General features: G+C 36.7%; 1 protein-coding gene across 1 annotated transcript; it reads left to right on the forward strand.

Moving 5' to 3' along the window:
* Positions 1–4,541: 4,541 nt before the first annotated feature.
* TRIM42 (tripartite motif containing 42) lies at positions 4,542–13,669 on the forward strand. Its single transcript, XM_009814006.2, is given in 5 exon segments — positions 4,542–4,897; positions 6,890–7,596; positions 8,904–9,724; positions 10,440–10,667; positions 13,607–13,669. Coding segments are annotated over 5 exon segments (2,175 nt in total).
* The last annotated feature ends 58,420 nt before the right edge of the window (positions 13,670–72,089 follow it).

Below are 72,089 nucleotides of genomic sequence, written 5' to 3' on the forward strand. Positions count from 1 at the left end.
TTAAATTTTAAATGTGTTGGTTTGCAGCTGCTACGTTTGTTCTGACTAACACTGCTTTAGCTGAAGTGCTCAAGCTAAAACATTAGAGTTTCTTCTCTGTAGTCTCAGTAGCAGTACGGACATACCTCACCTTAAGGAGATGAACACCTTTACTCAGGGAACAAGCAAGCTCAAAAAGTCAGAGCCTAATGAAAAAGCACCCAGACAAGGGTGCAAGGGGAACTGAGAGTGAGCCAAACGAGCAACAAAAAAACATCAGGCAGAGGAAATGCATGCAGCCACCGGGACGAGGGCAAAGCACACGAGGGCTGGAGTGGAATCAGCCGGAGACTGCTAATACATACCTAGTATTGCCGATCATTCTGTAAAATGCCCAAACTTTTATTTGTTCCAAAGAACAACAGGTCTTGCACTGTGACAGTAATACATAAGACAACAAGGCTTCACATAGCAGGAATAAGGTTGTGAAAGACCACGCATGCAGACCCATAGTAACAGCATGTTGTTGTAGTTTCTTAATATCTATGACAAATAGATCCTCTAAAGCATTTTGTTGCGAGTCACTTAATACCTTTGAGATCTGTGCAAAGGGACATGAAATGCTGTGATTTCTCTGGCAGCCAAATACTAGAAAGCCCTTGTTCTGGGGGAAATGCATCTCGTATAAAATCAGATTTCTTAGATTTTCTTCTATATTGTGTAATCTTAAATTTCAACTAGTCCAGTACCTTTTCCAACATCTTTCATGTGTTCTCAAAAAAACCTCCTAAAAACACTATGAATATTTCAGATATTTCTCTATATTCCTTGGGTGAATTTTATTAGGCCCTGATACTTTGAAAATATTAGGTTTATTTAAGTGTGATACAGATGTCTCTTTTTTTTTTTTTTTTTATTCTAGACAGTTCTTAGCTATATATTTCTGGTGCTAATTGTGTTACTGTGTGATCTCAGTTAAGTTTTTTAGTGACAAAATACACAAAATGTCATTAGTGAGTCCTTTTCCTTTGACATTGTATGCTGTTAGTTTTCCCTCTGGCTCAAATAATATACTCCCCAAATACAAGACTTCTCATTCCCAATCACAATAGTTGTAATTTTTGTAGTGTATAATATTTAGAAATACTTCTGAAGTCAAAGAGAGTTTGAATGACTATAAAATGTACATTACTATTACCTAGTCAAGGGAGTGACTACATAAATAAATCAGATTATACTCTCTTGTATTTATAAGCAAAAAGTGGTAAAAGAAAATTTATTATCATTTTTTCTCCATTTCTTTATCTGTGGGTAAAGGCATATGGAGCTCATTGTGATATACTTCTTATGCAGAATAAGAATATACAGAATTGTGAATGCATCAGTTTTAGATTGTACCATGTCAGGCTTCTCATATTTAATTCTAAACCTTTCCCCCAAACCAGACATTTCTAAGTGCTGCAGTCAATTAATCTCTTAAATCACTGTAATTTATTGAAAGAACTACTGTATCCTTTAGAGAGTGAATCTTGCTGAACCACATGATTTTATAGGAAGGGTCATTCCTTCCCCATCCTAAGGGAGATAACAGTTCCTCTTCCTTCTTTCCCTGACTCACAAGCTTATGTTACACCTCTAGGAGCACTTGAAGGCAGCAGAAGTTTTTTCGCTGGTTTTCTACATAGTAACTGACAGGACAGAATGAACACGCTAAAAGAAATTTTTGATACCATCAACAGACATAGAAAAGAACAATGGAGTCAGGAATTACTTTGCTGTCTTGGAAGTACAGAATACAGAAAAATTGTGAATTATTTTTATTAGCTTCTACCTCTCTAACTTGAGCATGTCATCATGGCCTGTGTAAATACAGAAAGAAAAAGCACTTTTACAAATACAAAATCCATGATTTATGTAGTGTTACTACATACAGTAGTCAAGGGTTAAGCCACTGAAAGCATAGGGTCTTTCTCTAAGTTTCTTTCTGCACATTACTAATCATTGTGCAATCTCAAATTTGTGTTAGAAATATCAGTGTTGGAAACATTAGTGTTTGAAATATCAGTGTTCGAAATATCAGTGAGTTATCTGGAGATAGCAAAAGGGGGAAGAAAGAAGAAAAAGACAACAATCTTAGCTTAACTTGCAAAACAGAACAGGATAAATTGCCAAATAGAAAATATTATACTAAGTTATTTGATAGCTAATGGAAGTACGGCATAAATGACCACACCAATGAATTTGAAGTAATTTCAACTGAACCTGTGTGCTCACCGCACTGTGCTTTTCTTTCTCTCTCATACTTTTTTTTTTTTCTCAACACCTTGCAGAGTCAAGCTTATTTGCAGGTGAAGTCAACCACATCACAGCCTGGCTGTCATGAGAACTATGATGAAAATGACAGTCAGATCAAACGACATCAGAGGCATGGGGGAACATGTTTGCAAACACTATTAAAAGTCTGCCAGTTTGGTTGCAGCTATTGCATCTAATTCAGTTTCTCTGGCAGCCAGTCTGATCTGATCTTTCAGTATCTGCTAGAGAATAAACACATTAATGAAATGGGACCATCTTAGAACTGGCTGCATGCCTACAGGTAGTTACAGAGAGGGCCACCTATACTGGGAGCAGCACAGGAATGAGGCTGTTGATGAAAGTAGTTTTGGTAAAGTAAAAACCAGAGCACTAAAGATAGCAGGAAATAAATTACAGGAATTATATGGGGCAGAAGACAAAGTTGCCCTAGACTCAGTGGAAAAACACAGTTCGCAGAGAGTCTAAGAAAAAGAAATGTGTTGCTGAGAATGATATATGCACAAGTTGCTATTAACCTCTGTATTATGTCAGAACAGAAAAGAGTGTCCAGATATCAGCACATGGCACACAAGACGTACTTTTTGTTTCTCTTCTTACTTCCCCACATTTCCTTCCTCAAAAAACCCCAGATGTATTCACGAACGTTTTGCAAAAGAAAAGCAGACAAGCATCACAAGATACATTTTTTCTAATGATCAAATTCAAAAGCCTAATAACCCAAAATTAAATATGCACAATAAAAAATCATTATCATTGATTAAACTGGAAAGACAAATGGAATAAATAACATGCATTAAAGGTCCAGTTTATACTATGGAAAGCTGTTCAGCACACAGATCTAGTACTTATGCATGAAAATCCAATTGACACAGTAGGCTATAACCATTCCAAAGAACCTATTACAGCCCATCATGTAAATGGTTACACATAATGATGCAGCCATTATGGTCTGTAGGGCTCTGGATCAGTGAATTAAAATTTCTCTAGGTAGAACAGACTTTGAGCAAATAGGCTCAAAGGAGCTGTTACAATAAACTATGTCAAGAGCTATCTTAGAAACTCCCAATTACACATTAACCCAAGTTGAATAGCTAAATTTTGGAAAAATTTAGTTACCTACAATACAGAAGCCAGCATTAAAAGTCAATATTCTTGAATATGTACCATATAGATATCACTGTCCTTTACTGTTTTTCAAGTAAGAGAATAAACTGTTTCAGATGTCAGTTGCAGATAACTCTTAGAGGGTAGATTTCCTTTTTTAGGATCATAGGATCATTTAAGTTGGAAAAGACCTTTAAGACCATTGAGTCCAACTGCTTACATATAAGTGCTATAATAAGGATGCAATATTGAGAAGCTCATGTACTCTTTACACAAATTTCATTTTTATTTAAAATTATCATATCTATAAATAGGTAAAAAATGCTATATAAATCTCAGAATAAATCAACTAAATGAAAGAAAAAGGTGCCTAATACAAAGTAACTAAATAATAACGGAAATAATTTGTCTGATATTGCATTTATAGAAGAGTGGCCAGCTTAAGGAAGGGCAAGAAACATATTTGGACTCAGTGGGAAAAGAGGCAGGTCCACAGCAAATGAGTAACACCACTGAACATACTGCCCAAATCTAGTTCTTTTCTTCAGGCCTTAGGGGAACGAATGCCATACATTGTTTAAGACCATAAACAGTGGCAGACAAGGGCTTAAAATAATTAAGAGAGTTACAAGGATATACTTCAAGATGCATCTCAAGTATAAGGTTCTCTCATGTGTGCTAGTTATGCTTAAAGTCTTATAGAGGGCTGATGAGAAACCTCACACTATGGCTGGTTAGGGCCTGATTCAGGTGGTTTGCCTACAGCATCCAGCTGAGCCGACAAAATGCCTATGAAGTGTGTGGCCCTAACGAGATAGTGGCCTTAGGGTATCTAATCCAAGTGTATAAACTCCCCATGCAATTAATGATGAGTGAGGTAAATGTTTTCAAGGAATTCAGGAAGAACTATTACAGTTATTGTGATGTATAGATGATGTAATCACTGTATCAGGTACCTGTGCATAAAATTCTGCCTGTGTCCTTATTTGAATATCTCACTGTGACATCACTTTCCAATTAGAATGAAGCACATTGCCACAGCACAAAACTTGACCCAGCACTCAGAGCTTATGCCTTGTTGCTGTAGTGTGCAGAGAAGCTGAAAGGATCAATGAACTTTCTTCCAAGTATCTGACAGAGGGATGGATGAAAATGGGCATGCCCGTTCAATCTGGCCATGCTGCTCAAACTGCTGTTACCTGACTTGCCACAGCAGAAAGGAAGAATCCTGCTTGTGTTGGCGCTTCTTGTTTACCAGTGAGCAGAACTGCAGCTGTTTCCCATGTCCGTATGAAGAAGACAAACCTTGCCAGTGCTGCCACTGCTCATGTGCAGAGCATGCAAATTGCTGGTGGTGCTGCTGCTCTTGTTCAAATGACCCAGACTGCAAATACTGCTGCTGTGGTGGAGAGAATTCAGCATGTCAGTATTATGAAAGCAAGTGCTGCAGAAGCTCTGTTGATGAACCACATCACTCAAGAACACTAGGAACTGTTCAGTAAGCGGAGTTAAGGGCTCATAAAATTTCTTGGGGTTTTGTTTTTCTAATTTACCTTCTGTCTTAATGGATGCGTTGCATTTAGGAACATACAATCTGTTGGCATGTCGGAGCTATTTCGAATAACCACAGGATACCATTCTTCTGAGAAACAGAAAAAGCAGTTTTATCTTGAAATTAGTGAAATCTTATGCTCATTACTCTGACTGGGGCAAAGACTACCCCAGAGCATCACTGCATTTGTAATTAGTATCACCTGATTTCCAGGCAAAATCCGTGAATGGCTAATATATGCTTACACATTCTCACAGTGTAAGAAGCTATGTAGTGGTAAGAAGGAAGACATACAGAGAACCTTAAAACAAGGAGAAAAACAGAAATGTGTTTGTAGCAAGGAGGCTGCAGGCAAGGCTACAGGGAAAACTGGAGTAAAACAAAGAGCAGTAAAACTGCTGTTAACTGGAAGTGGAAGGAAGCAGTTATATTCAGAGTAAGACAAAAAGGAGACAAATAATTATAAAGGCTCAAGAAATGCCGCACAGAGAATGGAAAGAAGGCATAGTATCAATATTAGAAGATAAAACTGGAAACCAGAATGGAAGGGGCTGATTATTAACTATAGAAATGCTACACCAAAGAGCACTCACAAAAAGGTACTGGGGGGGCAGGGAAGGGGAGAGTAGAAATGAAGTTATCAAAACTCAAGACTAGAATAGTACCAGTCTAAGAGGAATTGACAAGACCTCTGGAAATGCACTGTTAATTCCTACCTAGGTAAACTTTGAAGACCAGAAGGAATCCTCATAGCAACAGAAGATTCTATTCACTTCAGTTTATTAGGTTTTTTTTACTGTTGTTTAGAGTGACAGAAAAAGCAGATAGCATGGTTGAACATTTGGGGAGAGAAGGTGAGAAGTAAAACAATAACAACATGGATGCTAAAGAGAAGCACAGCAGAGGGCCAGACCGTAGAGGCCTAGAACCAGGTGTCCATCTTGAATAATGATGCTCATGTCAAGGCTGCGGAAAATATTCAAGGAGGTATTATAAAATTAATATTGTATTTTTAAAAGGATAACATCCACAGGCTATAAGGCAGGTTAGGACTATCAAGATTTTAAGGGAACAGGGATTAGCACATCCTGAAATTCAGTCCTCTTCTAAAATAAAATAATACTTTTAAAAAAAATCCCCATTTGAAAGTCTTTGCAATTAATATAAAGAATCAATGATAATAAGGCTGGTAACTAACACTAAGAATAAACTTAATTAATTCTAGAAATCAGAAATAATTCAGAGGTGAGTGATTTCTAAAATTACTAAAAATTAGGATGATCATATGTGAATATGTGTTATAATGTTAAGCAGAAATGTCTTCAATACTGTTTTGGAAATGGTGAAACAGTTGTGCTACCTTCTTGAGGAAGTATTCTGTCTTGAAAAAGAAAACATTTTGATGTTTATTGTCTTAATTTTTCATTAAAAAGAAAATATTCTAAAATAATTACCAAAGTTGTTGTAAAGGAAAGCATTTAGTACCCTCTGAAACAAAATAAAGGGTTTCATTTGAATGGCACAAAATGTTTTTCTTCACTCTAGTTATTTCTTGTTTCCATTTTGAAAAGTAATCAAACAAGAAATAATTTTGTATTAAACCAAACTGTATTCTTCTTTACGTTTGGCCACCAGCAATAACTCAACAAATTCACACAGACCTACAATGACTGAGATGTCTGTTTATTGTTGTTGGCAACAGCCTTCAACATATAGTGAAATAATTACAGAAAAGGAAAAGAAAAAAAAAATAGATTCTTGACAGTGATAACCCAATTGTTTAAATAAAATATCCTGTCGGAATAAAAGGATGGTTGGTATGCAAAACAGAACCACTTATGTTATAATTTTGTGTCTTAGATGGTACCCTAACATTCAGATATTTTTGTTTGAGTTCTTGGTTCTTGTGTTTTTGGGTTTTTTCCCAATATTATTTAGGTCAAAAGATGTCATGTCAAGATTTAGAACTAGGAATAATGCATCTGTCATTACACCATAAAGGAATGTCTCCAGCCACGCTTTCCGTGACCAACTTGCCTGTCCACTGTGCAAGCAATTGTTTCTCCAACCATTTATGCTGCCATGCAATCACTGCATTTGTGAGAAGTGTATAACTAAAAGCAAGACCAAAGCTGAAGTAACCGAAGACTTTTATATCATCATATGCCCAGTGTGTAGCAAAGCACATTGCCTCCCCTACACAAATAAAATTCATCTGAGGAAGAATTACCTCCGAGCAAAACTAGCCAAGAAATACATGCGCAGACATGGCTTTCTGAGGTGGAGATTTGACCATTGTGAAGGACCAGTCTACTGTGAAACTTGCAGGGAAAGAAGAAGAGTGGCAACGAAAAGATGTAGAACATGTGGAATTAATTATTGTAATGAATGTCTGCATTTAAATCATAGCAAGGATGGTGCTCAAGACCACATTTTCACCAAAGCACATCAAGAAGATCATGAACAGTGGTGCTGCTTACTGCACAGCAACTCAAACCTCTCTGAGTATTGTCTGGATGACCATGAACTGAACTGTGGGTTCTGCAAGAACTCCCTGCACAATGATCATGAGACTATTCCCTTGGCAGTCGCATGTTCAAGAGAGGCTGCTTCCCTCTTTGATACAATTGCAAAATTTAGAAAAGGTTTGTATTTCTGCTGTTTCTCACACTTCCCCATGCCTCCTCAGGAAAGAAACTTGAACATACCATTGACAAATTATATTAATTCTCTGCACAGCACAAGAGGCAGAAAGGTGGTGTGTTCCCCTGTAGAAACACAAAAGGAACAAGCCCATAATTGTGGCATCATGAGCCAGACTCAACTATGAGAGAATGAAGCATCTGTATGTGGAATGGGAACAGAAATGTGCATCTCGGGAGGGGAACCTTCATTTCATACTGCAGGACCCAGCATGGAATAAATATCAATTACATCTGCAGAATAAAATAGTGAATATTTTTTAATCAGAAATATATGCTTGAAGAGGAACTGCTACTTCCTCTGCAAGCAAGTTATGAATTGTCCCTCTTCAGTCAGTTTTATGCTTACACCCATGCTGACTAAGAGGCAAAGCGGTCACGTTTTTCTGAGGTAACACAGCAATGTTTTTACTTTTAACTAAGACTTGATCCACAGCAACTAAGGGGCTGAATGCAGACTAGGATTTTATTAATTCCTTTTAATTTTGATCTTTGCATATAACTTCACAAATGTTTGGAACATAATGAAGTTGCATGGAAAATAACATTCAGAAAGGTAAAAATGAACCATGCACAATGAGAAATAGCTGGAAGCATTAAATTCTCAATTTTGAAACAGTCTAAAGTTTGAGAAAATAAGTGATGTAGAATATTTGTGCAGAATTTTGTAATGTGACATTGTTTCCTGATGTTAGCTGAATGCCACTGGAATCTACTATCAACCTTTGGTATTTTTGATTCTGTTCCTTCAGAGTTCACAATTTTTAGTGTCAGAAGAGTTAATCACACCTTCACATAACAGCCATCAGGGGAATGTATTGTCAGCCACAGTCATAATGTGGGCTATGTAGGCGCATTTGCTGCCATTATTTTAACTTCATACTGGCATACTGAATTTTCAAAGATAATATAGAGCTACAATAAATTAAGATTCAGGATTTCCCATGTAATGAAGTAAAAATTATCAAGCCCATTTTGGGGGAGATAAATTTGAGTAAGTGAGGAAACAATAATTAAATAACAATTAATGCCAAATTTTATATACCCAGATGAGAATATTTTGACCCAAACAACTTCCCTCAGGGCTTACCAGCAGCAGAGGTGAGAGAAAAATACCAAACTCCTTATTCTTGTCACACGTTCTACCAAACCTGAAATTTTTTTAAGCTAAAATCTATCATTCCGCCTCTTGTAACCACTACATTTTAATATGCATTTGGAACTACTGACCTGATTTTTTTTTTTCCCAGTACGCCAAGGAGTTGATAATGATCTAATGGAAGTTACCCTGTTAAAAAATAATTTCAAGACCTATAAGGACACCAAAAGGAAGGAGCTCAGAAATGGATTCTTAAAATTATGTACGGTTCTTCATGAACAAGAAAAGGACATGATGGAGTTGCTTGAAAACATTGAACTTAAAAAACAGAAGGAAATTTCAGAATACATAAACTATGCATCCAGTCAGCTATCATATATGGATGGCCTTATTCAATACTCTAAAGAGGCTCTTAAGTAGGAAAGCCAAGTTGTGTTTCTGCAATCTGCACACTGCTTAGTGAAAGAAATAGAAAATGCCATTCCTTCCATTCTCCAACCTAGTCCACATCTAAGAGAAGATCCCTTAAGAAAACTTCAACTTAACTTTGATGAACTCTTCTCCGTTTTACAGGGACTTGTCCCATCTGCTAGCAGAATAAAGCAGTCAGAAAGTAAAGCAGAAAAACATCCCTATTCTTTTAACCCAGAGACAATTGTTCCAAGGCATGTTTCAAGTATTCGCGAATCCAAGCAAGCAGCATTGTTCCAAAGCCCATCGTTAAATTCCTTGTTTGATTTAGGTGTGCTGTCTAAAGACACTGTCAGAAGACTAAGCTTTTCACCTCCCCACCATCCTACACAGAGTAATGAAGTGTGTGCGTACTGGGATACAGCTTGTGAAACTCCAAGAAAAGAAAGAAAATACCAGATTGTTAACTTTTCAAGCCCAGAACCTATAGGCAATGAATCCATCCCAGTCCCAGGACCTGTTGTTATATACCAGACTGTTGTTTACCCGAAGTCTGCCAAAGTAAGATACTAGTAAATTCTAAATATATACAAGAGACCATTATAGTTTCAGGCTGTTATAGTCTGAACCCATAAGAGTTTGAGTAAATAAGACTACAATATCAGTTCAAATACTTTATTTGTAGGAGACAATGCATTTCAAACTCACCTTTTAAGATAAACTAAAGCACAAATTGAATCATATCGCATTCTTACTGCAGTCAATAGGGTTGTTATATTATTATATATGTGATACAAATATGTTACATGGAAAGGTCTAATGCAGAAAGAAATAGATGTACCATGTTTGTATTTAAATATCTGTATAGCAGATCAAATAATTCAATCCTGGTCTTGGCGTCAATGTGACGACATCATATCCATGTAATTTTCCTCATTACACTTTTCATAGATGCTAACAAGATCAGGATGCCAGTTGCATAAGATCCCAAGTGCATGTTGCAAAGGGCTGACTGCTGTCAGCCTGCATTACTTTTAGTGTGTTAGAAGAGGATACTATGAAATTCCCAGCAGGAAGCTTAGTGCATTTTCCAAGTAAGACCACAAACTGCATGTATCTTCCACACATATTTCATGCTACGGTTGGAATTTCAGCTGCATTGGCATTTCAAAATTAAAATCTGCCAAACAGGAGCCCTCCAAAAAAAGCAAAAATTAAAATGAGCAAGAAATAAAGAGTATGTAATGGTGTACTACGGATTTTTGTCTCTTCACAGATTTACTGGACTTGTCCCACAGAAGATGTGGATTTCTTTGAGGTAGAGTTTTATGAAGTTGTTGGTATTAGTCCTGATAACATTGTCCAGACACAACTAGCTGGCCAGCTAAGCAAAATACAGCAGCAGAACCTTGAGATACATAATCTGGATCCAAATACGGAATATCTTTTTAAAGTCCGTGCTGTCAATGCAAGTGGTTGAGGAGAATGGAGTGAGATCTGTAAGGTATTGTAGATTCTTCCTATACTTCATAAAGTTGCCTTAACTTTCTTGACTCTGCAATTGTTTTTTACCCCATCTATTTATGAGAAAGACTGCTTAAATGGAGTATTGCTATTCACTTATCTAGGTAAGTGATACTAACAGTTACACTGGATTTTTCCATACATTGTTCTTTCTAGCTCAGTTTGCAACAGCTTGACCTATGTAGAATGTTTCTCATTTTTTCTAGTAAGGATACTGTGTCATGATTACATCAGGCGAGTCATTGTAATTCATATTACTTCAGGACTGAGACTGCCTTTGCACTAATCTCTCTGAACACACAGAGTAAGAGTAAGAAGAGTCAGATTCAAAAGCTTTCATGCTAGAACAAGGTGGCAATCATTAGAAGAGAGGAAACAAACAGAAAATTAAGAATATTCTTTGACACCTTTGGACATGAGACTCCTTTACTGTGGTTTTAGAAGAGGAGGAAAAGTGTTGCAAAGATAAAAGTTAAAAGGAGTAGGAAGCTATTCAGAAAGGTGTCAAAAGTTAAGGCATTTAATGAATTCACTTTATCATCCTTTAGGCATCCCAAATCACTTGCTGAAGTCACCTTTAGTTTTTCATGCCTTGCTGAAAAAATACATGCTTAATTCACGCTTTCTCCTTGATAAATTTTCAGTAAAGGGTGTATTGAGGAGCTGCAGTACATAAAGTGCAGGTGGCTTCTATGAAAGAAGTAGGCACTATTCTCTGGTTCCAACTGCATTTCACAGCCTTTTCCTATATCAGTTGCTCCAAGTACTGTCCCTTTCCAGGCCTCTTGTCCCTTGTCACATTTAGAAAGTAGAAGTCTTAACTTTGAAACAGCATTCAGACATCCCACTCACTTCGCAAGTTTTAAAGACAAACAACACCTTCCTGGTCTGCTCCACTTCCTATACCTAAAACACCGAGCACAGTAGTTTCTTTTTTTTATCTAACATATTGGAATGCTATATTGGTTTTTCTTCTGGGAACTGTTCTTTCTGCATGCAGCACAGTCATATTAATGTTCCAGAGAAACACAAACTCACTAAACAACTGCTGTAATTTACAGAAGTAAAGAGTTTCATAGCAAATGAAAATGAGACAGCATATATGACAGACTTTTATAAATCTTTTAAAAAATAACTACCTCTGTTCCTTTTGCATAATATCAGACTATTTTTCTTTACCAGTTACACTACACAGAAAGCTTGGAAGGACTTTGTTTAAAAGGAAATATGGCATTGGATCTTAAGTAGGGGATTTAGTCAGAGCAATATCATTCTTCATGTGTAACAGTTACTAAGTCTGTGAGGGAATGTAACTGTGATGGCTGTGACAGGTCACAGGAGCCCAGGCACCAAGCTATGAAGAGAAGGAAGGTGACAAAGTTTTGTTAGACAGCAGCTACTATTTCATTCTTTGAACTAAAGCTGATGCCATGCCACTGATACCCCGAAATCTCAAGTCCCACAGAAAAGGTTATTCAACCATAGGGTGTTATTTAACATTACAAGCAGATTTCCCAAGCCTGTATGCAGCCCTCATAAGCAAAACAGAAAACTGTAGACTCTGTGCTTAGGAGTGAGGGAATTTCTCTCTTCTTAGCCCAATAGCATGACTGTTGGCTTACAGCTGAATCACAGCTTCCTCAATTTCAGCCATTTGTCAGTGTGTGAAACACCATGGAAGTACCACTATATCCTTGTAACATGATCATAGAAGCTGCTACAGATAGCATTATCTCTTGGCCCAGGTTGACTCAATATAGGCTCCTAATGCCTCAGAAGTGCCTGATGGTATCTAACATATCTGCATAGGGCTGACAGATGACACAAGGCTTGGAAGATGCACTTCTAGAGCAGCAACTAGGAAGAAGGCAGGATACCCTCGAACATCTCAACTGGCAAAAGATGTTCATGATTATGGCAACTGGATCCTAATTTAAAAGTCAATTGAAGGAATTACACTGCACTACGCTGAGTAAGGGAATGAACAATATAGGGGATATTTTTGAGTAAGTGTTGAGGTTGTGGAAGATCCTGGATGAATGACAGAAACTGAGGGCTGCCTTGGCAACCAAACTGCTGTATTAAACAGCCCTGGCAAACCATGCAAAGCTGTGCCACAAGGCAAGTGACAAGGAATCCTCTAAGGATGAAATTCCATGCTCCCTGGAGACTTTCAACAGACAGGTAAGAATTTGTTGCCCCAGAGATAAAGGATTTGGCATCTGCCATGGGAGCACTAAGGATGCAGTTAGAAAACCAGGAAGGGAAAACACTGGAATTCTGCAATCCTTGCTCTAGTTGCCACCAGTACTACCACTCTTGGAAGAGGTGCTTCCCCACTCCTTCTGAATGACAGCAGCAGCCTGCAGGTGTTGACAGTGGCCTGCCACAAATGCCAATAGACTTTGTGTTCCTTAACTTGTCTCTTGAGACCATCAACCACAGAAACAGTGATAATTCTAATGGTGGTTTTGTTGCTTTTTAACTTTTCATCATACTCTTGTCAATTAAAGCTTTGGAAGGGGATTTTTCAAAATTACCTTGGAAGCCAAATGCAAAATTACTTTTAATAGGAAGCGGGCTTCTAAATCCTGTGGTCATATCTGAAACTTTTTCCCTAAATGACCAGCTGCCAGAACATAATGGCTATGTATTGTATTAATCACTCCAAAGTTTGCCACCAGACAATTGCTTGTTTTTAATGTAAGGTTTTTTTTAAGCTCAATTTCCATTTTGCCTCCAAAATAAGTACTTAGACTTTCCAAAGTTTAACATAGATAAGACAGTTTCACTGCTTTGAAAATACATCTGTAAGTAGTAAGTTCATTTGAAAACAGGCACTAATTAAATCCTACCCCCAAAATAATAAATACATGTACCTCTTCTGTACTTTAATACATTCTTGTTTTCTACTTGCAGATAATCACTTCAGATGGATATGGGAAAATCGAAGACAGGTGGGAGAAGCAGAAGAGTATTTAGGGTGCTCTGCGTACACGAAATAGATAGACAAAAAATGAAACCAGGGATTCTTTTTTTTTTCTTGAAGAACCAGAAAATGTGTATGCTTTCTTATGCAATACCCCATTTTCCACTGAGGTTAGCAGCCAGACATCTAACAGTGAGGTCTTCAGACTATTATTGATTTCTGGCAAATAATAATAATAATAAAAAAACCCTGCCTTTTCATTAGCTTTTCTTTTTCTAGATGTAGCACCATAACCTAAGGAAAATGCTATGCCATGCATAAAAATATACTATAAAACCCATTATACTTTAGGGACCTTTGCAGCTTCAAAGGAAATAAATTACATATTTGCATTGCAAGTTAACATTCCAATTACTATTCCCTATGAGACCATTCAATACCAGTTCATAAAGAGCTGCAGGAGCCTATATCATGCTTTGCATATTTTTAAAGCGCAGAATAAGTTACTCTGTACATACACACTTTTGGTCCCAGCCTCACTCAGCTGAAGTACAATGTGCATACACACGTAGAAGGACACTGGCAACAGGCAGGACAAGAAGCACAAGAATGAGGGCAGACAAAATTTTATCTCCCTATGTGCTTAATTAATAATGGTTATGTTTACCTGACTGTTGTGAAGGTCACCTCTGTGAGTTGCAGAGTATCAATTTGTTAAAAGTAGCTGCAAGTAAAATCAGTTCTGATCCACTGAACAGGAGTTACTAGATCCACAGCAAGTTACTGTGTTGACATAATCAAGAGTAATAACTAATGTCCTTCTCTGTGCAGGGATGGTCTTGCACGGTTCCTTTATTTCACTTCAGCCATACCAACCAGGTACGCGTATTTAGCTCGCTATCTATATTTTTACACACACACACACATATATGCACTTATACATATCTCTTTCCATATATGCTTGCACATACACACACAGACATATACATATATGTATTTAAACACTTTTACAACTCCCTTTGCCCCAGTCCTATCAACTAGGGTACGTACATGGGCATGGAAATAGGATCAGGGCCACTACAAGCTCTTTTAAACCCCTTCTGTGCATTTGTATATTTGTGTCTTACCTTCAGCACAGAACAAATCCATTTATAGAAAATCATGTATTATGAATACTGCCCATGAAATCTTGGACCTCCTGTTACCTTCCTTAAGGCAAACAATAAAACTTATGTATATTTATTATTAATATATCATTTGTCCATTGCACCTTTCTTTTCCGAATCTCTGGTTTAGCTTCACATAGTTGCTGCAAGGTAGTAATATTCTACTCACTTTATCGATGGCTAATGTGATAAGAGTCAGGACAAAAAGGCAACAAAGCCAAAATCTGAACTCTGAGAGCACCTAGTTCTCTATCTTGTGCTAGACAGTGAGCTATTAGTAATACTTCAGTTAATATGTATGTTCTCGCCAAGATCTCTGTGCAGTCTTTACTTGACAGCATACTTTTCTTTCTATGAAATCTCTAGATAGAAGTAAAGGCTATTAAAAGTAAAAGAGGTTTGCATTTTCAAACCTATTGAACAGTTATAGCAGTGTCTGATTTTGAGAAGCTTATTGTGAAACATTTAAAAGAGGCCTGATCATCACACATGAAAAGCACCTGCAATCTAAAACTTCTGCTACATTTTTGCAGAAATCTAAATGTCTCGGCCCGCCATATAGTAAAGCCCAATTATTCCTTCAATACTCATGGCTTTTTAAACCCTTTCCCCAGACAGCAACATTTACACCTATTTCAAGGATATGTGAGTTTTTGCTGGTGGTTTATAGTTCCCCAGAAGCTCACATGTCTGGTATTCCCTTTAGTATATATCTCTGTAGATGGATAAGACTGCAATTTGGATCAACTGTATAAAATCCCTTTGCACCCACTGGCTATCCATTGGTAATAGCAGCCTTCTGTACCCAGCAGTTCTTAAGAGATGCAATTTGCAGTAAACAGTTCTGTGCAACAGCCAAGCAAAGCTCCAATTCCCATTTCATGTAAACAGTGACTCAGATCACTTGAATAGGGCAACATTTTATCAATATCACTAAGAGATCAGAATCAGTCCAACCCTGCAAGCTTTAACATTTTTATTAATTATTGTGGGGCTGCTGGAAGCCTACGTTTCTTTTCAAAGAAATTACCTTTCAAACATCTCTATCTCGGCTTGCTTTGCTTTTTTCTCCAGGGTTGCCTCTTTATTTTCATGGGAGAAAAAAAAAAAAATGTGTTAAGTTCTTTACATACAGTTCAGTGCCTGCCTATTGTGAGCACAGCTAAATCCCATGGTGACTGGATGTCCACAGCCCAATTTACTGCCCTCCTCCTTTCAATAAGCAGGCAAGACAAAGAATGGAACAATTTTGCTTATCTACTGCTTGCTGCTCAGTTGCAGCAATGGGTGAGGAGGCAGAACCATCTCTCACCCTGTGCAGATGTTTTTCAGCTGCATGCCCTGAAATTGAAATTTTGAGATGTTTATAAATAAATGAAAACCTGTCTGTATTAAATGCAGTGTGATATTTGCATAATGACTTTTCAAGGTAATGAGTGTAACAGAAGCCAAACCACAGAAGGTTGAGTATCTTTAGAGCAGCCTGTGCCAGCAAATAAACACAGAACTCTTGTAACTATCGAATTGCAGAGCAGCTTAGAACCAGCATAATTTATTTAGGGAACAATAAGCATCTATTTATGCTGGGCAGGTGACCAAGGTGAACAAATGAAAGACGTATATGTAACTGAATATTAGATGAGCCATCATTTGATTTCACAACCATTTGTCTCTTGGAATATCTGTAACCAACCCTGCTGAACAAAACCTTACAAGGTAAAGGTGGATGTCAAACTACCTCCTCCAAAGCCAAGCAAACAGCTGGGCTGAAGCAAATAACGACAATTTGAAAGAAAAATATTCTGAGATGGTGGCTACCCACTTCATTATGTGATGAAATCAAGACGAACAGCAGTCTAACATAGAGAGGTATAGTCAGTGGCATCTCTGCCTTCCTGGATGGATCATAAATTAGCTGGCAGGTAGGAGATAGGTTGGAGGTCAGAGATGCAGCTGGCTAACCTGCACAAAGCAACTAACCAACCCACCCTGCATAGTAAACCCCAGAGATATATGGGCATCAACTATTAAGCCAAGGTATTACAATGTTTTATCATCCACTCGCTGTGTAACCCATCAGGAAATAATTAGTATCAATATTATTCAAGGGTCTGTGGTGTCTGCTTCAAGAATATTTCCAAGACTTTGGAAATAGAACTTTGGAGAACATTGGTCCACCCGTAAGGCATTACTTCTGTACAAGAAGAGGTAGTGGTCTTTGGAGGCCTAAATGTTTAATTGACAATTCTGACTGAAAACATTCCCAATGTTTTCTAACATAGCTACTGTTCATAATGCAATGAGACTCACATTGCACCTCTGTACAATCTGTAAAAGTGACTTGATAGCTGAACTGAAATTCTGAAGTACACAACTACAGATAAGTATTATTTTAAGTCACAGCATTTTAAACAAATAAAGCAGACCAATAAATATGTAAACAAATATAAACACAGCCTGTTAAAACTGTTCTGTTTTGGACTGTAAAGCTGTGGTTTAGTGCTGCTGAGAAACACATTCTAAAAGCTAAAAGATTCTGCAATCACAATTAGGAGAGAGAACAAAAATTAAAAAAGAACGAATAATCAAAATGGTTTGAACCAAGTCCCTTTTCTATCTTGTAACTCCAAACCCACAACTTTTAGTCTCCCAAAATGCTTCTTAAGTTAAAATCATCTGGATAATGGAGAGTTTGAAAATATAAGTAGAACTCCAAAAATAAAAAGACAGACTAGCTACTAGCAAATAAAATTTTAAAAAATCAGGGAAACACATGTCTGTAAACGTAAAAGTTTTGGCTACTTGCTCCTGCTACAGAAAATAGAATCAGATGTGATATGTAACTGCAATAAAATTCAGGCTTAGGCATCTCTTTATCTGAATGTTAATGCTAAACTGTTGATACTTAAACACATAAATGAAATTACTGGAGATCAGAGAGGATTAATTTCCACAGAAAAATTAACCATGAGCTTGTTCTGTTGTGCTACTGAGGACCTCAAGCTTTCACTAACATTATCAGGAATGTTAACGTATGTAAGAGAACAAAATACTCAAGATCCAGCTAAGTGATAGCAAAGGAAGAATAAAATAACAGCCTGCCTGAAAGGTGTAAACATCTAAGAGGAAGAGGAATAACTTACCAGGTAGTATCATGTCACAACAGTGTTCAGAAATGACTGTTTTGACCTAAGCAGTTGGTTTTATACAAAATTTAAATCAACAGTGAATACGTTATACATTACAAAGCTTTTTCAGAGACAAAACTGATTCCAAAGTACAAAGCAGCGTTAGAGAGAGTCCACAGGACAACAATCATCAGTCTCATCCAGTAAGGCACATTTCAGCTTAAGGAAGAGAAGGAGGACTTTTTCTTCAAAAGGACATTTACTGGAGCATGCAGGTCACAGGGCATGTAACCTATCAGCTTGGAAGCTCAAAACAGTCTTGTCCCAGCCCGCGACTCAACAAGACAAGTGACCAGAGTAGTTTGACCAGACCCAAATATCATAGCCATATAACCTACCCACAGCTCAAATACCTAGGAAATATTTTTGCTTTTGTTTCCTGGCATGAATTCCAGCTTTGTAAAATGTGAATGTTTTGCTTTCTCAGCTACATAGAATTTGTGTTTCAATAATTTAATTATTTTGCTAGATTCAAAGTACTTCAAAAATTCATAAGAAAATTTCCTTCTTTCCCCTGCATTTCTTTTGCTATACATATGTTAAACAACTCTTCAGAGAGAAATCTATTGTCAAGAGCTCTCGTAGCCATGCATCAATCTTTTTAATAGAGTTCACTGGGTTTTTTTCCCCCTCTTCACAATAGTAACTAAGACAGACTCTATAAATTCTGGGATTTTGGTCTGCAAATAAAAATCTCCTGGACGTGCCCTTGCATTTATAAATGTGTTAGTTACTATGAGATTTTTGCATTGCTTACTTCTAGCAGCTCATGGCAGGAAACAAATCATAGTAAACCTAAGATCAAGTCATTAATTTTACTGCAACTCAAATGCAGTAAGAATACTTCACAAGACTCACAAGCTGAAGGGCAAAAGGTCGCAATTTTTTTAAAAAAAGACCCTCAAAGTTTGCATTCCCGAAAACATTTAGACACTTCAGTGACTTCCCTGGGATTTTTTTTTTTTTTCCCCAGCAAACACTTTGAGCAGAAATGAAATTGTATTTGCTGGCAATTTCACCCTTTGAAATGTTCAGCTTTTCATCAGAAAGCCCACACAAAAAGTATTATTTCTTCATTTTAATGTTACTGAATATATACCTGATTTGCACAGACAGCTCTGAATGGGCTAACTCTTGTTCTCCCAACACTATTTACCTGAAGGTTAGAAGTCAAAATGGGAGTCATAAGAAAAGCTAACCATCCTGAAACCAATTTTTCAAAGCAATTTTTGAACCTCATAAGACAATACAAACTAACGATGCAGAACTCAATGCTAAAGGAGCAGTGGCTTTTGGTCATGAATTCTAAGCACTCTGGACCCAATTTACAATAGGTGTGCTGAATGAATTGTCTCATACTACACCTTAGAAAGTGATCTACATAAGAATACTCAAGTTAGATAAAAGCTCTGCCCAGTGTGCTATCCACTGTCTCTAACACTGATCAGCAGCAAACAGAAGAGTATAAGAATGATGATATTTGCCATGCCTTCATAAGGTATGGCTTAAGGGTTTTGTCAGCCACAGATAGCCTCTTGGTATTCGATAGCTCACAAGTATTTTCGTCTTTGAATTTGTCCACTCCCATTTTGAGGCCCTGACAACTTTTTGCTGTATTATATGCCTCTATGGCAAGGAGTTTCACCCCCCTCAGCAGCAAAATCAAACCTGAATTTAGAAGTTCATCATACTGGCTTTGTGTTTAAAATTTCTTTCTACCACATAAAGTATCTAATATTGCCTAACTTCTCTATAAATGTCTACAACCCAGTAAAAAAGAAAGTATTTCCAAAAAATAACTCGCATGGTACTAAAGAAAGACATCTGCAAAGGGACTAACGGAAGTGCCAAGTGAATCTATGTGAATCTTTTGTTAAAAACTTATGAGGGGCAATATTTTGAAACTTGAAAAAAAAAATGTAATACTCATATTAGGAGTTAAGCTTTTCCATTATTTGCCTGGGTTGATATACATTTACACGTGCTTTCGTGGTCTTCTTTTAAAGTATAAGCACTTGCTTAGCTATCTTTTGGCTTGTTACACCTTCCCAAGTTCTCCAAGATTTATTCAGCAGTAGATTTGTGGACAAGAAATTGCTTTAGATAATTCTTTAAAAAACTCCGCAATACAAACTATCTCTACCTGCTAAATTTTAAAAATTTAATTTTAGTGAATGATATTTATCATCCCTGTTATCACGGGTGAAAAATAAAGTAGAAATCTATCTGGGGGATAAATCATGGAGTAGTGTCTGGGAGTCAAGCAGAAGGAAGTTCTGCATTTCCTGCACTTGTATAAACTGACCTGCACCTAAGGGTGCATTGTGGTAGGAGGTTAGAAGCAGATGAGGCCATCACACTGTGAAGCAATTTGGTAAAAATTCTGGTGATTTTCTCTTGTAGAGCTTTCTCATCAAACATTTCCCTAGCGAATTATTCACTCATTCATTTCTGAGCTTTGTTATAATACTAGAAATGAAATCATCACAAGCTTATCCAGCCAAATAAATAAACATCTATTTGTCTAAGTTAGTTAAACACATTAAAAGTAGCTAAAAAAAAATAAAACAAGAATAAAAAGCCCTCTCAGCTAAGTTTACTCTTAATTAAACACAACAGACCAACCGTGCTAAGCACCTCAGGAAACTTCAGGGGCTACAGAAAACTCCAGAACAGATTACTGTATATAATTCAGAAATCCACCAGGAATTTTGCCCAGCTACAGAAATGTTTTGCTTTATGTTTCCACATGGAGTTTCTCTAGGTGGTCAATCAGAGACAGAAAATTCTGCTCACAGTTTTCTTACCTTCAGCCTCTTCTGAACATTTTTCCCCCAAAGTAAAAATATGAGTTATTTCTGAGTGAGGAAGTGAGATTGAGAGAGTGATTTAAAAAGCCCAAGGTAATATATATCCAAAGGTCAGGAACGTTTGCCCTCTCTCAAACCCAGATCACTTCCTGTTCTCTACCAGCAAATGTATTTGACAAACAGAGGCATCCGTGATATTTAATGCAGCACTTGAAAATGGTCTTTTGAGGACTATATTATATAGCTTTTGTGTCTCAAGCACCACAGGTTTTAGGGCCTCCCAAAGGAGAGGTACAGGACAGCACCTTTGCAAGGTTGAACAGGGGATATTTCAGAGAATGAGGAGGTACATAATTTGTTAATTGTGTGTAGCTAGGGTAGAGGTGTATTTATTCTCGCTATCCTCAGAGACTCACTGTTAATACAACACTGAGAGCGGGCTAATAAACCAGCCTTTTCAGCTGGATTTTCTAAACTCTGTATTATGCTAACGCAATAATTCCACATTTTATTAACATGGGAAACATCAGAGTTCAGTTTGCCTGCTCAGACCAGAACTGTCTCAAGTCTTTTGGAACCTATTGGAGGATAGACACAACAGATATACAAATAATGGAAAAACATGAGCTCATCTACTCTGCCAATGGAAAGCTTACTAATTTCTTATTTCCCAGACCTGGACCGGAAAAAAAAAAAAAAGGCAAGAAAAAAACAGACAACTTCTGCTACTATAGTAGGAAATTTTCTGATGACTTCAGGATGCTGTAACCTCTGCAATGCTACAGTGTCCTTCTCATAGTAACATGGAAGGAGAGCAGGGTAATCACCCTTCTTTCTTTCACATATACCAGAAAGTCTCACAATTCAAGATCTCAAAGTTGCAGAAGGCTTTATAGTGCAAACAATTACAGAGAAATAAGAGGGTTTCTGTATCCTTCCTTGTCACTATCTGCATGAAGACCAGAGCTAATCTGAGCCTTTAAAATTTGGAAAAGCTACATTACCTCTGGCAGGTCCATACAACTTCTATATTCAAAGTTTCACTCAGACCTACTTGTAAACTATTTTAATACATCAGGGAAAAAAAACTAAACTCTTTTATGCACAGTATAGCCACATTTCCATCATTTCAATTTCCTTCTCTGGTTAGATAGAAATGCAACCGGAAAGCTGAGGGCATTTTGCAAAGTCCAGTATTTCAGTGAAAACCATTTTCAGGGTAGACCTTGAGCAACCTTAACCACAACTTATCTGATCAAAAACCTGCAACTAAAGCTTTGCACAAAGGGCTGGATGGAGCTAAAGATAAAGCATATAACTTTAATTTCATCACCCAATAAAAGCAATTTCTAGCCAGCTGTATCATTAGTCCAATTTCAAATACAAACCTTGGTGCTCAACAAATAAGAATAATTCTTATTTCAAGGGTTGTTTTCTCACCTCCTGCCAATGTGAGATTAGTCAGCATGATATTGATTGGAGGAACTGAAAGTGCCAGAGATTTGGAAAGGGAATGGATGACAATTTTGTGGTAATTGAAGACTAATTATACTTATCTAGCAAATAATCACTACGTGTTCGATGTTTCATTAAAAAAAAAAAGGAATGGACAAAACCCACTTCATTTTCCTTATCAGAAAACCTGATAAAAATATACATATATATCTCCTTCTGCCTACTTTATACAGTCCTCTTTTCCTCAGGCTCCTAATTCCTGCCTACAGGTTACACAGCGGAATATATACTGACTGCTCTGGGCTGAGTTCTGCTGGGCACAAGGTACCTAAAAAGCAGATGTTGCAATACCTGCACCTGTTCTGTAAAATGTGCTGTTCCATTCATCATAAATTCTCTTATCCCAGGGACCGTACATGTTACCCAGGGCAGATACAAGTTAAAAAAACCCTATGTGTGGCTTTCTTTTCAAGAGGCAGGCATGACCTACTTTCTCTCATTACTTTGTACTTTTAAAGGTAAATAACCTCAGCTAGAAAATCTCTCTGAAAGCACATTGCTTGGCTCAATTTCATTGGCTAGCCAAGCTTGCTAAAGAATATGTTTTAATAGGCTACCATCTGCTACCTTCCCATTATAGTCTCTTTTCCAGGATGTGTGATATGTGACAACTTTGTTAAAGGCATATAGGAGTAATCATAGAATCATAGAATCATTTAGGTTGGAAAAGACCCTTAAGATTATCAAGTCCACCACTAAACCATGTCCCTGAGCTCCTCATCCACACATAAATCTACCATGCAACATTATTTTAGAGTGACACATGCTGGAATTTAAATTATGCTGTTCCTTTCTAGAAAGCAAGTGACCATAACTTCATGAAGGAAAGTAAATCTGAGAGTTATGATGTATTTGAAGCTAAGTTTAAGTCCAAACTAAATTTAAAAGCAAATTAATTTTGTAGCATCAGGGGCACTCAGAGGAAGGAGATGAAGAAACAAAAATTTCCAAGAACTTGGAACTTCCCTAACTAATCTTGCTCACTGTTGCAAGGGCCTAAGAGCTCAGTGTTTCAATTTTTTTCTTCCACCCACAGCTACTAAAAATGGGGATGTCCATTAATGCATAGAATCCTAGAATTATTTGGGTTGGAAGGGACCTTTAAAGATCATCTAGTTCCAACCTCCCTGCTGTGAGCGGAACAACTTTCACTAGATCAGGTTACCCAAAGTTCCATCCAGCCTGACCTTAAACACTTCCAGTGATGGGCATCCACTTCTCTGGGCAACCGGTTCCAGTGTCTCACCACTCCCATCATAAAGAATTTCTTCTTTTGTACTTTCAATGTCATTGTCATTTCTTCAGTATCTTGGTTTTTAGAAGTCATGGGACTTAACAATTCTCCCCAGAAGTTCACCTGAGCGCTTCATTAACAACAGGTAACATGCTTTTTTACTGTCCTGTGAATTAGAGAAGCAGAATGGGGAAATTCTACATTCTTCCTCAAAGTCATTCAGGATACCTCTAGGAAAGGAGATACATCAACTCTCCTCTTCCCCCTAGGAGGATTGCTTTGCTTTGCTTGTGCTCTGAGCTCCCAAATCTAGAGGTAAACTGTAGAGGTGTGGCACAAAGTCCAAGACCTAGCCCTGTTAAACCCCCACTCCGGAGCTTATTCGCTCACACCACTGTTGTCATCTGGCTATTGGTGGCCTTGAAAATAGAATTAATAACAAATACTAAGTAGATTGGCTTTAGTGTAGAAATAAAATGACCATTCTGATAAATGGAAACCAAACTGATTTGTACTTACTGAGGTCTTACTGTAATCAAACTTACTACTCAATTCGGTGACAAAGATCTTTTAGCCTCCCACAAAATTAGGTAGATTTCTTCACCAAAATAGGTTTGAATATATTTTTAAAGGTTAATGTTCTCTTTTGAAATACATATGTTAATGTGGCCTAGCACATGTTTCTCTGTTCTTCTACTTCTAAAACTTCAACCCTGAGTTTCACTGAAACATGACAATATTCTACCATTGCTAAAATCTAGATGAATAAGCTAGAGGTATATGTCAACAATTACCAAAGGATGAAACAAGTCAGCTCACTGTATTACACAGGAAGGAAAGCAGATTTAATTAAAATGTCATTCCTTGGATATGTGCAGAAGTTTCTTATCACCCATAATAATCTTGGAGTTCTGTGAAAGTAGACAAGCTAAGAATATAAGATTTGTACACTGTATGAGAAGAAAAAGGAAAGAGAGAAATATAACAGCAATATGACATGTTGCTAATTTAGTACAAATTTTGGACTGATAAGATGCTTCATATTTAAAGGTCCAATTTCCTTCACAATAGTACAAAGTGTACAACAATAAGCATTCACTGAAGGGGATATGTTCATATGATTATGATACCTGCTTCAGAACTAATCTCTCTGAAAAAGATGCAACATAGATATTGGAGCAATCCAACATATCTAGAGAATATTTGAGATGGGGCATTTGTAGATATGTGACAGGAAAGACGGGGGTATGGATATGTAAAAAGAGGATATGGATATGTGAGAGAAGGGGGTTGGGGAGGGTTGTTTTGTTTTAAAAATTTCTCTAGAATGTTGACCACTAACTAATCAAAGCAAGAAACCTCATGGAGGAGGTTTTGCACAGATGGAAATAGCAAGCTTGGAAAAAGCAAATTGAAAGATGTCTACCTGAAAAGGAACATAGATATTCAGCTCAGTGCACAGGCACTGACAAAATTTATTTCAACCACTTTTTCAAACTGAACAGAGCTTGAGGTCAAATTTCCCACTTTGTAAGTAAATGGACTTGGAGTAAGAGAGTTACGCTTTACTGTCTTTTGGTCATGAAAGAATTGATTCAGTTCTTACCTTTTTTTCCTCAAGCTAAAAAAAATCACAGTTTCATTTTTTTATATATGTATGTATGTATTTAAGTGCTAAATGCTTTCATCCAAATCCTGTTGCTTTCACTTTGGATTCAAAGTGAAAAATCTCATCTCAATCAGAATTTGCCTGTCCATTAAACATTTCACAAAAATATGTTATTGCTAGCATCCATGAGTTAGAGCAGAAGTTGTTCCAAGTTTTCAATACTTCTTGTGATAAAGTGTGAATGTGACTTGAAAATCCATTACACTCCAGGCTTCTTACTAGATAATGATGTTACAGGCATTGACTTAGTATCTTCAAATCCTATTTCGTAACATCTCATTCTTTCAAATTACACTTAGGTTTTTGGTAGGCTTTTCCTCTCCAACTTATAGAAAACAGCTTCCCTAAGAGCTTTAAAAATTATTTCCTTAATAGCTCTATTTCCTTCTGTCACGGATACTAATTAATTTTGCACTGGCTTGCGAGCATAATGGCTTCATTGCAGAAACATCAACAGGTCAATAATCAATCACAAAGAATATACTGTGCTAGGTGCTGTGGATGGATAACATGATGAAAACAGTTTTTCAGAAGGAAAAAAGAAAGTGTAAACATCAATATAGCACTTCACACTGACATTAATTTCCTCATCCCATTTGACTATGCAGATCTCAAAGTGCACCAGGGAGATAAAAACAGGATTTATGTTGTGAAATTTGGGAGTTAAAGCCAAGAACCATACTTAGCCAAAACAAACTCTGAAGCTAAGTTAAAGATTTGGCATGAAAGAAAACAAACAGTGTAAAAGAAAATAAAAACTACAGCAGGCCAGGATGGTACTTGAGCAAACAAATAAGCCACCCTGGGAAAACATACATTTTTTAACATCAGCTGGACAATGTACTGACAGAGAGTTGGACAAAACTTTCCCTTAGAAGCTCTTCACCACCATACGCATTAAAATATATTTGACATCAGCATAAGCATGAGCTCAGAGTTCCCCCTGTGAACTGCTACCTGAGGGGATTACAGGCCACAGAGCTGGGCCCCAAAAGCTTGGCCCAATGTCCCGTATCTCTGAGGATATGGGAGGCTAGGCATGAAAAACTGACAGCCTTTTCTTCTATCCCACTGCATAATATGGAATCTCTGGTTAACATTAATCACCAGAAGATGTGGTTTCCATACTAGCTTTCAGTGTTACTGACACTTGCATTGTTTATGCACCTCAGTGGAAGAATACTCTTTTATGAGTGGTGCTGCTAAGAATGTGTATGCACCCAGGCATACTGAGAACAGACCACTGCCTTGATTGCAACACATGGTTTGGAGTGAAATGCTATCTCAGAAACTGGCATAAACAGCAGATGAAATCTAGGACAAAAATGAAGATAGAACATACTGATACAATCCAAATATAGACAGTGCTGTTACCACAGAGACAGGTGTATAGAAAATAAAAGGGAACCCACATGTTTGTTTATTCTATATTTTCTTATATTCATAGCTATTATGTCTTTCTGTCACCAGCTATTAAACTATTAGGACACTTAGGCCCAGGGGAGTGCAGCTCAAAATCCTGTATCCTGGACCTTTGCCTCTATGGGAAAAGGATCTTAATTGGGGGTACCCAAATCTTCCTTATGGTTCTATTCATATTCAAACCTTTACCCTCAGCCTGATGGATTTTTTAAAACCTCAGTTTAGCTGGCAGGTAATTTTAACTCCTCTTCTAATAGATCAATAACTGCCCTTTCCTCTCTGGACAGGTAGTGTTTTATGCACCACTCAAGAATGAGTCATTTCCTACACATACAAGAAACAAGACCCTGTTAACACTTTATCTGTTCTTAATTTCTCTGTATAAGATAAGTGTTAATCTGAGAAAACTTTTATTTTGTTCTGAAAGAGATGTTCAAATCTCAGGTGAAGGAATTTTCGGACGCTGAAACGACATTGCTATGTAAACATAGAGGTTAGCAGCCATAACTGTACAACTACATAAAAGGGATTCCTGTAGGATATTAAACATCAGTCTAATTAGATACAGTAGCAACAAGACACTTTGCATAAGGCAGGCAGACCTTACTCTAAGAGTGCCATAATACTGAGTTTAAAGTTCCTGTTCAAAATCAGTCAGAATAGGTATTTGAAAACTGATACAACTAACATAATTACATTAGTCTTCTTATTGTTTAATAGGAAAAAGATGCTTCGTCAGAGATGAACATCTGAAGAGACTTTCTGTCCAAAAGCTCTGAGTTAAGGTGCCAAATTACTCCTAGGTATAAATTATTCAAGCCAGGCAGGAATCAAACTTGCAGTCTTTTAATCAGTAGTCAGACGCTTTATTCATTGCATGGCTGGCAAAAGCATCCACCTCCTTGGCATTCACTCCTGGCTAACTTAGATATCTCCTGCCCTCACGACGTTTCTGAGAAACCAGTCCTATGCATTTATTTTTTTCAATCGTTTTAAAAGGACAAACTAGAATCTTATTCAGAGCTTTTAATTCTGCTGTTTGGTAGGGAAGTGCAGGGGTCACGGTTACGATGGCTGAATCTTTTTGTGTTTCAAGCCTAAGGTTGCCTGTATGCTACACAAATATCACGGTTTTCAGAAGTGCAGATGGAAAAAATACAAAGCTGCTAAGCTACCATTCAGCTAGAATTCAATCTGTGTCCACTAGTCCTGATTAAAAAGGAATAAAATCCTCAGCTAAACTTTTAAAAATAGTTAATCCATTAACTGATGATGTTATAGACTGGTCTTACAGAGAAAACAAAAGTCTTATTGCCAAACAAGTCTTCCACAAGGTTAGAGATCATACACATGCTATGGTCCTCTTTAGACAGCAGAGTTAAATTTGATGAAGGGCTTCTACAGTTCATGCTATTCAATAGATACCCAACTAGTTTCAGCTCTGCTTGCTGCTCATTACTGTGCACCTCACTGAGCAATACTCAGCAGCAATTAAGGCTGAAGCAGCAGCCATTGAAACAGATATTTGAACTGCTACGCAATCAATTGTCAGATGACATTGATGAGACGGACCAAAAGCACAGAGAGGTGTGTCAGAAGGCTACTGTCCAGCAGTGAGCAGGGCAGAAGGTGACAGGACTTGCATGTGTAAGATAATTCACATGAAAGTAACAGGACCCTGAATATCAATGACCAGATCAACGAGTCACCCAGCTCCCCGTAGCAAAATCCTCCTACTGATTAGCTGGAGATGCAATTTCTGTTCTTCTTTAGACTAAGAGTTAATTCTATCTATTCACAGCAAAAATCCGCTTAATGTGTAGCTATTCAATCACACATGTCATGACCTGAGCAAGGACCTGTCTCCTTGCATGACAGTTTCACAGCAAACAGGCTGGAGAAAAGGTCTGTTGATGTTTTACAGGCAGCATAAACTGCAGCCTCTAAATGTATTTATAATTTCGTAATTTGATAAATTATTAACGTAAGTAGGCTGCACCACTCTTATATTGATACCCATGTCTACAAAATTGATCCCTGAGATCTTCCAATGATTGCAAATGTCTCAGCGACACTTAAGTTATTCCTAAAGATCTAGCAGTATCTGACTGAGAAGTGTTAGTTCTGTCAGTGGGCAGCTGCCAAACAAGGACAAGAACTGTTAACTTTAGCAAAACATTTTTAAAACTTGTTTCAGAAAAAGAAAAATTCACTCCTGTGGAGTAATTATTCATTTCTACAGTAAATTCCAAAGAACTGGCTTTCAAAACTAATTTTACAGCCTAAATACATGGTTTTGTTACAAATTAACGGAATTTGGTATCTAAGTCTTGACAAACAGTTACTAAGTAGAAAGGACTTCCAGGCTCTGTAGATTTTGGTAACGTGCCATGTATCCTCATATTTCTCCCTGTTTATTTATTCTGTCTTAAACTGAAAGTACATAACCTCAACGAGTAACTTAACCTTGCCTTTAGAAGTAGTACCACCTACAAGTTACCTCAGTTTATTTCACATACTGCATTTTTTTTTAAGTGGGTTATCTACTGTAACAGCCAGTATGTTATAATGTTTTTTAAAATAGTATATATAAAAGGAATAACTTCTGCTAGACTTTTTCTCAAATGAAGATCCCACTAAGATGGACTTTTTCCTTGAAATCAGGTTTGGAGAATTTATTGATTATAGATTAAATCACCCAAATTCTACCTTAATTCATGTATGGCAATGTGAATATACATTTACACACATTAAAGTGATCTCTTTATTTTTATTTCTATTTTACCTGTCTCACACTTTAAATAGATTATGAATAATTCAAAATTCCTGCAAATAAAACACAAACATAAAAAAAAAATTCCCAAGTGTTCTCATAACCCAATTGTATCTTCTTTCATAGCATTATCTTCAGTATGCAAATTAATTATATTGCATAAACTCCTTTGCAGGTTCTGAGTTGATCTCGCTCTTTTAACCACATTGGTTATATCTCCTCCCAGAAGCACAAGTAAATCTTGCAAAAATAGGGTTCCAGATAATTAAACTGAAAGCCAGGAATACTTCAGTGACAAAGCAAGAATTACAAGCTTTGACTACCCTGGTGGAATATTACAAGATGTCAGATGGGATGATCTTCACTTAAAATCAAGACCTACAATTTTTTCCAGAAATCAGATATTGAGAACTAGTCATGGATAGAACTATAACATAATCTAGGCAATAAACAGCTCTTAATCATGTGTTTGAAGTGTGTGCTTAGGAAGCATTCTTCCATGAAAATAGGAAGAAAAAAATTATACAAAATGGTAGCTGCATTAACTACAGACCAAGTGTTGGCAGCGGGTTATAGCACTGAATGTAAATAAATGGATCCATTTACCACCACAAAAAAAGGTCCCTCACTGAGTACTTCCTTGGATTATGATATGAAGTCATTTGAAATTCTTAAGTAAACTTAAATTTACTATAAGCTTATATGTTTAAGAAACTCTGTAATTTCAGACAAATGCAGCAATTTATTATAGTCTGACATGCAATACTAATTAATATGTCATCACAGTTCAAATGACATTTATGGTTGTACTGAGGTGGTTTGGATTAATCCACTAGGACTAGAGAAATACAGTTGTAAGACAAGTCTCTCTTCAGTGAAAGACTCACTTCTAATAAAAGACAACGAGCATGCAGAACCTGAATGATCTCTTAATATTTTCTTCAATATTGAGTTTATATATAGACATCAAAATATCACAGAAGACAATACTATCCTGGCTTTCCAAATACCACAGCTTTTTCATTTCACCCTTTTTGCATTTTTGAAATCCATATATTTTCAAAACTGATGCTTTTTCTCTGTTTTATACTACCTACAGCATGTACACAATACCTCTGAATCAAATGGAGAATATAGCACTATGAATGTTTAAGGAAACCATATGTCACTAAATTCAGTTAATCTACTTCAGGTATTCCACTATTATTTCACAGGAAGTTATGAAATTGTATCATGAATACAGCTGTAGCTGGTCAAAATACTAAAATGTTTATAAATCTGGAAACATTTTCATCCCATTTTGTGGAAAAAAATAAGATATAAAATGCTCAGGGAAAAATAAATTTTCAAATTTTTTCTCAGAATTGGAATATAACTGTCTTAATACCAAATAAAATTGTAGAAACAAGAAGCATGTTTCAGACACCTGTTTTAGTACCAAGAAAGATATTCACAAACTCTAAAAGATGAAAGACTCATAGGAGCTAGCGATTAGTATAGCTGTCTCATCTGACCAGCACTATAACAGTCTGTAAAATGTGTCTCAATCTTCTTAGGCATCAGTTTTTACTTATAAGATTTCAGTGGCATCCTTCAATTGCTGAACATCTCCAGTGTTTAATTACATATACTACTGATGGCAAACTTGATAAGGTTTCAATGCTTAGCTGCAAAATCTTGAGATATTTTTTATCTAGGATGATGAAAGTCATCTTCTTTCTGAAGACTCATATACTAACACACCCGTCAACAAATGCATGTCACGAAAGGCTTTGATGCTTAAATCGTGTCATCCTTTACCTATCGTGTCTTAGATTAAACTCAAAGTCTCATCACAGTAGTGACCATTAAGTTCAAACCAGCTAAAAAATTGCTGCTGTCTCTTGGCTTACATCTCCCAAGGAAGCTGCTTTCTTTGGGTAGAATGAAACTCTGAAAGGATGGACCTAAGGCACATCAGACATAACAGAGTCATCCAATCCATTATTGCAGACAACCACATCAAATAACTCTGAGCATAATAAAATCTATCCTAACACCAAATGTGCTCATGTCCCCCTCTGCTCCTGTGGATGGCTGCTCCAGAATCTCATTCCATTCATAGTTCTTCTTAATTTCCACCATAAATTTATTCAGGGGCACTGCATACTCATTTTTTGTTATGCCCGCATCGTTCATCATCTTAAATAGCTCTTCCACCTCCACAGTGTTTATCCCTCAAGTTTTTATAGAAAACAATAAGATCTTCTCTCTACCTCTGTTTTTCAGCTTGGCAAATGTCAATTTTAAACATGAAGATACTGATCCCCTTACTGTCCCTTTCTGCTGTTGTTCTGTTAGAGGGGAAGGAAAAGCACAGTCTGTGACTGTAGGACTCTCTTCTAAAATCATTCCCTCTGGGAACAAACTTGACTCCTCTAAGGAGTCAATGAAAGATACATTTCCTTTACCATATGCTGTAAGAACATATGTGCATGCACAAAAACCTTAATGCAGCCTTGAAGAACTAGGCTGTTTGCCTAGGTGTCCGCTGCCTTAGCTTGAAAAAATGTCGATTATCACATTTGTGTTTTGCTATGAGCTAAGCTATGCTTTCAGAAGATACTATACAATCACAGGGAAAGTAATTAGGATGGATATTGCCACTAGTTGTTCAGATCACTTAATCACACTTTTCTGCTTTGAGCTAAGAATGATTTATCATAATTTCCTTGACAAACTAAATGTAATACATAGTGTTTCTCATTTTAAGAAGCAGGCTTTTTCTTCCAAGTATTTATCTTTGTTTGATATGTTCCTGTTAATACTGAGTCTACAGATGAATCAACTTATATTGATAGGGATAATATATGATTCAAAACTGAAGCTACTGTCATTTTGAATCTTTAGAGGAATATTTTATTCTGAAATACTAATACTTTCAGGATTCTATTCCTACAGTAATTTTCTGAATTAATTGGCAGGTCATGTTTTCATTTCACTGCAATCTAAACAGAGAATGGTTTAACATTTTTGTAAATATATATTTTTTAAACCATTTCTAAAAGCTTAAATCAGTATATATTATTAATTAAACCTTGAATCCAACTGGCTCCTTTCTGTAGTATAAAAATGATACCAATCTTTCTGAAGCATTATGTTGCTTTATGCATACACATGAGAGTATTTTAAGTCAATTCTCTTTGTATGTGAAAATTAGTATTTGTTATTTACATATACTCCTTTTGGCTTCCTTGTCAATACAGTCATTCCATTTTTCTTTCCAAACTGGCTAGCTCTCTAACATATTCTTGACATAAAAAGCTCATATAGCTGAGTGCATTACACAGTCCATAGTCACATGGTACCTTAAGTGCCATATTTACTGTAGTGGGTTATCTTTTCTTCATGTTGAACATTTCAGTAATTCTGGCTCCCAATGTGTGTACCAATGTTTGCAGTTAATGTTCCCTTTCTTGATAATTAGTAGTATTTTCTCAGAGCTGTGATGCTTCAAGGCTTGCTAGGAACCAAAAAGTACCTCTGCTTCTTATTGTTGCACAAAGGACATGTTACTGCTTTTGCTGATTGTTCTCCATGATAAAAGGCATTGCCTAGCTAGCCAGCCCTTACCACAGCATTTGCCAGCCCTTCCTATCAGCCCTCACCTTCCTCACACGTGCCCCAGACACCACTGTCCCTGCACAGGTTGGAGCTGGACACCGCTGTGCTGAATTCACACCTGTGAGTGGCATAAATTTGTCGGTTTCCCCCAATCCATCACGACAGTTCAGTGGCAGAAAGGTTTAATACTAAAATAGACAGAATTACTTGGCAAGCTTCAGAGTTAGGCTTTTGGGTATAAAACTGAAAAATAAAAAGGGTTATTTTATAGAATGTAAGGAATATCATTCCCATCTCCATCTGACAACAGGGCTCATTCCTACCTTCTTCAAATATGCCTCAGGCAGGAATCTCTTGATACCACCTAATACCTGTGAGGAGTTGCTGGACTCATCTGACATTCTAAATTATCCCTAATGCATGGTCATTTTTACTTCTTTATAACCTTTTACAGATATATTGGTATATACAAATACCGTTGCATGCTACAACTACATACACAAACAATTTCTTCTGCCCAGTTCAGACCTGATCATCCAGGAGATACAGGAACTATAAAATACCTTTGCACTCTCCTGGGAGTAGTTTTTGCCATTTGTCTATAGAGTAATTTTCTATTTGTCTTGTTCATCCTGACAGCAAACAGCTCTTATTAAATACCAGTTGTTCATATAGTTTCTTATATTGGTCATTTCTTTTATATTATTACTCATACAGCATACCAGAGCAACTTTCTTTACCCCTCTAGGCACAGCTCCCAAGTTTTTACTGTGGTATGCCTGTGATATAATGCAATAGCAAAACCTATGATAAAAATCTACACTTCAGAAGAGGGAAACCAAAGATTCAAATTTGTAGATTCTCTCTAAATTACTTCCCCATTTAGTTCTCCTGCTGGAGAACTTAACAGCTGTGTTACTACCTAGCACTTAAGAGAGAAATTTTTATAGAAAGACATCCACAGGAACTCTTTCTGGAAAAGAAAGACAGTTTTCAGAGGATCAAATCACAATCTCAGTTCAAAGCTGAACAAAAGCTAGAAAATTGGAGAAAGCCATCAGGCTTGAACAGGTAAGTGATTATTATTTTCAAAAGATTTTGAATGGAATTGCATCCAAAAGAACTGCTTTCAAGAGGATTTTAAGATCCAGAATCTCTGTTTGCCATACTGACTGGAAGACATTACTGCAATTTAAAAAAACAAACAAACAAACAAAAGATAAATCAAGCAATCCTATGTATATAGCCTTTTCTTTTTTCTTCATATATGGTTATCAAAAGGTCTTACCTACCCAAATTAAAGAATAAAATTGTGAGATACGCAAAACCCCCAAGTATTTCCTTAATTTTTTCATCCTTGCCATGGCAAATGGCAAAAGGACTACAAACATCATACGTGAAATTTATGCTAGAATTGATGCAGATCTTAAAATAAATTAGAATGGTTATCTATCATAATACTTATTTTTTAAATTTTTGGGTTTGTGAGATTTTTCAATGGTAACCAAAGATGTGTTAGGACTGTTGCAGGCCTAATAATATTTAGATAGGAATAATATTTAGATTATTGTAGAAATAATGTTAAATTTAAGACAAGGTAGCACAAGAGACGACACTTAGATCAAAGACAAACACGTCACAACTTACTGGATCTGATTCAAAGTCAGCTGGGAAGTCCATGGAAAGATTCCCATTGTCTTATAAACAGGCTTTCAATCAGGTCAATGGACAGTAAGTTATGTACTAAGACCCCTTTGTGACAACTTCATCCAATGCTACTCGTCAGAAGAACAGCTGTTGCTGGCTTGACTGATTTTTTGCCCGTGCTTTTACCAGTTTGTGTCAAAGTTGTAACGTGTTCCCATAGGTTTATTTGTGCATCTGTTTAGTTACATATGCCATGCATTTAATTTGAAACTTCTTATCATTCAAAAAGGGTCTTTGCAGTTACCTGAAGCAAAGAACCATCAGAAATGTTGTCAGAGGATTTAAAAATAAGATTAATTAATACAGTTAAGACATCACATAAAACCACACCATACCAATATTAATTCCAGAAGCCATGCAAAGACTTATTTGTAGCAATTTCAAAGGCCACAAAAAAGCCATTAATTTAAAATATCTCCCTTTCCAGAATGACTTATCTTTTTCCCACTCAGCATTATTACGTTCACTTGAAAATTTTCATAATATGTTTTGTAATTGTAGATATCTTCTTTTAATTAATTCACCAACAACTGATGCTCTCTTTCCACAGTAATGGACTGCTTTAGCACTCTTTGATAAACTGCATTCATCCAAATTAAGGGGCGAAACTCTAGATAAGAAAGGTGAATTTGGGTACCAGGCAACTGCTTAGTAAGTATTTATGAATTAGAACAAATGCTTGATGTAAATACTGCATAAAGAATGGCACTATGCACCAATATTTGTTTGTATTATATTTTGTTTTATTTGACTGACTCAGTAATGACCAAATTTCCATTTTAGGACTGCTGTTTTGATAATAAAATAGTTTCATGTATAATTTAGGCCTGACCTCAGTTTTGCCTCAGACATAAAAAGCACATTATATAAAGGAAAGGAGATCAGTTTTAAAAATAATCTTGTACTGCTATGTTGATGAAGTGATCTAACTTCCTAATTGATCCAGTAGCTCATTATACACTTTATATCGCTCAAGATTGATTAAGTGATAATTGCATTTGATGTAGGTCTTATACCACGAAACAAATGGCTCATCACAACAAAAAATGATGAGTCTGCAGATTGGACAATCGATTGATCCCTACAACATTTATCTCATGCTCTAAAATATATGTCATACTCTAAAATATCACTAAGACCATATTCCATTAGAAAACTGCACTACTTGTGCTGTTATTTTTTAACTCCTTCCTGTAATATTTGTAGATAAGAATATTTACACGATTAGTCATGCTGAAAGTATTACCTTCCTAACACTTTCCAAATACCATTGAAAAACAGCAGCTGATCAGGCCACTGAATGCCCAGGGAGCTGCGTTTTCTCTTTGAATACATAGTGAAATCTCAGACATCTTTACACTGCCTCTTGTGGACCGTACATTATGTCTTTTTTAATATTGACTGTCAAAGTAAGTGCGTAAAGTAACAAAACCAAACCAAACAAACAATCTGATTTTTTCAGTTACTTCTGTTCTCGTCGGCAAATGGTGCTCCTTCAAAGTCAGCATATGGGTAGTGTCAGGAACAGGATTTTGCCTTGTCTCCTGACTGCTGAAATGGTAACAAAAACGCCACAAAAGGCAGTTATACAATTGTCTCCTCTAGCTTGCTTTAATATTCCTCCATCGATTAAGTGCTAAGAAATCGAGTTCAGCACACTAGATCTCTTTGCCCTCCCTCAGACGTTGCTCTAAGCTGGTGCAGTGCAGCCAGCATTACATGAAGCAGCTATAAAATGGGAGTTACAAAAAGTGGACTATTAAATCACTTGTATAACACTTTCATCTTCCTTTAATTGCATGTTGTTTGACCATAACCACAGATCCAGGCAACTGCTCTGATTCCATGAGACTGCAATTGTAACTGACTTATTTTAGGATGTTAGGCAGTTCAAGAAAAAGAAGGAAGTGGGGGAGCATGTTAAATAAGTGGTTGTGGAGACACCTGTAAGACACAATGGCATTTAAAAACAGAATAATTAACCATTGTATGTGATATTTCATACACTCATTTTATATACCTGCCACATCTGAAGTATTCTTTGCACATGATGATTTGTATTGTCAGCGTCTCAAAGCTTCCATTCCCTTTGAAACATTAAGATCAATGGAATGGGGCTTAAAAACACCAGCTGAGAATTGGATCCAAGAGCTTTTCAAAGAGGTATTTTTCGCCAAAAAAAACAAACAGTGTATCAAGAAACTACTTGTTGTAGGATGTCATTGATTCTCAAAGTGTTGGTATACTGCTTTCCTGCAGATGAGTTACCATTATTGTGTCATTTAAAGCATGGACTACTAGTCTAAATCCACTAATGTCAGTCAATAACAATAGCTGCTCTCAAAGCATGCTTTTACCTGCAGAAATCAGTTTTTTTGAAGGTAGTACATTGGCGCTGAATACTGGAAGCAGCTAGCACTCCTCATAGGATAGTGAAAACCTCAAGAGAGACTTGTTATAGAACAGACAGGAAAAAACAGAAGCAATAGCTGAGCTAGAGGAACTGAAATTATTTATCCTGCATCCTGGGCCTATTTATACAATAGTGAGTCTGCTGCTTTTTTTTTTTTTTTTAATATTTTTCCTGGTCAATGTTTATAATGTATTCAGACAACTAAGCAGAAAAGGTTTGCTTTAGTTCAACTCATTTAAACTTATCTCTAGGTCCATAGTTCCCAACCAGACTGCAAAATAATTCCCGAAATACCCATGGTCTATCTTAACCAGGTCAGATGGGCTAATCCTAGTTTTAGAAAAATCCTACCACTATGTGAAAAAACTATTCCAAACATTCCAACATTAAAAAAAAGCAAAAACCAGGATATGTTGCTATGAATGCCTGGCTATTACTAGGACAGGGATAAGAAGAGCTACACAGCCCAAAAAGCCTACTGCTTCTCCATTGGACCCCTACCCTATTCATTTCATTTTGAATACGAAGACAGATAAAATTAAGACTTCATAGTCAATCCAAAATGGTATTTTGCAAACTTTTAAGTCTTGCCATTGCAATCTGAATATATTTTTATTTTTATATATTAAATATATTTTTATAGCTATATAATATATATGTGATTATACACACCATTCCTATTAACATATCAGGATACCCATGTCCTCTATGGCCTTTATTCCCACTTTAGATCACATTTCTCTTTGCTTTTACCTCTTCTAGTTTTGTATTTTTTACCTCTAACACTGCCTTTTCCTGTGACCTTTGTCACACTTAACCTCAGACACTTTTGCTTGTCTGTCCTTTAGTAACACTGCGTTCCTCCTGTATTTTCAGATGAAAAATGCTAAGAGCTAAATATCAATTACTGTTGGTATGCAAAAGCTCCAGCTCTAAGTTTGGAAATGAAGAGATGGACGAACTTGCAGGATAAGGTATTTTTCATTATTACAGTCTTTGCTTGAACATACATAACAAATGTGCTTGACAACCCAAGTATGAAATTGCTACAGGCAAAGGGCATTAACAAACTGGCAAATCTGGTGCCTTAAGGAAGTAACAAAGATGAAGCTGCCTATCTGAAACTGCTGTTCTGTCACTGTCTAAATATACACTTTCTTCAAGTGCTGCAGGGTATAAACTGAAAGTTGTAACTTGCTGAGGGGATGCTTTGAAGGAGGCTTCATTTGTGGTGGCAGAGCAGTACATCAGTGCACTCCAATGATATATTCAGCTGAACTTTTCTTGATTTTTAGGAGAGATATTTGTGACACCTGTATCATGGATCTGTATGGAGTATTTTGTCAAACTCACTTATGTCTATATTTATAAGGCCCAGCACATTGAACTAAATTGTCTATTTCTGCGCAGTCCACAAGAGGTACTTCATGGCCTTTTCCTGCCTTGTTCCTGGAAGTATAAACTAACCTGTTGACGTGCTTATTTTCCTTATAAAGGATATTTTGAGATTGATATCAGATTGATATGCAAAGTAATGAGGCAAAAGTGTATTTTCCAATTGATATGCAAAACATGTCCACCTGGTAAAAAATGGCATAAGTTTTCAGACCATTCTAACTATAATTTTGGTTAGCAGTTAATTGTGCTTGTAGCTATGTATGGTAGAACATCATTCTTACTTTAGCTCCAAAAATACTTTACTACTACTGCTGGTGGTATTAGCAAGGAATATAGCTGCTGTCTGCCATGCACCATCAAAGCTGACAGGAGTTACACAGCCACTCATTTATCATAGATTTCTGGGAGACTGAAGTGGCCTGCTGTTCTGTCTTACAGGACACTGGTAAATTTGCAACTTCAAACAGATTGCAGTGTTAGTGTTACTGACTTATAATGGCAGAAAAATTCACACAACTGAGGTGAGAGCACAGATAGTTTTCCAGGACTTTGTGTGAATTAACAGTTAAAAACCTAAGAGGCGTATTTCCTGAGAAAGGCGAGAACTACTGCATAAAAGATTTCAGATAAGGTTAGGCACAGCTGAGAAAACAGGGAATAGCAAACACTATTCAAACATGAAAGGAGAAGCATATCAAAGTGTGATGTAAAAGTGCAATTTTCCTAAGTAATAAACTGTTCAGTGGGAAGCCAGGCAGCAGCAATCTTTCAGCACTTGAGGATATGTTCATTTGTGATTTGAGCTGTATAGTATAACCTGCTTGTTCGCTGTATTTTGATTCTTTCAGAACTTGCACAAAATACCCTCATTAAGCAGCATTCTATTTCCTAACTGTTGCTCAGGCAGACAAAACAGCTCTTCCAACAGGCAGAAAAACAGGATGTCTGCAAAGCAGACCTTCAGAGATTAAGGATAAAGTTTCTCAAAGATCTATCCAAATGGCCATCGTGTCTCCAGTTTTAAAAGTTATATTGTAGATAACGAAGTCACCTTCAAAACAGAAACTACTGACAACTTTTTAGCAAGGGATGTTAACCACTAATTGGAATTCGAAGGCGTTAAACTCTGCTCTCATCTATACTGCAGAAAACCAGAAGAAATTCCACTGCGTGCAGTGGTATTTTCTCTCAGTGAAACCAATGCCACCGAGAACAGTGGCAAGTGACACAATCAATTGCAAGGACTCTTATTCAGGTATCCAGTGGTTAGTGCATTTCAGTTGCCCATTGTAACCCTAATAATAGTCTCAACAGTATTAAGTCTCTTCAACAAAATCATTATAGCAAAAAGTTGCAGTACACATTTTGTTACTTCCTTCTTTAACCAGTCAGGTCTCCTACTGCAAAGGGATCCAAGGAGCCAAAATAAAAAAATAGAAGAAAACTTCAACATTACATTATACTTATTTCCACAAGCATCATTTCTGGCATCTCTGGAATACTTCACAGTGTGACACATGTTGCCAGTGCCAATCCCAAAGCTTTTCTAATTTTAGACACTTCAAAATTGCAGTTAATAGAATAGTATTAATTCCACATTGTTTTCACTTATTCAGAAGCCAAGACAAATTTTTTGTTTCATCTCAGCTCACCTCAACATGATGCCAAAGCTCAGCATCTGACTTCACTGAAGTGGTTAATAATAAACCTTAGCAGAGCTAGCCCATTTCTGACACAGTAATAGGTACTATTACAATTCCTACTAGGGAAAAGGATTCATCACTGAAGCATCAAATATACAGCATAGTTATGTTCTAATGGACCTTGGGAAAAGGAAAGCTGATTAATGAAGCTAATCTGCACCATAAAGTACCTGCTGTTGTCACTGATGCAAAACTGCAAACAGAGGTAAACTGTGCATATCTAGAGAGCAAGAGACCAAGAGGGTAAACATACAGAACTACAGTAAAGAACAAACACATGAAATATATATTGCCTTTGCATTTTTTAAATTACTTGTATGTGTGGTTGAGCAGTTGCCTATTAAAATCATGATCGTAAGCCAACAGTGTCAGCAATCATCAAACAATCAGGTTGTAGAGCTCTGCATTTTGGAAAGTGCTGAGTATCCCGCCAACTGAAAAATAATCAGACTTCAAGATACCTCACACTGCCCATAAATTAAGGCAATAAAAATCCTGTGTTCCTTTGTGGAAAAAAATGGTTTTCAGCATGTATCTGTGGAGAGTTTGGTAAAAATCAAAAGCAGCAGCTGCTACTGTCTCAGAGCTCTGTGATTATTGCATACAATTAACTAGTAACCTCAGTGCCCTTACTGGATAAATACTCACATTACAATAACCAAAAGCATACTTGGCATTGTGAGTGGCAGCCATATTAAAGGAGTTGATTAAATCACCATAGTTCTATTCCCTATCTCAAAAAACCCTGAATCTTATTTGTACAAGGGAAAGTACTGACTGAAGAATATGTGAATTCTGGCTAAAGCCATTTCACATGTTCAGAGTTGTGCAAACTCTTATTTCCTCTTCACTGGGTTGCAATTGCAGAAATAAATCTGAGAATGGTAATTATATTTTTATTTAACTCTCTAGCCTTTTTCCTCTGTCCTGTTGCTCAGCATGTTTGGGAGCAAGGGGACGTATATCCAGTCAGTTTAGGTGTTTGGTTTTTTGGATGAAATATCTAGAAATGAGAAAGACACTTGTGACACTCCTGTGATTAAGGCAGCAGTATCTGATATAGTGTATTTCATAAGATGTAGAGATCAACCTAATCCAATAAAAAATGGAAAGTGTCAAACGGACTCATAGTTAGAATTTGTGGCAGGAATAGCAAGAGACTGATTCCTTCAGCAGATTCTGTTTAAACTCATTTCTGAATGTGCTAAAGGGTTCCATATTTCTTAATAGAACAGAATCATAAACTTTATTTTTCAGAAATACTTACTACCTTTAGAGATATTAAAGCATCAGAGCAACATCTTACCCACACGAGCAAACATACATGGCTTTCTAAGAAGGATGTCAGAGGTCATCTATTGCACCATTTTCAAAGAATTAACAAAGTCCATGTCACTACCAACTGATACTGTTTAACCTGTGCTTGAAGAATGCACATATTCCTAGGTACGTTTTCTTTTAAGTAATCTTGCACAGAGAATCAAACAAAAATACAAACCAAACAAACAAAACCCCAAAGTTTTTAGGCCTCTCATAGAAAAAATTTTCCTTTGATTCTAAGCTAAACACAATCAGCTTGATTACTGAGAGTCCTGCACAGTCACTTCATTTCTATAACTGGCAGTGTTTGAGTGGACCAATTACAGTGCCTTTCAACATAGTGGTTAAAAATGAAAAATAAGCCAAAAAGCAAATGCCAAATATGTAAAGAGTGGTCAATAAACCATAAATAATAAACCATTTAGATCAAAACAAATTAAATGGTGACAAGATAGATAGTGTTCAGCATTGTAACTCTGGCCCATGACCCTTTAAACAACGCAGATTATTCACAACATTTATGTAGCACTGAGGAATAAAGCTCTCTGAACACATAAGATCAGAGCAGTGGCAACCCACGTTCTTACTGTATGGGCAGAACACTGGCAACAGGATTTGCATTTTTAGTCTTGCATAAACAGAGCATAACATTTTCTGGCAATCCTCAAGTAGAAAGTCACATATGAACTGAACTGAAACACAGTTGAAAAATAAAATTTCTCCTTGAGATGTTCAAGCAATTCATATTAGGCTATACATCTGTTCAGTTCAGGTCATACCTACAACTATTGATAAGCAGTTGAAATACTGACCGACAAGTCTAAAAATGACATTTTAAATGCCAGAAGATATGACTGCCTTCAGAATATGCCCAAATAAGTTCTTTTTTAGTTGAAATACTTCAACGGATACAGCAGAAGGAAGAAGATAAAGGCCAGTGCGACCTATTTGAAATTATTTCAGGAATCAATCACAAGTAACTCAGAGAAGCTTTATAAAGCAGCATAAGGCCTTCAGCTAAGCCTTCTATTTATTTAAATCAGTGAAATCCTTGAGTGGTGAAATCAGAAATGGAATAGAGGAAAATTCAGCTCAGTCCTCTCCAACCTCTTAATGATCAGTAAACAATTGAAAATGTGGAAAAATGCAGATTGTGAACATAAATGTGTGTGTATTACTGACAAGCTTGGCCTGCTTGTTTATGCTGCATCAAGTTTTGACAGACTTATTTGGAACAGAAAGACATTCAAAACAGAAGATTTAATAGTTTAGGCACTCTGGTAAGCAAGAGAGGACCCTGGTCCAAGTCTCTGTTCTGTTATTCAACAATTTGAGAGAGAAGTGCTAATTTTGTTGTCAAAAATATAAACCCATCTATTTTGCCTGTGATTGTACTGAAAACACATCTTTCATTATGAGCAATAGTCTTTTTCCAGCCAAACTCCATTTCTATTGAAATGGTCAATAGCATATAGCTGGATCAATATTTACGTTGCTGCCAGCCTTCCAAATCAACACTCACTGGTATAGATAGCATAGTAATATTAGTATTGGTTTAATTTATTTGCCTACTTTCATTCATTCAACATCACTGCTCATATTTTGTATTTTCAGCCTTTTCTTTGTCTTTACAACTAGAAAGTCAATTTTATGTATTTCCCATATTAATAAACTGACGAGGTACATTTTTAGTCACCAAAAAATAGTCAGTATAATCTAATAGTTTTCCTGATGATTTTGACCCCAAGTTAAAGAAGAACATATGGAAAACATTGTGTCAAATAGGTACCAAAAGCAGATAAAACATTGATATGATGGAAGAAAATATTACAATTTTTAAGAGACCTTTGAGGCAGTCATACATCTTGCACAAAAGCTTGGCTTTGGGAGAAAGCAGCAGATGTTTTTCTCTAAGAAACAGCCAAACTGAAGAAATGAATACAGCTATTCATAGATATAACAGACCCATATGTACTGAAGAAGGAAACAAGATCTGTAAAGATACAAGTAAGGGGCCAAGAGGTTAGAGCTGGTGTTACCATTACTGCAGCAACACCTTGATGGCACTTCTCTTCAGTGCTGTCCTCTTCAGTTTTCATCTCATTTTGACTTACAAGAAATCAGTTAGTGCCAATAGAAATTACGCTTTTCTCACCATTTCTTTGTCTTTTTTTCCCAAGCAGTAATGCTTTTTTAGCTGTATAATAACCCCATTTTTCTCTACAAAGTAACAGTGAATTAGAGTCCCTTCAGTCACAGTAAGACCACAGAGTAGGGGAAGATGCATAAGACATCATAAAGTTGAACCACCGCAGACCGTGCAGCTTTTGAGTCAGCCCATGAAAAAAGCTCTCAGAATAAAGCACATTTCCTCCTTGACCTTCACCTGCTGCTGGGCTCTGACTCACAAGATTGTGTTTTCCCTTGTGGTGAACATTTGTTAAACCTCAGCCTCATTTATCATGAATGCTCACACAGACTTTTCACAGAAAACAGCTAAATGCCAAAAATGAATTGGTCTTTTTGACTAGGCACCTGGGCAGACATTACAACAATGACACCTGAGGTGGACCCCTGCTGTTATTTGGCGTTAACCATGTTCCTCTTCCATCATCTTGTCGTAAACAGAGTATCTGCCTGGCAATTTGCCGAAGCTGCCACTTAAAAGAAGGGATTGGAAAAGTTGTTAAATATTGAAGACTAAACTTAACATAAATTTCTTGTAGTTAGTTTGTTACAATGATATAAAGTGACGATGAGAATAAATGACATAAAAATCTAGCATAGGAAAAAAATGCTGTTTCTATATGCTAGTAGTTACCAAAGTATAGTCTATGATAATCCCTTTCAGGCTGGTTGCCCAAAAGGGCAGGCTTTTATCTTTATTTCTAAGTGCTAAATCACATATATAATGGGCAAAGTTGCAGTGTTGTCCAAAAATCATCCTTCCAAATAGTATCAGAAACAGGGAGATAAAACAAAATGGAGGCAACGCCTGCTATCCAAACTTAAAAGTGCAGCACTGAATGCAAGCACAAGTAGGAAGGAATCCTGTCTGTGAAATATTCACCATATCAAAGAGTGAACAACTCAAAAAAGGTTTCAATAACTTGTTTTCCTCATCAAGAGGAGCATACAAGGCCTCCATTACATTAAACGACATTTGCAACATTCAGAGTTTTAAAAGTTCTAGCCCTTCTCGAATACTCTTGATTGATCTTAAGTATAACCAATCACCCACAGCATCACTTCCTCTTGTCAGGCTGGTCTTATCACCTGCACCACTCTCACCAATTATGCTTGAGGTTCACGATAGCAGTCAGGGAAATGCTTACAAAAGGCACATGCGGTAATCACTGGATCCTCAGTACCAGCAGCCTCACTCCACAGATCTGCTCTTATTATGCCACATTCATGGTAATATAGATACAGCCTCTATCAACCTTCTGATTGCTGGCTCAGTGAAGTAAATCCAAGCCTGATAACTTCCTAATGCATGGTTACCTACCAGTACTTAAAGCCTGGAACAGATTAGGCATAAAACAGACTGTCATAGATGACATAGAATGGATTAGAATATGTTTTGCAGGCTGGAAATGTAAAAGGCACCATGAAAAATTCAGGCATAGCAATCGGAGCTTCTTTTCAAGTGAATGGAGAAAGATAGGTTCAGTCACAGGAAGTGAAATGCCTGCTTCGAGCCACTGCAGTAAGGAGAGATAAATCACCCTCAGCAGGGTCTGTAGAAGGAACAGATGCCTAAAGTTGGGTGAAATACATCCACCTTTTGCAGAATCTAAAATCCTTGTCTTTGAATCCTAACATGCTGTATGCTTAATTTGCTCACTTCAACCCTGTGTGCCTCCCCTCCCCCCCCGCCTTTTTAAAATAACTTTTTAGTTTAAATGTATACACAAAAGCAATGGGCTTGATTAGGGGAATTAAGAGCATAAAGCAGTATCCTGAGACAGTTCTCAAATGGAAATGAAAAGCAGAATTCATCAGCAAATTAGTTATATCAAACCATCTGCTGAGTTTTAAAAATAACATAAGTAACAATGCTTCTCTACTCTTTCACATAGCTCATACACCATGCATTCAGCTCCCTTTGCATTCCCTTGTTTTGTGCTTGTGGTCATCATGAAAAAAAGTCTTCTGTTTTTGCTACTATGGAGCTTTTGTATGCAAAATCTTGTGTTACATTGAATGCCATTAGATGCAGCCTTCCAAACAGTGGTTTTAGAGCCTAAACATATAGCTTAAGGAAGTGACCAGTTACACGACATTCCATTATATTACATACTTAAATTGGATTCTTTCCTATTATAACCTACATTTTCTAGTACCTAAATTGCCTTCATGCTGACTTGTACTGATTTACTGGCATGTAATTTACACCATTTATGACACCACTAAATTTGGCTCAAGCAAAGTTCCTGCAAGTGGCAGCATGCTGTGCTACAGATAGATTTGCTGGGCTGGACCAGATGGTACAATTCTGTTTTGCAATTGTACTGGGGCGTAGGGGTGGGGGGTGGAAATGATAAGACAAGAAAACAAAAGAAAAAAGTCCTCACAAGAGAAAGACTAGGAACCACTAGGAACAAGGAGGCACAGTCAGAAGGCAGATTAGCCATATTTATGGAGCCCTTTTAAATAAGGAGATCCTGTTTCCTACATTTATTCATTTATTATAACTTAAATAGAAGGTATACAAACAGGTAGTATTAGTTCACTGAGCTGATATGAATAATGGCTATTAGGAAAATCCTATCTTTCACTGAATAATTGTGTGAAAGAATGGAGAAGAGACCACTCTGGCTTAGGTCACCTGCCTAGCACAGGGGGTTTCTGATTCCTAACGGAGAACTTTGTATACCCAGTAAAATATTTGGAATGTGCCTATTCTGTCACAAAAAGTATGCAAGCTCAGTGACATAACTGAGACCTGAAATTGTCAACATCTGGGGAGAAAAAAAGGTAAAACAAAGAAAAAATTCACAAAATTAATCAGAAAATAAACTGAGAACTCTTTTCTCATTGTTAACTGAAGTAGTATAGCTACTCTTATTCACCTAAGCAAAAGGATAACAGTTCTCCTGTTCCAGAAGTTATTGTTTATGTGTACTTCAAATATCCAAAGTTCTTTAAAAGCAAGAAGGAGGAACTTTGTGGGTATGTTTCAGGGCAAATTCATTTGAAGGTGACCCATGGTGTTTTGTCTTGGTATACAAAAGGTATAAAAGAGATTTTAAATTTATCATTCTTGCAAATAAGAAAATATGAACAGGCTTATGTTTTCACTCTTCTCATAAAAGGCATAGTTCTACTAACTAAAAGTACAGCACCATGAAGTAGCCCATGGTTAGGGAAGAATGCCAGTCTGGAATTCAATAAATAGAGCTTTTACCACTGATGGATTCAAAGAGCTATCGATGTACCTTTCAGTTCAATACAAGTTTTGTTGAATTTGACTAATTTCTCCAAAAGAGTATATACCACAAAAGAAGTGGTTTGGTTTGGGTTTTTTTCTTTTCTTAAGTGGAAGAGATAACAATTTTAAATCAGATTCTGTTGAGAACTCAGGGTAGTTTATCACTGCCACCAGTATTAAAGTCATTTTGTAACATTACGCAGTAAGCATTAAATGATACGTGAAATAAAAAAATTAAAAGAAAGAAGAATCCCTGGATGCTCAGAGGAGAGAGTTCATAGACAGCTGGCTGCTGGGGTGGTATCCTGCTGTGCTGGACAACTCACTGTAATATTCTTTTCCAATAAGAAGAAAATATCTATGAGGTTCAGAAGTCACAGAACAGGAAAAAAACTCCTACACTAATCAAGTTTCCACTTTCAAGTTTTTTTGGGGTTGGTGGTTTTTTTTGTTGGTTTTTTGTTTTTGTTTTTTTTTTGCAATACTCTCCCTCCCTTAACCTTCTCTTCCCCCCATGCATTTCTTTTTTCTCCTCTTTACAGCATTCCTTGTAGTCAATGTACTTGTGTACCTGAACGCATCAGGGTAGAAAGGTCTTCCATCTGTGCATTCAAAAAGCTTTTGCAGCTAACAAGCACAGAACATATAAATAACATGTTTTAAAGAAACCTTTAGGAAGATTGGTTCTCTTTCCTTGTTTCTTCAGTCACAGAGACACTGGACTGCTGTCCGAGAAGAATTGAAGTGAATTAAAATGGCTATGCATCACTGCCAGGTTTCATGGCAGAAGCATTATCAGATAAATTTGCTAAACAAAGGAAGTCACAGTCTCTCTTTTTCACCTATGCTGGTTTTCCCAGGCTAAAAATGAAGCAGATGACAAAATGTGTATTCTATATAGTGACTGTTAAAAAAAAGTCACTTATTTGGCAGAAATGCTCACTCTGAAATTCCTCCCTGCAAAGTCATGTTCTTTTGATAACAAAAAACCCCTTGTGGGTTAACTTCTTTCCTTAAGGGCCATAAAATCCATATACAAAAGATAAAAGGCATGTTTATTTTCCATATTGTGCAGGACAAATGATATGGACAAAGTTGTCAGCAAGTAACTCTTTCCAATAATTCTGCATTTTGAGTAAACTTATAGGAGCATAAGGATAACACAGTGGTGCCAGGTCCTACCATAGCTCTCACCCTATTTGGTGGAATTTGTTATTAAATGTCTAAAATAAATATTTATTGTATTTATTGTGATATCTTTATTGCTTTTAAACCATTTTAGTCCTGTAAATCAAACAGATTTTTTGTGGACTCTAAGAAACCTGAAACTGATAATATCTTTTCATTAAATATATAAGCAATTGCATAACTTAAGGTTCTGGACACTGTATGGCTGTTTTAGAGAAAGAGTAGAGTAAGTATTGCTTTTTTAAAATTGATTTTTTTGGTCTTTATATTAGTAGATACAAATGTAATCTTTTTTTTCCCATGAATATCCTGAACAGGCCGCACTGATTTTTGTACAGTACCTGGATAATATTATGGTGACTGGACCTCTGGAAATTCAAAGATCAAATGCAGCACATTCATGGTCACAAAGCAAGCACTATACTTGCCTAAATTACTAATCCACAATCCACAAAATAGTATTACAGACTACATCCACTTCCTGCCTGAAAACCTGACAAGATGCTGAACTGATCAGAATACATTGCCGTACTCAGACAACTGCTCTGAACGTGCAACTTTTAACTATGCCTCTGATGTACAATGCAGCCTTCAGAAAGAAAAATGTCATTGTGGCTGGGTTGAGCAAAACTGATAATAACTCTTCACAGTAAAAAAAAAAAATTGTACAGAGAAACGTGAATTAATCTTTTCAGAAACAGAGCATACTTTGAGAATTATTTGTCGTTACTGATTAAGAACACTACAGACATACACAGAGAGGACAGGAACACAGGGAAATACAAAGAACATATTCTGAATTTGCATAATGATTTTTACTTTTCCTTCTCATTCCAGAAATAAAAAGAAAAGTGGTCAATCAGGCACAAAATTCATATTTTGCCACCATTTCCAACTCTGTCGGAAAGATATTATATCCTGTGCAAACTTTCGGCTCCTTTTCTTAAAATGGTTTCTGTATAAAACTGCGTGCATGGGAAAAGGATATTAAGAAAAGACTTTAAAGATATATTTCTTATTAGGAAATCCCACATAATTCTTTCTAAGCTGTGGCTGGAGTTATAGATATGTAATCAACAACCTTACCATGGAGTCTTTGGAAGGAACATTAGTGCTATGCTCCTTTTGAAATATTAGAAAACTCAAAATTCCAAATACTGAAATGTTACATTTTGTAATTAAAGACAAAGTAATATTAGGACACTAACTTTTACGATCGTATGAACATAAGAAAAATCACTGTCAAATGTCATCCAAAACATAGTATTTTCTGCATAAAGAGCTGGCAGTATAACAGTTTTGTATCACACTTATTTGATCTTTTACCTAAAGTAATAGCATGAATCTCACCTACTTTTTTTTGTGGTTATGATGGCCTGCAGTAGAAGACAAGCACTACCTATTGCTGACTTGACATGCTGTAGAAAGCTGCATGCAAGCATTTCATCTTTGCAAGTGTACCTATATTTTCAAAAAAAGAATTGCCTTTACAGTCTTTCTTTGGATGTTTTCATATGCAAATCAGTGAAAGCAGGACTACCATTTGTGTGGCAAGAGACAAGAAGAAACTAATTTCTAAATGCACTGCCCATGCTGTTCAAATATTCTCTACAACCTGTAAAATATTGTATCACAATCTGAAGTTACACTAATTATAGGGCACAGTTTTTAATTCAACTATAATGCTTTTTACACCAGAAATACAGAAAGAAGGGAAATTGTTGTAAAGATACAATGTTTCAAGAAATAGGGCAAGATGTAGGCAAAAATGCTGACCAGCAGAGCTAGGGAGAGAAGATAAGACCACAAGGACTATGTGAGGCAGAGTGAAGAAGGAAGATCTAGATTTTTCAACATGCCTTGTAAAATAGTCTATATTAAATAAACTGCTGGATTATCTAAAAAAGTCCTGCAGCGAAAGAGATGCAAAACATCTACAAGTTGGGAAATACTCCATAAAGAAAGGAGAATCATGCTTAATAAAGCTGAGGACTTTCTGCTTTAATCTGTATGGAATAAAGCTCTATTAGAATTTTAATAAGAGGGTGCAGCATAGGTTATCTAGTGTCCCTGCTCTAATCCAGTGTTGGCACCAAGCATTTATTATAGTTATTACAGGAATTGTATAGGCAGGAAGCATTTCTGGCAGGTTTCCTCTATTTAAATTAGTTTATTACCCAAAATTGTTTTTATAGAACTAAGAAAAAAATGTCTGGGTTATCATTTCTAAAGGCAAATGTTAGGCAATAACAATGGGTTAATTGAAAGGGTATTTCCTAAGGCACTGATGTCCACTGTGGTGGAGCATTTTTCTTGTCAGCACTGTTGAATGGATGGCATTGGGAAAGAGGAATACATAGTAAATACTCAGAGTGAGAAAGCAGACAAACGATCTCAGGCAGAAGCTGGGAGCAGGACAGTATCTGAATAGCTAATCAGTGAAAAACCCTGGTGAATTCTTTCCCTTGTGTGCAGCAGTTACGAAAACATTCTTTAGCTTTTGAGGTTTCCTTGATGAAAACTTTTTACCAGTGCAGATTTCCAGGCCACGAATGACTGAAGGTTCTTCCTTAAATGATACACAAGTAGCACATATTTTTAGTGTCCCTGGCAGATTGTACCCTCACAGCATTTTCAGATAACAGGTAGATAATCTGATTTACGCTACAGTGGAAGCAATTCTAAAGTAGTTTATCAGACTCCCATTGAGAGGCATTGAATACTATCTCTTTTATAGATGTGTGGCAGATTACTCGTCCTTCGTACATCTTTCTAAAGTTTGGCACTTTTATGCAAATGGTTGAGGAATTTGCTCAGCTATATCAAGCTGATGCGAGCTGAGAAGCACAGTAAATTAATTCACTACTTGTTCTCTTCTGCACATCCAGATAACTGATCATTTTCTTTTAGTCTTTTGTACATTTGGCCACACTGAATAACATAGTGATGCCAAACCTTTGTTCAAGTTTGGTTTTTGATTAGACTGTTATTTTGCACAACTATCCCATAAAGTACTAGCAGCTAAAAACAATAGTATGAAATACCTTACAAGAAAATAGCATGAAAATTAGCTGACAACGAGTTGGGTGCCACAGCACTCAGGCCTTAGCAATTGAATGCATGGTACTAGTAGGGACAAATATTTGGCTAATATTACAGCAAGCAGCCGCAGACTCACATAAAGAAATAGAAAAAAACCAGCTGCAAATTGACTTCCAACCCTTTCAAGGAGTTATTCACTTGTCTCAGTACTGGGTTCACGATTTTTCCTCTAGTGACAAAAGCAATAAATACTAGAAAGGAAGGATTTCAGTATTTGCAACAGGGCAAAAGCTGTTAAGGAAGAAGGAGGATGGTTAAACTACCTTCTTTGTTTGCTTCCTTGGAGTTTAAGGTTCTGCCCTCTGGAGATTTTTCTGGTGTGAGAACTTTGTAGTAGTTTCCTTTTTGCTGGACCATACTTTCAGGATATGAAAAGTGCCTGGAATCTGGCAGCACTTATAGTTTTAATGACTGTTTAAGCTATTTAACAATAATGCAAAAGTGTAGTTATTTTATCCTGTCAGTTTTAGGGAGCGCATCCTGTCAAATTTGTCTGGGGTTATACAAACAGAGAATAGGCACATGACAGCACCTTTTGAGAAGTGCACAGAGATGTCAACATTTTCCAAAAATCTTGTGTCCTTGGACAATAGTGGGTCATCTCGGCTATGGGCAACTGATCTGCACTTTAGCAGTCCAGTGGGCAGCCTAAATACTAGAGTCTGCCACCTAAAAGATTGCAGTTCCTGCAAAACTGTATATTCCTACACAGGTTTACCACATACAGTCTAAAGGTACCGTTATCCTGCAGAATCTGTGGGTCACATAATACAGGCATATCCCAGAGCTGCCCAGACAGCCAGTGCCTGAAATACAGCCCTGCTGTTGCTCATGACAGTGATCTATGATGTCCTGAAACAGAGAAAGCTCTGGAGTTGGGTAACTCCAGAGTTACCCATTATGGTATGACTATATCATACAGATAAGAGGCCTGAATTGTACTTTGTGTTCCCTGGGACTGTTCCCTGCAATCTTTAAGGTAAATGTGACCACTTAACTTTTCCAGGCATTACTACAGTTTTTCAAGTGCCTCAAGAATATCCCTGTTGCCAACATGAGGTGTTTTGTCTATAGTTCACATGAGTGTTTCAGCTAGCCTGTCTTGTGCTTGTTTTCAACAGCAAGTAGAATAGATGCAATGGATTTATCTAATTTATCAGAGACATGCCAAGTTGTTAGAAGATCTATAAGGTACCTTCATTTCCCTACACATTTAATTTTTCATTGCCAAGCCAGCTTCAATGTTGAAGAGAATAAGAAATAAAAATGAGAGGCTGATTGGTTTTGTTATGACTTTCATAAAAATTTTTGGTTTACAAACAATTAACTGGCTGATTCATTTATGTCTGGTTTGCAATATTAATATTGATATCTCTCTGCAGTAATTCATAAAATTAGTCTGGAGTTATGGTAATGTAAAATAATTATTAAGGAACTGAGAGGAGATTTTCTTTCTGATGAATGAGATGATTTATTGACGTCTATGATATATCACTAGAAATTATGACCAGGTGATTATTTTGTTGGTAGTGGCAAAAAGCTGCATAATCTGGTTATTGGAGTATGGCTGCTTTCCTTCTTCAAATTCTTGTTTTGTTAATATTGTCTATTGATGTGATGTGTAATAAATAACAGGCACTACTTATCTGTATATGAGTGAATATTGGTGCGCTAAGCCTCAGAGTGTTTTAGACGTATTTTTGCAGCAGCTTGCTCACAGATTTTCTTCATGGGCATTTGGAAATGACAATTATGAGGGTAACGTAAATCTCTAGAGAGCTCACCCTGCATGTGCTGGCTTATTCCAGTCTGTAAAATGGCAATAATACTACCATTATGGAAATATATCCCAATGCACTGCACAGCGGCCACCAACTTAGGACATGCCAGCAACAGGCTCTGCAAGAACCTCTTGCGTTACTTGAAGATGTGAGAAATTAAAAAACAGCAAAGTCTGACAAGGAGAGAAGGTATCATATATTTATCTATAGCACATTACTTTCTCAGTACTGTTAGGCCAAAAAAGTTCAAGGCATAATTAGAGTAATGTACTATGATTAATTTCTTACTCCATTTGGTATCATTAGTTCACTTAGTAATCACTCAGCAATTTTGAGAAATTGTGATTGGCATTTTGCTAAAAATGTTTAATCTGGAAGAGATTTGTGAGGAAGCAGCAAAGCAAGAGTTCCTTTTTTTTTTGTACAAATTACTTTTTAATTGACTAATTTATAACTTTATTCTACTCTCAATCTTTCTGAGAAATTTGGGAAATATTTGACTAACATATTTTTCTTTGAGTTTGGAAAACATTATTGTTTACCGAAGAGGAAAAACCTTTTAGAATATCTGTACACACCATAAAGTATAGTCCACAAAGGCACACAGCAAAAGAAATCCTCAGTGGAAACATAATAAGCAAATGCTGCCTCCTTTTGGAATATAAACTTTCAGAACAACAGAATTCTATTACAACTGCAAACAGTTCTAAAGAAAACATAATTCCTATTTTTGGAAGCACCTATGATAACATTGGTGATTTTATACTGAGACCTCTGAAAGTCAGTTCATCATCACAAGTTTTATTAATTAAAAGCTATGACAGGGTCTCACTTTGTGACAGCTCCGGTATTCATTCATATGAATTTTTGTTTGCTTTTAGGAGCTCTCCATACCTTTCTCTTATTTCTGTACTTGGCTTAGCTAAGCTTGTGGGAAGGACTGGGGTAGACAGTGCTGACTTTGGGGTTTAAAAGATTAGAACAGGGTATCCCCAGGCTGCACAGAATATCAGGCAGATTATTCCACTATGTGAACATGGGTTTTCAGAGTCTTTCAGAAAATATTTGAATACACTCAATTTCAATTCTAAAATAACCAAAACCTCAACAAAGTAACATTAAAAACAAAGCAGTCATGTCTGACATCTCCCATATTCAATGTTGATCTAGAAAACAGAATTTCCATTGCACTGCCAAATCCCCTCACCAAATACTCAAAGGCAAAAAATATGTGAATATATAACCCACATGAACTGAAGTATGCAAGGAACACACTGTGCTCTTTAGTTTGGATGGCATCTTCCATCCTACAAGAATTCTTGCTAAAAAAACCAGTCAGTTCTGACTTAGAGCCTTTTCGTTGAGATTTAGGAAAAAACCCCAAGCTTTTATTTTTGTTTATGATACATCCTTCTTTTAGTAGAAATATTTCTATGACTTAACAGTGGTAACCCTGTGTTGTCAAATCTCATGAGAAAATCTTGTAACAAAACTTTAACTTGAACAGTCTTTTTCATTCTTATTACTAGGACATGGTAAGTTTGAGTAAGTATGGATGTGCTTAAAAATTATTTCAAAACTTTTTGCACTTTAGCAAGCGTGAACTCTGAAAAATGCTTGTAGTTCAGTTCCAACCTTATTCAGACATGACCCCAAGACTCTAATTTGTAACTAAGGTGAATAAGAGTTGACATTAGAAGCTCCAAGAATTTTTTAAAAAGGTGACATTTTTAGGCAACTTAAATGGGGCAGGAAATAAGACAAATTCTCAAACACCTTCACCCTTTGCATTTATTCCTGGAAGGAAGAGATAATTGAGTGCAACTCCACAGAGATATAAAAGCTTCCATAACCAAAAAATACAGACGCCACACTATGTAGTTTAGACAAATATTAACCGATCAAAAGGCAAGAAATAAAGTTGTTTATATTTTTCAAATACTTTCATAAAAACAGTCTTTTCATTTGTAGGGATGCATACATTTTTCATGTCTGAAAAAGACTGAAACTGTCTGCAAGGAAATACTCTATTTGGAGAAAAAAAAAGACCCATTTCCCTCATGTCACGCTCTCACATCCTGTCACACTCAAACTTAAAATTCATTGCCAGGTCTCCAACATCAGTTAGTGTACATTAGTGCAGATCACTGGAGGAGGCCTGCAAAGGTAAGCTGTTGGTGCTGAAAATGCAGTACCCAGACTATGTGTGTTTTAGGGATTTTACCTTGGAATATTTATAAACTGAGTCTGTGGCCTGAATGCTTGTTAATGGTTGGAGCACACCAGGTGAGCTCTTTGAGCACATCTTCTAATTTAGTTTTATCTGAGAGCAAACCAGCTGGCATGCTCTAAAACAAAAACACCAGAGATAATTAGGACATTCTCTTCAATTCAAATTATAGCCAGATTTATGTAGACCACCCAGCCCTAATTTAAGCAAAAGTAAGCATCACCAAAAGTGAGCATGCTGAATTTTAAACTCCTGAATTTCTAGCCAAAGGTGTGACCAAATTAATGAACAATTAATTCTTTTGAATGTATGATTCTTATTTCAAATGGCTACAGCCCTCTGCCGCCTTCCTCTTGCCCTTTTTCAAATGCCCTCGTGCTTGATGCGATGATCCTTCACTAAATGTCCAGACCTGTTTTGTAATTTCTTATATTTTATCTGTAATAGCACTAAGCCTGAGTTTGAAAATGCTGGATCCAGTTTGCTGCTGCAATTAAGACTAAAAATTAACACACTCACTTCAGAGAATATTCCTGAAAAATGTATAAGGATTTACTTTTTTTCTGATCACAAAGCTGTGAGTTCACATTGATATGGATTTAGGTTTTGATTTCGTAATGTAGCTCATGAAATTTGTTTTCTAAGCCAGACATAAACTCATGATTGCTTTCTAAAGAGTACTTGGCACCAAGCTTTTTTATAATCACTACTATTTCTTTATACTTTGGAAGGTCTTCCTACTGTTTGTGGAAGTGCTGCTCCCAAAGTATACTGGCATTTCATTGCAGCCTGATGTTGAATTCACACACCCTTTACATGGCACAACTATTTTGCAATTTCTCCCCCCCACAACCTAAGAAAACTATTGCTATGTACACCAAAAAACTCATGGGGGGCGGGGGGGCGGTGGTGGTGTAAGAGACGAGGAAATGTAATCATGCCCTGAGGAACTCTGTTATTGAATCAATGCCTAATCAATACAATCAGAAGTTCAATATACAAATAAAAATGCTACCCACACTTGTTCAACTTTATTTTTCAAATACTTCCCACAGTTCTGGCTTAATGGAAAGCATTATCCAAATCTCACTAGCAGAAGCAATAGTAGTGGCCACACATTTCTGTAACTCAGAAATAATCGAAGTAACACATGTGCAGTTCACTACATGCATTTAAATGCTCTGCAAACACTAGGCTAAATTCTGCTCTTTTTTGCAAGGGTTAACTGCAATCATTAACATTATTTGCTCAACTAAGCCCATGATCTGGTCAGTGAATGAATTATTGTGTACCTTGCAAAAGCAGAGAGAATTCCTTTTCCAAAAACATAGAAGATGCCAATATTAGCATTGGGGTAAGACTTGAAAGTTTCTTGCTTTCCCTCATGTGCTGAAATTACAGTTTTCTCAAAAGAAAAACTAATTCCATTGGTGGAGAATCATCCACTGGTGATTCACAAGAACCATCTACAAGGACTTTTTTAAAGGAAGAAAAGATATAGTGGAAAATGAAACAAAAAAATCTTTTGTTTTAGGAAGTTAGTACGGCAATTTCAGTTGTGTAAATGGACCATCTTTAAATGGTGTCTGTTTCTATTAACAAGATACACATTAATTATTATCAGACCAGACCTGTTCTACAGACAAAAATGTTAACATAGAATGTCCACTATCATAAAATTTTAATCTCCTACTTTTTTTTTTTTTTTTTTTTTTTTTTGCCAACCAGCAGTGCTGACTAACAACCAGCTACCAAGAATCAGAAACAATTGACTTAACTTTTATAGCCAGGGGGAAGAAGAACAAGCCAGTAAATAATTAGGAAAAAGCACCTTGGCCTCCTGTGCACGTGCACACATACAGAGAATACTGTTCAGGAGTTTAGTGCCTACATTCCTAATGTGGACTGCTGGCTGAGTCTACATTATTTATCATTATTATTCAATAGTGCTGCTGATATATGGAAACATAAGGAGAAGAGATAAAACACTAATAAAAATAAAGCTATTTTTAGCTGTGCAGAAGATTTTTTGCTCTCTCTTTGCAACCTACCTTAAATTAAGATGCTCAGATATGACATTTTCAACAGAATAAATGGCAGAGTCGCTCTATACATATCACAAATTATGTAAGATGTGATTCATAGACATCAGAGCTAGAATATTTTTTTTCCCGGAAGAGAAGTACTGCAGGATCAGACAAGGTGAGTAAGGATGAGCTATATGAAGTACTTTCTGGTTAGATAGCATTGTCTATGTATATAATAATAAAAAAAATTCGCAACCCTCTCTTCAATTACAAACAGCAGGATAACTGTGAATTACTGTTCTCATTTTATTTTAGATGCTACCAACTTTCAAGATATATAAACGTGAAACTGGATGGTAATTTGGGTTAGAGGGCAAGGAGTAAAGATGGTGCATTCTACTGCAATTTTTCTCAATCACACCACAAAAGATGATAGAGATATATCAACAGTGAGAAGGTCTAGAAGAGATGGGCCGATCTGATCCTCTAGTTAAATGAAGGAAGGCCCCCAGATGCCATTCTAAGACAACTTATGAAAAAGAGTGCTGCTTGAGTTTGATGAGATTGAATCCATGTGATCCAGAAAAGTGAGGTAACAACAAAAACCTAGAAAAAAAAAACTGTTAAACAAGTTTATAATTTTCAAAACAAAAAGTCAGTTACACATATAACTTCCTCTTAAATACACACAATTTTCATACTATCACTTTCCTTGAAAAAAAATTTTTGCTAGAAGTTCTTGGCTTTCTCCAATGATTATTTTTTGTTGTTCTTTTGATATTTCAGACAAACTATTCAGAAAACCTTAGAGAACCTTGAACCCGACACAGTCATTTTTTTTTAATGTCTGTTTTCTCAAAATTATAAACTGTTGCAGTCTTACATTTGTACCCCATCTCTTTGCTTTCTGTGAATGATGCACAAATATTTACGGAAAGCAAAATTCCAGGAAACATACATAAGACCAGACAAGTCTCAAAGAGAATTTTTAAAATTGTTTTTCTCCCATTTAAAATAAAAATTCAATACTTCTCCTTGTTCTTCATAAAAGGATTCCTGACAGGCTGCCTCAGAGCCGGAGGGCTGAAAGCTGTGTAGTCTGTTAAACCATGGCAGACTGTGTCAGAGCTGATCCAGGCAGCGTATCAGCTACAAGCAAGGCTCTACCAGAACTTTTCAGCCCTGTTTTCTTAAAGAAAGCAGACTTACACAATCACATCATCTGTTCATCTGTCACACTCTCACACATTCTTAGTTTACTGGCCAAATCACAAACTTTGAAAGAGAACTCAAAGGCAGAAAGAATTTTGGTGGGTTTGAGTTTGGGGGTTTTTTTGGTTTTTTGTTTGGGTTTTTTTTGGAGGGGGGAGCAGTGTGTTTGTTTTTGGTTTGGGGTTAGGTTTTTTTGAGTTTTATGAAAATCTCCAGATGGATAAAGGGAAGAAATGTGCAGTGTAAGATCAATTGTTCGATTTGTTTTGCTTGCTGTCCTATCAGCACATATATAACCCTAGCTAAGTACAGCTGCCTCCTGTCCAGAGAAAAATGTGGGACATGAGAAGGAGCAGAGAGTATCATACAAGATTTAGGGCATGTCCTAGAGAACATTGTGAGGGAGTGTGAAGGCAATGGGGTGAACATAAGAGTTTAATGGATGGATTTATGAAGGAATGAAGTTGCTTCCATAGGAACATAAGACAAATCTCCAGAAAACTAAGATTCACTTGTTCTGTTGCTTACGAAAGAACATTTTTAACTTTAACTGTGGAACATTTTAATTACACCTAATCAGGAAGTTCTGGCAGAATTCTGATAAAACCTTTTTTCAGATACCATTGATGAATTACAAGTAGTTTGGGCCACTGCAGGCACCAGAACCAGCAACAAAAAAGCAGCATTTGAGGTACCTAACTAATCTTACATTATTACCTTCAAAACTCAAGCAGTTTCAGTGATTAAACATGTTTGAATTGTGACTACACTTCTGACATTTGCAATCAATTAATTGATAATTCATCATTAGAAATATACTGCTATTTCTTGAACATAAAACTAGAGAAACACAAAGGTGGTTGAACTGAATCAGTCAAAGGTCCATCTTCCTAATACCCTCCTTTGACAGAGGTCAAATGTGAAGGTCCAGAGAATAACACAGCAGCAAAGGAATTCTGTATATTGCTTCCCCCCATGTACTTTCCAGTGTTCATTTGGAGCCTGATGTTTTATCCCTAAAGCACAGTGTGAATGGGTGGGAGGGTATTTATATTGAAGCTCCAGTATCAATAAAAAAGCATGGGGTATTTTCCAACTATCAACCAAAACTACTTGCTTCTGTGAAATGTTCCTTTAAAGGACAAATGCAGAAGTAATGGACAAGCAAATTGCAGTAAAAATAAGAGTGGGGTGATAAAATAGATCTTCTAAGACATTGTAGGTTGAGGTCCTTTGAGATAAGAGAATGTGGAGCTTATTACTGGAGCAGTGCCTGATTGAAGGAGAAGAATCTGTATAGCCCAAAAGAATAACAATATTGCTATGGTCAACTTCATTCTTTCCAATTTGTAAGTTTTCCATTATTTTCACAGCTCCTTTTTGTTACAAGCTAGTTTCCTAATAATGAGAGGGACTGCTGAAAAGAGACATTCTTGTGGTATTGAATACACAAAACGTACAACAGAGGTCAACTAGAAGTGAATATTGGGGTCTCTCTTTTAAGACAGAGTTAAGAACTGTGTTGAGACAACTTATTTCAGAGTGGGAGGAAGTTATCTTCACAAAGCATTCAGAGATCATGAGGTTTTTTTCAAACTCAAAAACATTTTCATTTTTCTTAAATAGTGGCTTTCACTACATGAGTGTCAGTGCAAGAGTAATCAATAGCAGATTGCAAACAGCACGCCAAACTTGCCCTGTGTAACTAGCAATACGGCAATGAAGAAACATCAGAGTGATAATGATTGCCTTTTGTTTAAACTATTGCTCACAAACTTGCAGGAAAATTAATTTCTTTAACCATAAAGTGGTTAAATCAATACTAATACCTAAGATGGTAGGAAAGAGACTTAATTTCTCACTCTTTTTCCTGTTGTAGAATGGCTGTGGAAAAATAAAATATCCCTGTTCCCACAGCACCTTGGGGGGCAAAAAAAATAATTCTGCCTTTTCCACTCCCTGCAATGCTATCAGCCATCTACAACATCAGCTTAAGTGAATAGACAGGGCACAGCATAGATGCTATGGTAGAGAAGAACTTTATTCCCTATGTTTGTAAATCAAGAACTGATTGAACAAGCAAATCATGGGAAAAAAAAAATCATCTGATCAAATAGTTTTTAGTAGAATGCATAACTTATCACTGGGGGGGATTTCCTGACCTTTACAACCAGAAGTGACAGCAAATGTTTATACAGATAGAATGTCCAGAGAATTAATTCATGCTAAAAAAAAAATAGAATAATTAAGAAATTGAAAGAATATTTAAATATGTGTTACAAGGTCTCAGTCTCCAATTGGGGCTAGGAGTCAGGTGGTGTATTATCCAATAAAAGCCAAATTCACACTTACTTTTATCTGCCTCAGTAGATAGACACTCATTTCACATAACAGGATTTTCCCTTTAATTTCCTTCTGCAGTTGGCAATATGTGGAATGATGGATGTAATAGAAGTTGGAGATTTTCAGAAGATTGGATTCAGGAGCACAAAGTATTCAGAGTAGCAAAGAGATTTAGGAGCAAACTGACTGGCATTCTTAAAAAACCCTCTTTGTTTATCTTTTGTGGACCAAGGTCTCTCACTTTGCTTTTATTGTTACTGTTTTATCTTGAAGCAGAATTCTTTTTGAAGCTTAAATAGTTTTGCAAAAGCAGATTGTCAAGAGTTAGGAACAGGTTTTCTAGGTACACTTATGTCACTAACAAACCTTCTAAGGATAGCTTTCTAAAACTTTCAGTGGATCCAAGTAGCAGTAAACAGCAACATGGAAGGAAAACAGCAATTAAGTGGAGAAATTCAGTGAGTGTATTCTTATTTACAAGCTACATTCTTAGGCCCTCAGTCCACACGCCAGCCTCCTTCGCTTTCAAATAGTCCAGTCATTGGAACTCTACCCAGCCAAAACCATAACAGGTCTTAACTCTGAAGAAACTGAGAAAGATACCACAGCACGAAATGTCAATACATAGCAATTCTTTGCTTCCATTGCCATCTTTCTTGGTTAGTTTGTGTCTTAACATGGTCCAATTCTGGTCCACAAGAAATCAAATCATTATGGAAATGCAAAAATAGCCCACAGAAAATGCATAAAGATATAGATTTTATTTAAAATCTCATTGTTATTCCGTATGCTCAAGGTACTATTTTGTAGTTCTGGAAATCCTGAGTCTTCCGTGACAGACCTAGCCCTCTCAGAACTATGCCATTGTAAGAAGGTAAAATAGCACCTCTATCATTAAGTACTCAAGAATCTTTCACCTCTACCATCTTGTCATCAGTGAATTTTGCCATCTGCAAAGCCACCCTGCTTACAGGAAACTGAGATGCAACATAAAAAAAGAAAAAGTTAAAGCTTATCTTCTAGAGAATCAAAAGACGCAGGATTTCAAACTATCTGCTGACTGACAGGATATCTGATACCTTTCTTCTTCCTGGTGCTTACAGTTAAAGGCTATATTCTTTTAAGCACATCTTATTAAACACTTGGAGATAGAGAAAGGTCTACTGAGAGTTGATTACAGGTGCACACTGAACTGAGGACAATTTGTCCTCTCAATTCTCTTAACACCTTTTCCCAGCACTTTAAAAAATACTGTATTTTCTTTCCATGTAATGTATAATTCTCAGAATTGTGTGGTGACTATTTAATCTCTCTCCCAAATTTTTTCCTAAATCCTGAGGGGTTTTAGGACAAATACACTTATGGTGAGAGTACCATGTAATTAATTGGAAAACTTCTTGTTACAGAGGCAAGATTCATCAAAAACTCAATTATATCTACAGATTAAGATGAAATTAGAGTGTTCTGATTCTTCAGACATTGATGGAGGTATTTACTGGTTTGTCTGTCTTTTGTTTAATGTAAGCATTACATTTCACTCTGCATTTGTTTTGGGGGTTTTGTTGTTTTGGTTTTTTTTTTTAATATTGTATTTGCTTGCCTCACATGCAAGGGGCCAGACACCCAAAACCATCATATGTACCATGGCAACAGTTCAGTAACAGGAGTCAAAACAGAAACTGAGGATCAAGAAAAGCAGCTAGAGCCAGGATAGAAGTCAGGAAGTAAAAACCTAGATGAAAGCAACAACACTAGCACCTAATTTTTGACTAACCAAGGAGCAACTGTTGTGTTAGATGGAGCTATCTCTCTTGCAACTCAATGTGCCCGTGTTTATAGGGCCTGGGTGAAAAGGGTTGCTTATATGGCATTGTACAGAGAAAAGAGAGCCAGACTGTTCTGAGAGGTGCACAGCAATAGGACAAGAGACAATGGACACAAGTTGGAAATTCCAACTAGAAAATGCCAACTAGATCTAAGGAAATATTTATTTATTTATTTGTTTCCACCATGAGAGTGGTCAAATACTGGGGCAGGCTGCGGAATCTCCATCCTTGGAGACTGCAAGACAAGTACCTGCACAACTTGATCTCATTACATCTGTTTGAGCAGGTGTGTGGACTACAAGACCTTTGAACATACCTTCCAAACCAAATTATTCTATGATTCTAAAACAGAGCATTCTTTATAGCTAACACATTAGCAATAATAAAAATATATCATAAGCAACAATGAAATATTTACCCCAAGATCTAAAATATGCATTCAGGAAAATATATCTGTAAATCAACAGCAGCAGCATTGATGAATCCCAGTAAGGATTTATAAGGGAAAAAAATAATCAAGATTACTACCAGACGACTCGTGTGTGAGCCACACTTTATTGCCTTGTGGTCCCTTTCCAATTTCTCTTTGAGAGAACGTGGATACCTCAGCTCAGTCCTCGTAATCTGATAGCATTCCTGTAGCAATAACACTTGCATCCTCTTGTTTGGCTTTGGTTAAGCTTCCTCTAATACAATTCAGAAACTGTAATCAACGACGTGAGACAGCCACAGTATCCAAATTAATATTAATTCCTTATAAATCTTAGTAAAAGCAGCCTCTCCACTTGTTTCACGCACTTTCAGGAGGAGAAACCTAAGAACCTTTTGGTGTCTCTACAGACTATCCGGCAGCAGAAAGTACAGAGAATACCAACGCTTCAGACTTTAAGACAGTCGCATTATTCTGATACAGTAGCTAAAGACATTATTCCAATTCTGTGTAAAGCCCTCCCTTGAAGCCTGGACTGGTTCAGCATATTCTTTAGTTATCAAACACCATTTGTGTTGCAATACATTGTTATTTCTCTTAAGTGAAATAATCCCCAGAGAATGCGGATTTACCTTCTAAGGACCTAAGTGTCAGCTTAGGTTCTTTTAATCACCAGATGATCCCCCCTTCTTGAATTAAATTTGGCTAAATAATTTCTACACTTGAAGTGTTTTGGTTGTATCATGAAGGACCATGTCCCTTGTTCATTTCTTCATCTCCCTTTATTTTATGTAGAAAAGACATCAAAACACTCACTAAAAATCAGAAGCCAGAATTAAAATTATCCACACACCACTTCCCCTTAATTTCTACATGGGGTTGTATTAGCTCATGTCCCTAGAGCAGAAAAGGTAAAAACAACTGATCCTTAAGAGGTTTGAGTTCATAGGGAATTATCTGTTCTTTGATATTATGCAGCTTATTAATAAAAATAAAACTGAGGTAAACACAAAGCTATTCGGAGCTTGAACCTATTCAGAGAAACTGATGTTTCCAGTGTCTCCAGAGAATTTCAAGGCAAGTCAATAAGGTACAAATGCAGAGTTCCCTGAAGACCTTGCCTTGGATTCACAGATGGTATGCCACAGATGTGTTTCGACTGAAATACTTCAGGTTTTACAAAACAGCATTTTCTGTTGATTTTTTTTATTGAGAAATTTTCAACCAGTTCCAACTGAAAGCATTTTTTCCAAACGTATTACCTGCCCACTGTACAAGTAAAATATGCAAGAATCTGCTGACTCAATATTCTCCATATTTGTGACATCAGATTGTAATCTTCCTTCTCCAAGTCCACATAAAATGTCACCTATTAGGCATCAAGCCTTTAAAAGCCAGTATTTTGGTAAAATTTGTAAGAATCTAATATGCTGTTTGTATAGTAATTAGGAGAATACTGAAAAGACAGCTATATGGGAAACGTTTCTCACACTCCAATATGGTCATTGACCTTAAAAGATTTAGTCATAGGCAAATTTTTGCCCAGCATCAACTAAGTCTTGGCAGCCCAGCAAAAAATAAACACCACCTATATAACACCAACTGAGCAGGAAGAACAATTATGTTAAATGAAAAGATGAAGGAAGCCCTTCAAGATCAAAAGATCATCAAAAGATGAAGGAAAAGATGAAGGAAGCCCAACTGATAAAGGATAGGTAAAATGTCAGTCATTGACAGGTCAAATCACCTACTCATAGCTCTGTTTTAAGAAAATATATAGTTGGCTTAAAACGGGCAATATATTCTGTAACATTAGCTTCTCCCCTTTGAGGAGAAGCTCTGCTGGCTTATGATAGGGAAGTACTGCTGTAAAAGGGATCACTAAGCTGGGAAAAAATTTAAAAAGAAACAGTATGAGTGTAGATAGACCTATTAAATGATGGAAAGCCAACAGCGTTACCATTTTCTAGTGTTGTGCTGTAGGAGTCAGGGGAATTTGATGTATATATGTCTACAAATTACCATTTTTATTTTCTTCTGCAGCAAGCTGCCATTTTTGTGAAAAGAGAAATTACTGTCAGCTTCCACTCAGCAAAGACAGCTTCTTTGTCCTCTGTCTTATAAAAGTGTCACCATTAGGCTCTTCCAGATCTGTCTCCTTGTTTCATTAGATTTGACACACATTCTTGTCCCAAGTCAGAGGTTAAAAGTCTTTCGAAACCCATCAATTCCTTCCCCCTTCCCATCCCATTCTTGATTGCTGCCTCTCTCCTACAGACAGCTGAAGGCTCTATCAATGTGCTGCTCTTCTCCCTTTTGCCCCTAAGTACAAATGAACCCAAACTGAGCTTCTACATCATGCTGCTGTCACGGGCTCATACTTCCAGACTCCTAAATAAACTGCATCTGACTCAGCAGCTGTGTTTTCTAGCATCGGTGTCTTGGCAACAAACACAGGATGCCCTAGAGCTTCACATACTATTTACCTTAGATAGGAGTATTCATGTGGAGATTGTTGCTTATTGCTCTTCACAAAGAAAGCAACCAACAAGACTGTGGTTATAGGTTGTTGGCTTCAAACACAACCCAAATTTTATGGTACACTCTGGAATGTTATAACGGTTCTACTTCCCTGTGGAAGCATAGAGGTTTTTTTACCAATCCAGTACAACAAAATCCATACAAACACATGTTGATAAATTTAAAAGGGATAATAGTACAAAATGAATGTGAAAGTTTGAGTACCTGGCTAAAAGAGCTTGAACTTTAAAAGCCAGTATCATAATAGAAGTGCAAAGCAGCCTTGAAGTAGGCAGTTGTATTAAGGACTGTTCCATGGGCTTACTCCAAAGCAACTTGCACATGTATTCAAACCCACAGCTGTATACAACTTAAAATTTCAGTTCACCTACTTAGTTGCATACTTTTGAAGGAAAAAATATACTCATTTTTGACCATGAGATATGTGTCTGTGCCAGAAGTTTAGCACTGCCCGACTTTTTTTGAAAGGAGGGGTCACTCATTTATTGCAAGGAAAGCAAACTGGGCTTTCTGCTTGCAGAGAAGCAGTAGGAAGAAAGGGAGCAACTGAGTGTGCCAAAACAATTAATCTGTGCTATAGTCCCCTCTCACAAACTGCAGGTGTAGAAATAGAGTATGTGCAGAGTGATACAGAGCAGCACTGAGCGATATGGAGAGAAATAGATTTCCTACTGCCATGTAACTTACCTTTCTTCTGTGCAGGGTCCCATTTCAGGAAGAAAATAGTACTGGGTTTTACTCCAGAATGTTTTCACTTCAGGACAGGTGCTATTTCATGGATCTACTCATAACTGTAGCTTAGAATAGGTGTATCATCACCTGCTAAGACATCAGTTCATTCATTTCATCAGAGACAGATTTCTCTTCCCAATTCTCTCCCCATGAAGAGGTGGCAGTGATAGCACTTTGAGGTCCAGTATGATACCCCAAGATTCCACCTCCTACTTTCCCTTATGTGCTGAGTTTTATTTGGTTTTGGGTTTACAGTGTTCTTCAACCTGTAGCAAGATTGGTGTTTTCTGTTACTGAAATATTTGCTTAACTGAGCCCTCGCAATTCCTTCACCAACTTTCAGATGGACTTGTGTGTCCATCTGAAAGCATGACTACTGCTTGAGTAAATAATTAAAATTATCTTTATCATTCAGTCATCTAAACTAGTCTTCCCAGTTCCCCGCTGTTTGTGATGTCCTACAGGATAGTAGAGGGAGAAGCAGGATCATTTTAGCTATTCTGTTTTGTTCTTAACAACTTTAGTCCAATGCCTCCCTCTCACAGAAGCAAGCAGTATGAACTCAAAGCCTCTTTTTCAGTGAGACTCAAGAGATAGTCCAACAGTGATGATGTTTTTAGTCTCTCTGAGCTCAGGAAAAGCTAGAAATACTTCAGAAGGTAAAATTATCACTCAGTGAAAGAGAGGAGGGATCAAATACACCCTCAAGAATGAGGGTGATGAAACACACAACAGAAGAACCATAGCAGTAACATGAGACAACAGGCCACAGACCACATTATCAGAGCATTACAGATTTTCTTCACATGAAGAGGGTAAAGTCCTTTGAACAAGAGTCCTTAAATTTAAAAACCAAACATGAATATGGTGTTCCCAAATCTAGTCTCTATCCTCCTCCTTACTTTATCTTTTACATCCTGTCTTATACCAAGATCCGATTCACATGCTCCCCTTCCTGGACTTCTCTTTCACATAATCTGGAACTTGTATTTAGTGTCCACTTACGCAAGCCAGCGGTTTGTGTAAGTGTCCCCACACATGCTTCTCTGAAACCATAATCCCATCATAACCCTGCCGCTTCAGACCACCTTCAGCCCTGTGCCGTCATTACAAGAATCACTTAACACAGAGGATATGTATAGGATGATGTTCATCCTTAAATCTCTGCACTGTTAGTTATGATGAGATATACCAGTGGGAAAAAAAGTTTTTGAAACAGATTTTTGACAAAGATAGGTGGAGCTGTCATTCCATTTCATGCACTGATTTGGCTCATAGTAATTTCTATCCTCCCAAAGTGCATAAACCTTGGTGTTTTGGACCTCTGACTGCAGAAAGCTGGTTATGCTCTTCAGAAAAAATTCCCATGCCAAAAAGTCAGAAGAAATAATAAAAGGACAAGGAAAAATCAATTATAAGAATGCTTTGAAAGACGATACAGTTATAAACATTCTAGCAGCTTGAGATGATGACCCAGTAAAGGATCAAGTATGTTATTCACAGTTTGCGACTATTATAGTTGTTATTTACAGATTTACTTCATTTCATGCATTTCAATTGTTATACCCATACTACAGTAACACATAGGAATACCCATTGTGAGCCACAACTGACTGCTATATGCAGAAGACAAAATTAAGGAAAATCCCTTCCTCAAACATCATAAGTTACCTTAGCATATTGGAACAAATACATCCACCCACAGTTAAGTTTTGCCCATCTCCTTCCCTTCCTGCCCTCTCACGGAAGTCAGTGTCAAAATTCCCATATTCCTAAATAATTGAAGGATGAAACTCAACGTAGGCCAATTTGTTAGGGCCTATTCCCAACAGCTGGTTGCCCTCTAAGTATTATCACTAATAAATGTCATCTAGGGCAATTCCAGAATAGTTTTTATTGTTCCCATTATCTTCAGTGGATGCAACCATTGCTGATACCACAGGAAAAACACAAACTCCCTCCCCCTTACAGTGTTTCGCACTGTTGTCATAGTTTATAACTAATTCACAAGGGAACTCAGCATACTAACAATCCGCGTGTGCGTGTTTGTGTGTGTGTTTCTAGCTGCGTAGGGTGGAAAAGCAATTTAGATGTGAGAGATAGTGTAAACTTACTTGGCATTGTACACAAAAATATTTTCAGCTTGTCTGCCTGCAAATAGATCCAAAGTAATACGGTTCATTCTGAATGACTGATTATGGGAATCCTGCTCATAAATCCTAAACTTGACATTTTAAAATCAGATTTCCTTTTCATTTTTAAGCAATGAAAAGGCTTCTCCATCTTGACATGATTTATCATTTTCTGAATGAACTAGCTAACTAAACAGGCCAAAACCTCTAGCTGCAAGGACTCATTATACATTATCATCCTCTATTTACAGTATGCATCCTATTCTTTCATATTTGTCTTAAAGTAAACAGATAATATATATTTATTTTAAACATAATAGGTTGATTCCTTTAAGTTTCTATTCATTTCAATAAGCTGCATACAAAAGTTGCTACATAATACATAACTGAGTGCATATGGGAGTATGGAGATTTTTGTATCTTCCTGTAGTCCCTATCAACTCGAGGAAGACAAGGACTAATTTAACTTTTGTTTTCATATATTAGCCTGTGTGAAAACAATCATTCTGGCCTGACCAGCTCCAATAGGATATATCTCACCACAGAGTGATTTGCACCCTTACTGCAAGTCCCAAAAAAACTTTACATTTTACATAGACTTGCAGATTATTTCTTTTCCTACAGAAAACACAATGTTACCCCATTACAGCTCTTCAGAAAAAATACAATAAAGGATGACTTAAGCTTATATGGGTACATACCTGCATCGATTAAAAGTGTGCCCATGCCTAAACTTCATGGAATTCTAGAACTTCCTGGGTTTATCAACTCTATTCCTGAGCATCTGCTACTGGTACAAAAGACTTTAATCAAAAAGTTTACTGGAGCCAAGTGAGCTATATAAAATAATAAATCCCATCATACCGAGAGCAGAAAAAACTTGCCTCAAAATATGCTTTAAGAAACTTTGCACATATAGGTCACTACATTATTAAAGGGAAAAGCAATGTACTGTTGCACTGAAGGCTGAATCCACATTTTCAATATGAAATTTATTTTCCAGCAGTTTATAATTTGGCCATGAAAAACTCCTTCAGGCAGAATTTTTACTACGGAGACTTAGCTCAAACTCAGGTTCTTTCTGAAAGTCCAAGATCCGGTTCAGACATTAAGAAGATTAGTAGAAATTACAGAAATAATATAATTTTCAACTAAAATTCCATAACAAAATCAGTTGCAGCAGGTAGGCAACTGATGAAACTGTCAGCATGTCATTTTTCCAAACTCATTCTCAGATTATCTGTGGTTTCCATATACACTTATGCAAATATAACTCTAGACTGAGAAAACACAGTGTCTATGGGCCCAACACACTATCTGATTTTCACAGTCATATATTTGAAAATGCAAGTTTTTGAGAAAGCTGTATCCATTTCAGTGGCTATAAAACACATCTACCAATCTTGCAACTGAAAGACCTGAATTTTAAAAACTTTCAAATGTATAAAGACTTGCATGATCCCAGACCTGTCTCCAAATAGTAGATGTCAGTAGGGTGGACCACAACAGTCTGCCATGGACACTTACAATTTCTTCTGAAACAACCTGAAATTTTGAAGTAAACCTGAAAGAACACCAGACTAAATAGACAATTGGCATGACATTTTCTGCATTTTTGGTTGTGGGTTTGGTGCATGGCGATTTCTTTTTTTCTTTTTTGTACTGGTCTTGGTGTTACTTTTGTAGGGTAGATATAAAATCAAGGATTCCAAAACCAGACTTACATTCAATGCAAAATGCTCAAACAAAGCCTCTCTCCCAGACACACAGAACCCTTTCTCCATCTGTGGGTCCAAACTGGAGACCTGAAGATTTCCTCCTTCACTCACACAGGATTCTGTTACTTGAGACCTCATTAATTTTAGGACTAAGTACAGAACAGAAAATGCAAAAAATCCTGAATATTCTTTTTCTGTACATAACTTATCCCAGCATATACTAAACCACAGGCTGGATAGTCTTAAATATGGCAGAAAAGGCATTTTGACATTCTTCTTTCAAAATAGAAAAAAAAACCAAACAAACAAAAAAACAAACTCAAACACTCATGTTGACAGCAGTACTGTCTTTCCTGAGTATGAGGTAAATGAATGCTATGGAACTTGACAATTTTTAGGTTGCCTGCAAGATGGTGCCTGCCTCTTGTAGAGGAAATAATTTAGTTCCAGTAAAATAAACTAAGAATTCTTCTTGAAGGACAGTAGTGATGTTAAGGATATTAAGGAATGGATTCTACGCAAATGCAGAGCTTTGCTAAGGACTGAACTGCATATTTAAAGGCCACATGGGGCTATTTGGTTGGTCAGAGCAGTAGAGTATTTCTGGCTTAAAAGTCATCTAGGCTTTCTCTCCAGTAGCGATTTATCAGCAGCCTGCCACACCTTTGTGCTTCATCAGTCAATTTTGCCAGTGTTATACCTGTGCAAATCATTTCATCTTGCAAACCACTGCAAACTGAACAGAACCTAGAAGCTCAGACCTGAAATTGTGGTGATGCTGTACAATGATTAAGAAACCTCTTTGTCATTAAGATTTCTGTCATTAAGTTACACTTTAAAAAAAAAAAAACATTAAAAAATTCTCTACTCATTTCATTTTGGATCTAATTGGTGTTCCTTTGTCTTACATTGCCTACAAATACTAACAGAAACAGGAACACTCGTGTACTTAAATTAGTGAGCTGTTTAAATCAGATGGACTATTTCTTACAAAATTACCTTCCAATGTAAGTGTCAGGGATTAGACAGAAAAGAAAACAAACCATGTGATAAAACCTGAAGCAACAGACCTCAGGCTGTTGTCACTATCTTCACTGTCTGGACATCCAACCTATCTGTACTTTTTTTGTCTAGTGCTCAGATATGTTACCCCCAAAAATAAGTACTAGATTTGCTGTTTATGGAATGAATGCCCAGATATCTTTATCAGCAAATTATTTATAAGTGAAGATAGACCAGGAAATAAAATGCCTGAAGGGCCAAAATAGAGTATAAAATGCCTAACTCTGTATTACAGTGAAAGTGGGACTTCCTTGGCAGTGTCCTGGTTTCTAACTTCGGGTCCCTATGCTGTCTTAGCATGCAATCCAATTAATTTTAAGTGAAAAATGTTTAAGCAGTCCTTGAAATGCAGAAAAACTTTGTCCACTCCCTTACTCTTCCAGTTTTATAGCTATCAACAGCATTTTCATGCACTTTCCAAATTTAATTGGGTTCTGTAATACGAGGAATAAATTTTTGTCCTCTCTTCAGCTAATCTCAGAATGATCCATTAGCTTCAGTGGGCACTCATAACTAGTATTACTAAAACAGAAAAAAACCCACTCAACCCTCACTCAGTATACCTGAAAACAACCATTACTGCTTCAAAATACCACTGGCTAAAGTGGAGTTCTGCTTTTGTTACAGCAATATTTCATCTTCTGGTTTTGCAACTTGTCATGCTGATGAGCTGCCACACAACATCCAAACTAGTTTCTCTAACTCTAGCAGCTATTATTGCCTATGGAGAATGTTACCAAATGCAGAGACGTACCTATTTCTTCACTGTAGTCACTCAACAGAACACATGTATC

The sequence above is a fragment of the Gavia stellata genome, chromosome 11 (genome assembly GCF_030936135.1).
Source record: "Gavia stellata isolate bGavSte3 chromosome 11, bGavSte3.hap2, whole genome shotgun sequence".
Classification (NCBI taxonomy): Eukaryota; Metazoa; Chordata; class Aves; order Gaviiformes; family Gaviidae; genus Gavia; species Gavia stellata.